The 71,629-nt window shown below is 38.5% G+C and overlaps 11 protein-coding genes across 11 annotated transcripts; 4 read left to right on the plus strand and 7 right to left on the minus strand.

The window, feature by feature from the left end:
* Window positions 1–22,521: 22,521 nt before the first annotated feature.
* On the plus strand, window positions 22,522–23,676 carry MELLADRAFT_104680 (uncharacterized protein; the record flags this gene model as incomplete). The annotated part of the gene is made up of 5 exons (XM_007407731.1): window positions 22,522–22,561; window positions 22,805–23,045; window positions 23,202–23,397; window positions 23,475–23,567; window positions 23,659–23,676. The coding sequence occupies 5 exons, from the start codon at window positions 22,522–22,524 to the stop codon at window positions 23,674–23,676; spliced, it is 588 nt and encodes a 195-aa protein (XP_007407793.1).
* Window positions 23,677–28,307: 4,631 nt separating this feature from the next.
* Window positions 28,308–29,652, minus strand: MELLADRAFT_55493 (uncharacterized protein; the record flags this gene model as incomplete). The annotated part of the gene is made up of 3 exons (XM_007407830.1): window positions 28,308–28,774; window positions 28,841–29,046; window positions 29,129–29,652. The coding sequence occupies 3 exons, from the start codon at window positions 29,589–29,591 to the stop codon at window positions 28,745–28,747; spliced, it is 699 nt and encodes a 232-aa protein (XP_007407892.1).
* A 3,810-nt stretch (window positions 29,653–33,462) lies between these two features.
* MELLADRAFT_104681 (uncharacterized protein) lies at window positions 33,463–34,283 on the plus strand (the record flags this gene model as incomplete). The annotated part of the gene is made up of 3 exons (XM_007407732.1): window positions 33,463–33,642; window positions 34,031–34,118; window positions 34,228–34,283. The coding sequence occupies 3 exons, from the start codon at window positions 33,463–33,465 to the stop codon at window positions 34,281–34,283; spliced, it is 324 nt and encodes a 107-aa protein (XP_007407794.1).
* A 6,360-nt stretch (window positions 34,284–40,643) lies between these two features.
* On the minus strand, window positions 40,644–44,069 carry MELLADRAFT_104682 (uncharacterized protein; the record flags this gene model as incomplete). The annotated part of the gene is made up of 4 exons (XM_007407829.1): window positions 40,644–40,655; window positions 40,684–41,783; window positions 42,189–42,764; window positions 42,863–44,069. The coding sequence occupies 4 exons, from the start codon at window positions 44,067–44,069 to the stop codon at window positions 40,644–40,646; spliced, it is 2,895 nt and encodes a 964-aa protein (XP_007407891.1).
* A 2,639-nt stretch (window positions 44,070–46,708) lies between these two features.
* Window positions 46,709–49,197, minus strand: MELLADRAFT_84380 (uncharacterized protein; the record flags this gene model as incomplete). Its single annotated transcript, XM_007407828.1, has 10 exons — window positions 46,709–46,833; window positions 46,937–47,198; window positions 47,288–47,386; window positions 47,466–47,562; window positions 47,638–47,694; window positions 47,765–48,189; window positions 48,237–48,530; window positions 48,600–48,658; window positions 48,819–48,873; window positions 49,000–49,197. The coding sequence occupies 10 exons, from the start codon at window positions 49,195–49,197 to the stop codon at window positions 46,709–46,711; spliced, it is 1,671 nt and encodes a 556-aa protein (XP_007407890.1).
* A 1,843-nt stretch (window positions 49,198–51,040) lies between these two features.
* MELLADRAFT_61594 (uncharacterized protein) lies at window positions 51,041–51,583 on the plus strand (the record flags this gene model as incomplete). The annotated part of the gene is made up of 2 exons (XM_007407733.1): window positions 51,041–51,131; window positions 51,234–51,583. 2 exons carry the CDS (start codon window positions 51,041–51,043, stop codon window positions 51,581–51,583), a joined length of 441 nt encoding a protein of 146 aa, XP_007407795.1.
* Window positions 51,584–54,387: 2,804 nt separating this feature from the next.
* Window positions 54,388–57,409, minus strand: MELLADRAFT_115898 (uncharacterized protein; the record flags this gene model as incomplete). Its single annotated transcript, XM_007407827.1, has 3 exons — window positions 54,388–54,790; window positions 54,885–55,816; window positions 55,904–57,409. The coding sequence occupies 3 exons, from the start codon at window positions 57,407–57,409 to the stop codon at window positions 54,592–54,594; spliced, it is 2,637 nt and encodes an 878-aa protein (XP_007407889.1).
* A 1,891-nt stretch (window positions 57,410–59,300) lies between these two features.
* On the plus strand, window positions 59,301–61,079 carry MELLADRAFT_84382 (uncharacterized protein; the record flags this gene model as incomplete). The annotated part of the gene is made up of 5 exons (XM_007407734.1): window positions 59,301–59,779; window positions 59,865–60,226; window positions 60,340–60,792; window positions 60,843–60,948; window positions 61,025–61,079. 5 exons carry the CDS (start codon window positions 59,301–59,303, stop codon window positions 61,077–61,079), a joined length of 1,455 nt encoding a protein of 484 aa, XP_007407796.1.
* Window positions 61,080–62,586: 1,507 nt separating this feature from the next.
* On the minus strand, window positions 62,587–64,789 carry MELLADRAFT_22930 (uncharacterized protein; the record flags this gene model as incomplete). The annotated part of the gene is made up of 2 exons (XM_007407826.1): window positions 62,587–62,748; window positions 62,834–64,789. Coding segments are annotated over 2 exons (2,118 nt in total), but the record flags the coding sequence as incomplete, so codon positions are not given.
* Window positions 64,790–65,627: 838 nt separating this feature from the next.
* Window positions 65,628–67,787, minus strand: MELLADRAFT_115899 (uncharacterized protein; the record flags this gene model as incomplete). The annotated part of the gene is made up of 6 exons (XM_007407825.1): window positions 65,628–65,694; window positions 65,783–65,879; window positions 65,955–66,404; window positions 66,483–66,607; window positions 66,682–66,936; window positions 67,030–67,787. The coding sequence occupies 6 exons, from the start codon at window positions 67,578–67,580 to the stop codon at window positions 65,628–65,630; spliced, it is 1,545 nt and encodes a 514-aa protein (XP_007407887.1).
* Window positions 67,788–68,740: 953 nt separating this feature from the next.
* Window positions 68,741–70,996, minus strand: MELLADRAFT_84385 (uncharacterized protein; the record flags this gene model as incomplete). Its single annotated transcript, XM_007407824.1, has 9 exons — window positions 68,741–68,933; window positions 69,007–69,137; window positions 69,215–69,313; window positions 69,380–69,463; window positions 69,521–69,667; window positions 69,730–69,852; window positions 69,952–70,119; window positions 70,178–70,365; window positions 70,417–70,996. The coding sequence occupies 9 exons, from the start codon at window positions 70,994–70,996 to the stop codon at window positions 68,741–68,743; spliced, it is 1,713 nt and encodes a 570-aa protein (XP_007407886.1).
* Between the last annotated feature and the right edge of the window lie 633 nt (window positions 70,997–71,629).

The following is a 71,629-nucleotide window of genomic DNA, read 5'->3' on the forward strand; positions in this document are numbered from 1 at the left end:
CCTAAACAGTCCTCTCAAGTTATGATGTGTTTTCTAAAAGATTGTTCATTTCATTTCATTTCTATATTGCTTGTTTTGTTTGAAGGTGATAGCTTTATCAGCTCACGCTGTGGGAGATGAGCAGGTATTCACCTTCTTTATTTTTCCAAATTGATTATTGAATCCAATCAGATTATGAATCAAAGTCAATTGTTTTGGATAACTTCTTTGTTTCGCCTTGAGATTCTTGTGCTTCCGTTCTCAACTTCAAACAACAAAAATCACAACATGTCAGAGTAGTAACATCTTGTCAAAAGATTTCCATACAAATGGACATATTGGGAAATTCCAGCCCTTGTGTTTCTGTATGTGCACCCCCGCTACTGTTATGGAGTGTGGGGCTGATGTGTAGCTTAGAAAACAACCAAGTATCCAAAGGGGCTAATGTAACTCAAAAACAAAAAGGCCATTGCAGGGATCTACTAATGTAGCTCTTTTGAGACACATTAAGCTATCAGATACCGTAACTCTTAGAGCTAGGTTAGTGTTATGTTAGTGTTACAAGCAGTGCTGCTGTCTTGGTGCTGCCAATACCATCATCGAACAACCTTATGTTATCTTATCACATGCAATATCTGGTTTAGTCAACAGTCACAGGCTTAACAATCTCATGACTCACAGCTGTCACAGCCTCATTTGTGCTCTTTAAACTCAGCTCAACAACTTATCAGCTTGTTGATTCAACAACTTGACCACTCAAATTGACCAGAACCAATTACTCAACTTGCCAGCTAAATCCTTCATCTCAAAAACATATTGAATTTCATCAAATGATTGATCAAGCTCATATCACTCTTGAACCCTTTCAAGAAAGCTTGGATAAATTCCACCATCACTGGGGTAAAGATGAATAACACTTTGATGGAACAATTACAAAGCAATGTGATTGATATTTTACAGTATAAGTTCAACTACTCAAACTAATGAAACAAAGCCTGAATCAAGTCTGCTCTCCACCTCCATTTAAAATTCAGATCATACATGGAAATTGATGGTACTAGTAGTGACTGTTTGAGAATGTAATTTCATTAGATTCCCACATACAATGGACTTGATGGTGGATTCAAAGCATCCCATTCAATTTTTGTTAAGAACCCATGTACTTCCCAATTCATGAACCTTAAAACATCAAAGTCAAACTCTTCTATTTGTTTTCTCAATTGTGATATGTATGAAGGATATCACAGTTGGCTTTCAATTGGTTGGTAGTTATTTTTATTTTAGAAAAAAATGGTTTGAGCTTCTGTTTCCACAGCTTTGATTCTCTTGAATCAGATCAATCAAATTGATTATTGAAAGATGAAAAGAGACACCATCAAAAATCTGAGTCAATTGAGGTCCTTTGAATCTTGAAAGTTTGTCATACATGGTTGATAGGTTTGATTTTGCTATAAAAGAACAAAGTTAAAGCAATAATGAGATACAAATATTGTCAAGAGAGATCTTTCATGAGTCATCTTTCAAGTCTGAAAAAACAAAGATTTAACTCAGCCCAATGTATAATATATTGTCTTTGATTGTTCTAAATTTCCACTGATCTTCTTCATCTTGTCCCTTTATTGGAGCTATCATTTCACTATCTCCTTTATTATGTGCAAGATCCAAATAATCAAAAGGTTAGAGATCAAAATCAAGAACTTAATTTGCCTTCTAACATATTTGGCTTGATGAGAATGAAATGTATCAGGGAGCATACAAGTACAGATGTGGTATTGTGTGGGCTTAATTAATGTGTAGGATTTGGGTATTGAATTGAGAGTAAGGGTAATGGGAGTACAAAGGCTCAATATATTTGAAAGAATAATGTGCTGCTTTCAATAAAGTGCCTCATATGCTCATTGTTACAAATTTTTGAGATGTTTGAGGCTCAAGCCTAAGGGCATCAAGTTAGGTATTTTTCAGGGTTTGAGCACAAATATGTAGGTGATAGATCTAGGTGAGCTACAGGAAAATTTCATAAAGAAAAAATGTGTGCCTCTTACAGAAGAATAATTGGCTGTGATATTGACTTCATAGGCACAAAAAATTGGTGAGTCTGTGTGGGTTTTATGGTTTGAGCGGGAGCACAACACGGTTTTTGGAGGGTTTGAGCATGAATTTGGCGATGATGGAAGGGTTTTCTGGAAAAGTGATATTATGAGACTGTGTCTGGAATCCAATTTTGTCACCCTGGGGAGCCTCCAATCACCAAATTTTCGTCACCTTCAGGGTATTTGGGAGGTTTTACGTGCAAAATCATGTTATGAGAGGGTTTTTTGCCGGTTTGCGTGTAGATAGGAAGGTGATGGAGTGGTGATATGTGTAGTGACACTACAAGAAATATAATATTTTCTGGGCAGAAAATTAAATTATTGATACACAAAAATATTGAGAGGCCAGGCAAAGGGCAAAAAATAAATAAAAATATGCATCTTGTTCCCTGCGTTGAGACTTCACTCTCCATATTTTTCCGTATTTTTACAGTCCATATTGATAAGTGTACTAACAATAAACCTTCATTATCATCCAATTACAACCTGTAACAAGCACTGAAATTTGGCTCATTAGTGTTTAGAGCTTTTGATTTCTGAGAAAACTCATAACTTTTTCAATTCCGGGCCAAAACGCTCGATTTTGAGTGCATTGGCAAGCTGGAATGGTCCTCCAAATAGTTCATAATAAGACCACACAGCATGCTGGTCTGCTAAAAAAGATATCATCTTTTTTATACATTTGCGCATACAGATCCATAGAATGTTTGTCATACTAGCTACATAGTTATTGATATTATGAAAGTTTGAGAACGGGAGTTCAGCTTTCTAATGCACCTAAAATCAAGTGTTTTGAGGCAGATTTGACAAAGTTATGGGTGTTTTCAGAATTCAAAAGTTTCTCTAAACACTAATCAGCCAAATTTCAGTGCTTGTTACAGGTTGTAATTGGATGATTATCAAGGTTTATTGTTAGTACACTTATCAATATGGACTGTAAAAATACGGAGAAATATGGAGAGTGAAGCTCTCAATGCAGGGAACAAGATGCATATTTTTATTTATTTTTTGCCCTTCTCCTGGCCTCTCAATATTTTTGTATATCAATAATTTAATTTTCTGCCCAGAAAATATTATATTTCTTGTAGTGTGAACAGGTAGGATCTCTCCTTATTTTGGACAAAAGTATATTTTGAATTTCTGAACAATACAATCATCACTGTAAGCAACCACAACAAAAGAACTTGACAACAGTGAAAATAAAGAGAAAAGTTGTACCTCAACAATAACTACACTTTTAGAGATTCAACTTTATAACACAAATTTCAAATCAAACAATGTAACTAAAAAGAAGTCTACATTGAGATGAAGAGTTTAAAATCAGATAAGAGAATCTTGAATGGTAATAATTTATAACGATAAGATCAAGTTAGAAATCGATTTATACCTTCTTCCTTTTAGATAAAGTCTTAAGCTTGATTTAGATTCAGCTTTATAGTTGAAGGAAGTTGTTGCGTAGTATTGAAATGTTTTTAAAACTAATCAAAAGTCAACACAAAAGAACTTTTAACAATTTGAGAAGGAAAAAGATGAATAAAAAGATAAAAGAATAATAATATGATGATTGTGTAACTTTTGAGTTGAACATTGTATTATAATCCAAAAGGAAACATATCAATGACATCACAACGTAACAATCGGTCAGCATCTTACAAATTCAGGACAGCACAGCATTGAATCAGGACATAACAGCATATGCACATTTCAGTCATAGCATAGTGATTTGGTTAATCATAACACTGCCCCTAAATCACAACAGGTCAATTTAAGTTGGTTCAAAGCTACTTGATGTTTGACTGTACCAAGTGGTTTAGTTAAAACATCTGCTATCATATCAGAGGACGGTACTTGTTGACTAGTCATAAGATTCTTCATAATCAGATCCCTGAGATATTGATACCTAACTTCAATGTGTTTAGAGTTGGGATCTAATTGTGCCTCTTGACTAATAGTAACTGCACCTGTGTTGTTGTTGATTAATAATGGCGGCTTTGAAATTTTTAAATTAAGACTCGTCATTAGAATTGACATCCATCGCAATTGTTTTGTGCATTTGTTTGAGGAAATATACTCTGCTTTGGTTGTTGACTGGGCAACTACGGATTGTTTTTTGGTTGTCCAGCAGATAGGGTTTTTGTATAGAGTGAGAGTGAAACCTGAAGTTGATTTCTTTGTGACAAAAGAGGTTGCATAGTCGGCATCAGCCCGTCTGCACAGCGCTGGACCTACATTTGTGGATTTGGTGTAATGTAGACCCATAAAGAGTGTTCCTTTCAGATGGCGGACCAGTAGAAGGTGTTTGGATTAGTGGCAAATTGTGTGAGTAGATTTACGGTGAAAGTGAGATGGGGACAAGTGTGAAGATTCAGATGGTTGGACATTCCAAGAGCATGTTGACACAGTAGGACTTTGACTGGATCACCTTGACTTGCAACCAGTGCATGGATGTTCATTGGTGACGGTGTTTTGATTGGATTACAGCCTGACATATCAAAACGCTCAAGAGTCTTTTTAGCAAAGTCAGTTTGATGTAAAAGGATGGAACCGTCACTCCTCCAGTCAAGACTGTAGCCCAGTTGTTGAGTCGGATGTTCTTTGAATTTCATCGTAAAATGTTTCTTCAGGTCCTTGAATAGTTGCATAATCAGACTCTTATGCTTGCTGACTACAAAACCGTTGTCAACGTGAATGTGAAGGAGAACTGATTTATCCTTGTTGACAAATAAAGACTCATTGCCTTGAGACAATACCATACCTGCACTCAACAGAACTTCTACAAGTTTTGCCTTCCAGCGCCGGGGAGCTTGTTTCATGCCATACAGAGACTTGTACAATAACCATACCCAAAGCTCTTTACCTATTTCTTCAAACCTTCTGACTTGAGATACATAAATTGGAGCATCAATCACTCCTTCAAGGAACACCGTTTCAATGTCAAATTGATAAGCATATAATTTTTTCTGAACCACCAGCACAAGAATCAGTTTGAAAGATTCATTTCAAGCTACTGATGTGTAAGTCTTAAAATAGTGAATTCCTTCATCCTGATCATTCCCTAAGCAAAACCATCGAGCTTTAAAATGAGAGACTTTGCCAAATTCATTGAGTTTCTTCTTGAGTCTCCACATGCCACCAATAATTTTATTGTGATTGGGAGGTGGAACCAAGGTACCGGTGTAGTATTTAAAGCTCAACAAGAGCTTTACAACACCTAAGAAGGGATAATCTACTACATGTAATATAGTAGAAGTTGCCTAAAGACTGCCTTCTTCAAAGAAACCAGCACAAGGGCACTTGCTGACCACTTTGTGATAACAGAGAAATAGATAAGGGCACCAGAGAAATATCTCAATACTGTTGTAAGTATTATTCCCAGATTTTAAGCGCAAAAAAAGTCCACAAACTATGTTTATTACTAGCAATACTGTTGTAAGTATTATTCCCAAAGAGACTTATAGTCTTTAACACACGTAAATAAATTTCTCCTTGCTTTGAACGGGCGGATTTAAGTGATCTTAGTACCAATATAGTAAATAAATGATGATTTATAACACTACAACAAGGGTATAAGATGCAGAAAGGGGAAAAACAATCCCAAAATCATCAAGGAGTACTTATATCCACATGTAACAACCTCTACAATAGTCAACAGCCTCAAAAACCAGTCAAATCCGCCCAAAGAACCCTAAAAACCATATGATGACGCAATGTAATGATCTTGTTACTAACACTACACAAAATGTCATCTTTACCAGGCGGTAAAGAAAACTACTGACATAGAAAAGGCCTGAGGCAACAGGAAGAGAGCTAAAAATCTGAAAAAATATGCACCTTGTTCCTAGATGTTGGGGCGTCATGACGAGTATTTTTTTGTATTTTACACACAGATATTGGTTAATGTACTAACAATAAAGGCTGAGAATCATCAAAAACCCACCTGTAACAATACCTGAAATTTGGCCCTTGACTTTGAAGACAGGATTTTGGAATCTTCAAACATCAATAACTTTTGCAGTTCTGAATTAAATCACTCGATTTGAAGTGCATTAAAAAGGTGAGCCTTTCCTCTACATTTTTTGTTGAGACATCACATCTGTAGCTGGTATAAAAAAGATCCTACAGAGCTATTCATGCAGAACTGTTTGAACATATGTAGAGTGTTTAAATGACTAGATAGCACCTTACTAACATTATGAAGTGTGAAGGAGAATAGTTCAGCTTTTGAATGAACCAAAAATCGAGTTATTTGGAGCAGAATTGCAAAAGTTATTGAAGTTTTTAGACCACAAAATATTGTCTTCATACTCATGACCCAAATTTCAGGTATTGTTACATGTGAGTTTTTGATGATTTTCAGCGTTTATTGTTAGTACATAAACCAATATCTGCGTGTAAAATACAAAAAAATACTCATCATGACGCCCCAACATCTAGGAACAAGGTGCATATTTTTTCAGATTTTTAGCTCTCTTCCTGTTGCCTCAGGACTTTTCTATGTCAGTAGTTTTCTTTACCGCTGGGTAAAGATTACATTTGGTGTAGTGTAATGTATGATGTAATTTTCACAGCCAAAAGTGATCAATGACACAATTATTTAATGTACAGCACTTCTTATGATGAATACAGGTGATTTTTTTCTTGTAAACTAGCTGCAAACCAATTTTTGAGATTACAACTGGGCAATCAGGCCGACGAGATCAGGGGGGATCTCTATCTGAACTCTTTGTTGTAGCGCTTTTGAGGGCCTCAGGCCTCTGGATAAAGCGTCGGCCTCGTCATCGGCCTACACGACCCTGACCAGGTTGATGTTACAGTCCAAGCGGACTAGCTCCTTTTGAATCACCTTCCAGGCCTTGTTGACCCAGTAATCTGAGGACTTGTTGTTACGGTGTAGAACTTATAACCCAACAAGGGTTATACAGAGCTGGAAGAGGATAATCTACTAATATAAGGACTAGTAGAAGTTGTCTAAAGACTGCTCTTCTAAAACAACACAATCAGAAAAGACTCTGTTGTATTGAGTACTGATAAGGCACCAGAGAAATGTATTTTCACACATATTTTAACTTCAAAAGCACGCTTTGTATTAATATCAACACTGCTATAGTGTTATTCCCAATTGATAACTAAAGAAAATAAGCAATATCTGTTTGATATTATCCCCAATAAGTCTTTATGACTATAAAACTAAAGTAAATTTCTCTTTATAGCTGTAATAAAGGGCGTATTTAAGTGACCAGGTACTATTAAAATAAGTTTATGATGATAAACAAAATAATAATGGCGTAAATGATAAAGAAAAAAGGGGAACAACAGTCCCAAAACCCTCTCAAAGTATATATAACAATGTACTAGAACTTTTACAATGGTCAACAACCTCAAAACCAATCAAATCCGCCCAAAATTCCCTAAAAAACCTATGATGACGCAATGTAATGATTTTGTTACTAATAAATGGTGCAATTTTCACAGCTAAAATTGATCAATGACGCAATAATATGATGTACAGCACTTCTTATGATGAATACAGGTGAATTTTTCCTTGTAAACTAGCTGAAAACCAATTTTTGAGATTACAAATTTTTTCAGATGTGCTCCAATTTTTGATTACTAAAGTGCATCTTGTAGCCCACGTGTTACTGATCATTTCTGACACCTACATGACCTACTTCTGATGAGTGATGAGTGAGATATTGAGTTGTGAAGTTAAGGTTTTGAGCATTACATGTTGACTTGTGACTGTAAATTCGAGATTCACACCAATTCTTTATTTGCCTTATAACTTTTTTCATACACCTCCGCTACTATTGATTTAAAGTTTGTACATTATGTAATCCACTCTTCTGCGTTGAATGAGCCATCTACCAACCTATTCTGACGTCATTTGACATATGTAATTAGCTGAAAACCTCCATTTTCCACGAATTTCACCCATTTTCTCCACTTTTCACAGCTGCTACTCTCTTTTTCTTGCTCATGTAATATGACATCATCCTCTATAACCTTAAAAATCCCGTAAAATCCTCTTGGCAACCTTAAATTCCATCACTACCACTATTACACAACCAAACTACACGTGTACCTCTTGTTTACCAACTTCGAAAAAGTGCCTTTTTCCTAATAACTTTTGTTTCTCCTTATCAACCTTCAAGATTAAAATTGTCATAGTATAATATAATGTTGTTCTTTCATATTCTAACCTCATAATACCCATAACTTTATTTTTACTAACCTAAAAACCATTTTCCAACCTATGTACCTATATTTTCGAATTTTTCTTATGTTTTTCTTTTCTTTCTTTTTGTAATGAGTTTGTAAGTAAACTTTAATGATCTTAATGTATAATGTGAAATAAAATGATGTAATGTTGACCTAATGACCAATACATAAGCCTACAAGAGCTTCAATTGATCAAAACCTCCATTTTGAATTTTCTTTCCTGCTGAATCCTGCTAATAAACTGGTAAACTGGTAATTGTGAATTTTTTAATTGATCCCATAAATTGATCACCACAACGGGCGACACCATCCGTTGTCGTGTTGTCTGTCAAGCAGGACAGGGACAACCCTGCGACGCTCATGATTGACTTGGCCATCAGCAACCCCAGTCTTACGGCGACTGTTTCCGCCCAGGCGATTGATTGCTTGGGTTGGTCCAGAAGAGTTTGCCAGCTTCAGATGGGGTCCAATTTCGGATTACTATAGTTCATCTTGTAGCCCTCGTGATACTGATCATTTATCACACCCATATGTCCTACTTCTGATGAGTGATGAGTAAGATATTGAGCTGTGAAGTTAAGGTTTCTGGTGTCACATGTTGACTTGTGACTGTAAATTCAAGATTCACACCAATTTCTTATTTCCCTTATGACTTTTTTCATACACCTCCCCTGCTAGTGATTTAAATTTTGTGCATTATGTAATCCACTGCTCTGCGTTGAATGAGCTATCTACTATCACAATCTGACGTCATTTGACATATGTAATTATTAGCTGAAAACCTCCATTTTTGTTACTTTTCACAGCTGCTACTCCTTCTTTCCTTGCTCATGTAATATGACATCATCTTCTATAACCTTAAAAATCCCGGAAAATCCTCTTGGCAACCTTAAATCTTGCTACTACCACCTTTACATTTGTAATTCACATGTCTAACCCTTGTTTACCATCCTTGAAAAAGTACCTTTCCCCTAATAACTTCTGTTTGTCCTTATCAACCTTCAAGATTAAAATTGTTACAGTATAATATAACATTGTTCTTTCATATTCTAACCTCATAAAACCCATAACCCTGATATTACTACCCTAAAAACCATTTTCCAACCTATATACCTATATTTTCAATTTTTTTTTATCTTTTTCTTTTCTTTCTGTTTTTAATAACTTTGTAAGTAAACTATAATGATCTTAAGAATATATGTGAAATATTATGACATAATCTTGACTCAATAACTATACATAAGCCTATAAGAGCTTCAATGGATCCGAAAACCCCCATTTCAAATTTCCTGCTACACTGAAGTTTTCTATTAACTTGGTAAAGTAATAATGATTTATTTTTTTGATTGATCCCATAAATAGATCACCACACCGGTTTCTTTTGAAATTAAAGAATTGATTCACTTTTCATCACATCTTTCCACATTGGTGCCTCATCCTTGTTGTTTAACGCATTTTGAAGACTTACGTCAATTGCAAGGTTCACTTCTAGTTCTTCCCCGTCTTCATTGATAACTTGATTGGATTTTTGACGAGTTGTTTTCAGTATGCTGGGGGAATCAATCTTTGAAGATATATCCTTAGGTGCTTTATCTTCAAACGGAATGTAGACATGATGAGATTTTTTAGTAGAAGAAGATGAAGTGATTTTGGATGGTGGAATCAATGGATGAGCCATTGGAGAGGAGTCCAAAGGTATTTCTGGGATACCTGATGAGGTAGCGGTAATTTTCTTTGGTGGCTTATGATTTACAACAAAGTTTTCAGATTTGTAAGTGGTCTTTCAATTGGGTAGAGTTTCAACAGGTTTCTTTACAACGGACTTGGAAGTGTAGGGAAAGTTTAATAGGGAAGGCAAATAATCCCTGCTTATGATGATGTGGCGATTTTTCATGTTCAAAAATCTTCCTGCATTGGAGAAGGGTTCATATTTGAGAAATAACATAGGCGTGGAGGGCGGCTGGACTTTTGAATCTTGTTGTTGTCAAACAAGTACTTTCAAACTGTCAAACAAATACTTTCAAACCAAACGGAATCAACTTGGTAAGTTTACACAGTGGTTCTATCAACACCCAAACCCCGCCGCAGCCCGGCAGATTTTGGGTCCACGCAGGCAGCGGCGCGATTGACCCCAGTTTTAAGGGGACCTCACCGCAGCGCTGCCGCAGTGAGAAAAAATCTCAAGGGGACCGCGGCGCACTCCAGACGATTGCAGCGCGCCACAGACTGGGGTTTTTTCACTGAATTTGAAAAAAACAAGATTAACGCCAAAAAAAATCTAGCTCGCAAGCAATGTACCACCGTAATCACTTGATCTACAATTACAATTTCTTCAAATGATGCTAAATGTGCTATCACTGGATTAGAACCATACATGGAAAAGTGGTAAGTAAATCTTCTTCTGATTCCTTTCATTTCATCTTCCAATAAACAAACTGAATCTCTTTCTATGTATCTCAAAATCCTTGTTTGTTTCAAAACCTTTATCTGTTCAGTACAAACTTACCAAATCCTAACTCTGAATCCATCAAAGTTTTGAAAGAAATGATTTCTGAAACAAATGAAACTGATTGGACTCAACTTTTTGAAACTCAACAAACCAAAATCAAATTAATGTCAGAAATGTTATCAAATTCATACGAGCTTGGATTATTTGACTTCTTATGTGATGTAATCAAACCTAAAAGGATTTCAGAATAGAATACAAACCTTAAGTTGAATAAGAAGATTGAAATTAGGATTGGATCTGCTTTTGATAGTTTAGAGAAAATGAAACTTAATGGTGAAGAACCTTTTGACATGGTAAGCTAGAATAAACTTCTCTTTATGAAATCAATAGTCATGTTGTGTCTTTCAACTGATTTCAGTTCTTTGTTGGACTTTTATTTACTTTGTTAAAGATCTTACTTGATGCAGATAAACCTTAATATTCAAAATACTTCAATCAAATCATAATTCATAAATTATTATTCAAAGAAGGGTTTTTATTAATCAATAATAAAATCTATAAAGCCCCTACATATTCACCATTTCAATCAAATTTAATAAATGATTCATTGAAATTGAATGTCAGTGAAGATTTGAATTTGATCAAAAGCCAAATTATAAGTGATTTGAATCAAGAGATTTTGGATCGTTCTGAAGTTGATGTGTTTATGTTGCCTTTAAGAGATGGATTAAATTTGATCAAATGGAAAGAGGTTTAAAGGATAAATCAGTTTGGGCTACTTATATGAGGACAAACAGCGCCCCTGGGTTCCCCCTGGGGTACCGTCAATGGGGCCGCGGCGGGTTGGACCTCAGTAAAAACTGGGCCCCGGTGTGAGTTTATCCCAGTGAACCTTCAGTAGACTGCGGGTGCAGCGGGACCCCCGCGCTGCCGCAGTGCTGGCCCAGTTTTCTGTGGCGGTGTTTGGGTGTTAGTTCTATGCTTAGATTTAAATCACTGAGTACACTAACTGGTGATATCCAGTTTAAAGTTTTTGAAGGTAATATGTTGATTAGTTGAGACGCATATTGAGCTGCTTTGTCCCAGAAATTTATGGGTACCGAGGATTGCTCCAAGATGCATCTCATTTTGACAAGCAAGGTTTGATTGAACCTTTCAGACAAAGCGTTAGTTTCCAGTGAGTTGGCTGGACCTTGCTTGATGGAGATTCCCAACTTTGCAAATTTGTTTGTTAGGAAAGTTGAAGTGAATTTGCCTCCTCAGTCGGAATGAAAATAGGATGGATTGGATCCTGTTTTGGATTGGATTTCAGCAACATAATGCAAAATTTGATTTGCCAATTCAGATTTCTTTTTAAGTAAATAAATTCTGTTGAACCGTGAAAAATCATCGATCAGAACTAGAACATATTTGAATCCTTGACCGGTTACTGGAGTGATTTGAAGGAGATCCGAGTGAATTTTTTTGAGGGGACGAGAAGCACTAGGGATCATATTGGAGTGAGGAGAATTCTTGATTTTGCACCAAAGACAAATCAGACAACCAGAGCTGTCTGTTGCTGCAGATGGTTTAATGTCATTTAAAGCAAGAATTTTTTTTAAATAGACATCAGACGGATGACCAAGAATGACATGCCAATCTTTGGGCTCGGCAAGATTGATTTCCTGGGTCATATTAAGTGAGGAAGAGTTTCTTGAGACGTAAAGATCACCATCTTGACAGAATTGAAAGATGATTTTGTCGCCGAGTTGGACTTGTACTTTCCGATGAGAATGAATGATATTCATTCCATGGAGAATGAATGATATTCATTCCATGATCTTCCAGCTGAGTAGTTGAAATGAGGTTTCTGGGCCCATTCTCAGAATAGTAGACTGGGTGGATAATTACTCCGACAAAATTGAGCTTTCCAACATGTGAGATTGCGACAGATCCGCCATAGGTGTTTAGAGATTTAGAGATTGGAATTGGATCAATTAATAGGTCGAGGTTATTGATGGTGGATTTTGTGGCACCTGAATTGTAGACGAGTTGAAGTTTTTCATTACCGAGATAGTTGACACTGTTGGTGAGCATGAATCCAGTGTCTTTGACACTTTCTTCATGTGGATCATTCACATGATCAGCTTGTTCATTGTTGGAATCAGAAGATTGAATGTGATGGGCTTCCAGCGGCTTTTGCTGAGAGAGATGTTGAGCAACGACTCTTGCAACTTTTTTGTTGATGGAACCACAGTTTTTTACAAAAGGTTTCTTCGTAGTAACAATAGGGCAGTTCAAGTTTGAGACCGCAAGCAGGTGAATTTCACCGAGCAATCATGATTTTTAAGGCGCGAGCATGCCTAAAAAGCCTGCTCGATTTGCTCAAAGTGTTGTAAATATAAGTTTCAACGTCTTTCCATGACAGGCACAGAGAGATTCAACTGCCTTCCTCTTTCTCTTTGCTGCCTTTTCTTTTTTTCTAAGATGCTTGATCATGGGTCGTCCAGTTGGTAAAAAGGATCAGACCCATAACTCAACCCGCTGTTGAGTCTTGCTCTGTGTTATTGTTTCCATCTCTCCATCTTCGAATAACCATCATAACCATCATCTGAACCACCTCAATGCCCCGAGTATCACAGCGCGCCAAGACTATACGAGAACTCACCGACATGTGCATCTTTGCGCATGCGGACATGCAGATATCTTTACCTATCATTGATGGCAATGACGCCGACGATCTTCCCACTGATGGGACTTTATTTTTCCCTGATGATCCGGAAGATGCAGAGCTATATGACCTACTATTTGATGAAGAAGAGGACTGGGCCAATCATCTCACCTTGATTTCAACTACCAGATACTTGGAGCCACGTTTCCAAGCACCTCTTGCCAGTCCTTTCAACTTGAAGGACATGTTGCGCGATCGACGTACCGATTTTCGACAAGCAATGCGGACTTCTCCTGAAGGCTTCGCCGCACTACTTGCTATGATCAAAAACCACCCAGTCTTCTTTTCCACGAGTCGAAATCCACCGCCTCCTGTAGAACACCAATTAGCCATCACCTTGGAACGTTTGGGAAGCAACGGAAACGGTGCCTCGGTTGGAAGATTTGCTCGGAATTACAAGGTTGGACGTGGAACGGTGATTAACTGCACTCGTCGGGTCATTGAAGCCATCTTAGACAAAGGAAGGACTTACCTGAAATGGCCCAACTCGGAACAACGTCAAGGAATCTCTCATGTACTTGCTCAAGACGGCTTTCCGGCATGTGTGGGGTTTGTGGATGGGACCACAATTCCCTTGTTTCAAAGGCCAGGGTTAGATGGCGAGACATTCTTTGATCGAAAACATAACTACTCGCTCAATCTTCAAGTCATCTGCGATTGTGATCGGAGAATAACTTATGTTTATGGTGGCTGGCCAGGTTCGTGCTGTGATAGCACTGTTTTCAACAAGTCAGACATTGCTACGAATCCCAATAAGTATTTTGACAAAGGTGTGTACATTTTCGCCAAATTGAACTGTTGAGATAATTTCTAACTAATCCAACTTTTTGATATCATCCAGGGGAATACCTGATTGCAGACTCGGCCTATACTCCAACAGAAACAGTTGTCCCTTCTTACAAAGGACAGGCTGCCGAAGTCGATAGAAATCGGCAATTCAACTGGTGTGTTGCTAAAGCTTGAATTCGTAATGAACATTCAATTGACGTATGTAAACTTCGCTGGGCTTCACTTCAATGCCTACGGCTAGCTTTGAACAAGCGGGAGGATATGGATCATGTATTGAGATGGATTAGATGTTGTGTCATTCTCAACAATATGTTGGCAGACTTTGGCAACGCCTGGAGTGATATTGAAATGGAAGTGATGCTGGCTGAAGTAGGTGCACCAGCAGTTTCAAACATTATGGCCATGGATGACCACTTAGACGTGAGTGCGGTGGAGCGCGGAAAAATGATGAGAGAGATGGTACGGGATCATGCAGTGGCTTACAATTGGGAAAGTGGTGGTCTCCCGATTGTGGATTTATAAGTTATTTATTTAGTCATATTTTTGCACCTTTTATTTGTCTTCATTGTTCTTACAAGAGGATGACCTTGTTTTCTTTGATCATTTGTGTGAAATGTTTATTTTTGGTCTTTTGTTGGTTTATGCTTTGACACATTTTACCTTTCTTTTTGTGGTCTCTTTTTTGTTTTCAACTTGTTGAGCTTGGCTCAAATAGAAGGACTTCATGTTTAGTTCGACAAAGGTAAGATTACATTTGGATCACACGCATATCACGTCGACGTCGACATGAGAGCACTGCTCTCGATTGACGTCGACGTGAACAGATTTTCTTCAATCAAAGTCGACGTGAGAAGCTCTTCTCTGTCGATGTCAACAAGGATTGTATATTTGGTTTGACCAAATACATTTCAATCGCACGCAAAGAAAGATCTCTCTCAAACATAAGAAGGGACAAGATATTTTTATGTATTTTCATATTTAACTCTACAACAGAGTGTACCAAAAGTGAAAATGAAAAAGGAAACATTTTTTTGAAGTTTAATTTAGTTTTTCAGAGTGAAAGGAAAAGAAACAATACTCTATGAAAGCAAAATACATATTCCATTTGATCCTATGCTGGAGAGAATAAGGGTTTTTCTCTGTCACAACAATGATAAAAATCCTGGTTCTGTGTAGATTGCAAGAATTTTTGGAAGTGTTCATGTTTGGATGATGTTTTGCACAATGTTTTGCATGATGTGGAAGTGTTGATGTGGAAATGTTGGACTTGACTGAATCGAACGAGCCGAGTGTTTGATTTCAGAAATGGAAAGTGGAGAGGTGAAGTGGTTTGACTGAATCGAACAAGCCCAATGTGTTTGATTGGAGAATTGGGAAGTGGTTTGATTGGTTTTGTGAATTAATTGAGCCGAGTGTTTGATTGGAGAAATGGGAATTTGATACTTGATGATTTGGTCGGCTAAGTGGTTTGATTGGTTTTGAGCTTGCTACACATGTTGCTTGATTGTATTACTGATTCTGAGTGAGATAGAAGAACAAGATCGAATTGAAACAAAGATTGAAGGCTACTAAGGCTACCAGTTACTGAAGATCGAAAAGTTCGAAAAGATCAAAAAGTTCAAAAAGTTGCTGATTCTGAGTGAGATAGAAGAACAAGATCGAATTGAAACAAAGATTGAAGGCTACTAAGGCTACCAGTTACTGAAGATTGAAAAGTTCGAAAAGTTCGAAAAGTTGCTGATTCTGAGTGAGATAGAAGAACGAGATCGAATTGAAACAAAGACAAAGATTGAAGGCTACTAAGGCTACCATTTACTGAAGAGCGAAAAGTTGCTGGTTCTGAGTGAGATAGAAGAGCAAGATTTGAGAAGGCTGGTCTGAGGGATGAATCAAAAAGCTAGACTGAAGATTACAAATGGATAGATAAAAATTGATGATTTGAAGGATACTGAATTGAAGGGTCAAAGTCAGGAAGGGCTTCAAAACACAGAAAGAATAAGATAGAAGGGAATAAATACTACACACCTGTTATATCATTCATCTTTTGGAAAGATGACATTGAGATAATCTCGCACCTCTTCTGCTGACTTGCCACCAAGCGCCAAATCCTTTGCAACTTTACTTCTCTCGCGTGCTTCTTCCATTTTCTTCGTAGCCACAGCCAAAGTCTTAGCTTCATTACGTTCATTATAATATTGCTCTCTTTCCCAGTCCAACCTAGATGTCTCAATATTGGTCTTCTCAGCGGTCAAACGGGCTTTGGCTTCGACCTTCTTCTCTTCAAATGAATGTTGCCAATCACTGTTGCCCTTCAGGATGGTCATCTTGGCATCGTTCCCACTCTGGACGGCTTGTGCGACTGGATGCTTATGCTCTTTGATGCGGACGTTCGAAGGGTCTATTGAGGGTAAGGGATCCAACGGGCGACCTGCTAAAGTGCCTCGATAAGGCACTACAGCCATAGTTCCCTCGGCTTCACCTTCCGAGTCGTCTAAGGCACGCTCAGCAGATGTAAGTCTGTCCTTGCGGACCGCTGGTGTAGCCCGTTTACGTTTGGGACGGCTAACGCTGGTCGAAGTGGAGGCTCCAGATGCTGTATTCAAGGTTGAGGCTTTAGATGCCTTGGTCGAAGTCAAGGCTTTAGATGCCTTAGTCAAGGCCATAGTTCCCTTGGCTTCACCTTCTGAGTCGTCTAAGGCACGCTCAGCAGATGTAAGTCTGTCCTTGCGGACCGCTGGTGTAGCCCGTTTACGAGTGGGACGGCTAACGCTGGTCAAAGTGGAGGCTGCAGATGCCTTAGTCAAGGCGCTAGATGACTTGGTCGAAGTCGAGGCTCCAGATGTCTTGCTGACCGGTTTGATATTGACGTTCTGAGACTTTGGAGTCGCTCGAATCCGTGAATTGAGAGGGGGAGTTAAAATGGGAGGCAGGTAGTCACTGGTACTATTGATGCGGCGCTTGAAGTTCGATAGCTCTTGATCAGATTCAGAGTCGGAGATGACAATTTCTTTGGCACCAAGTAAAGGAATTTGAGGCTTGACGTCTAAGTTTTCATCCTCTCCTAAATCCACAAATTTTCCACCTTCTCCTAATTCTTCATCTCCTAATTCTTCATCTTCTTCTAATCCTTCTTCTTCTTCTAATCCTTCATCTTCTCCTAATCCCTCATCTTCTCCTAATTCTTCATCTTCTCCATCCTCAATCAAACCACTATCCATCACACCAAAAGGGTTGACGTTCGCCTTGTCCTTGAAAATCGTATCCATCTTTGAATACATAGGGCATAACATCTCAAGTTTATCTTCTGGTTTGATTCCACGCTTACATTCCTCATCAGTCACCCCAAAACCGGTCCCTCAAGCTCTACGCTTTGTCGCCATGTATTTGCCTTTGTATCGGATGATTCGCAGCTGGAGTACACGTCCAGTGAGTCGCATCGCAGTAGTGTTATGGCGCCGATTGTAGTGGTTGTTGATTTGACTGGCTAGGTTGTTGCACAACTCCTTTGCACCCTGTCCAACAATTTTGGTCTTACTCCCACCACCGAAAATCGCGTTCCGGAAGTTGGGACGACTCAAATGATCAACAATCTCTTCCCAGTCCACCATATCGAAATGTGGGTTGATGTAACCTAGTTTACGCGGGGCTTTCGAGCTAGGTGCTCCTGAAGACGGAGGCAGCTGGGATAGGAGTTTACGGCGAGCTTTCTTTGCTACACTGGAATTTTGAGCAGGTTGAGATGCTGATGCTTGGACCGGCTGACCACAAGCACGAGCTTTGCTGGCATTAAGTGATCGGCGAACTTCTGCGGCCGTAGGCTTGCCTTTGCCCGTGCATCCACTAGCAATAAGATCTTCTGCAACCTGGGCATCAGTTCTGCAAGGTATGCGGGTAGTCTAAAACGGTTGTTTGGTGTTAGCCATCATTGTTGGACAGGAGAATAAACTTGGACCAATCTAAACTCACTTGATCTTGCATTGCGTCCAAAAATAGCTTTGAGTTGAATGAAAATAGCTGTCCGATCGGAATGAGTGAGTGAACTGATGAAAGTCAAAATTGATTGATTGATTAGGCTAATCGGATAAGGGCTTGATTTAGATTTGGATCAAAAGAAATGAATGAAATCGGATAAGATCTTGAGGTCAAAAGCTTGATTTCGATTTGAATATGATGAATCAATATGAATGAGATCGGATAAGATCTTGAGGTCAAAAGCTTGATTTTGATTTGAATATGATGAATCGATATGAATGAAATCGGATAAGATCTTGAGGTTGAAAGCTTGATTTTGATTTGAATATGATGAATCGATATGAATGAAATCGGATAAGATCTTGAGGTCGAAAGCTTGATTTTGATTTGAATATGATCAAAAGAAATGAATGAAATCGGATAAGATCTTGAGGTCGAAAGCTTGATTTTGATTTGAATATGATGAATCGATATGAATGAAATCGGATAAGATCTTGAGGTTGAGGTGAATCAAAAGAATTTGAATACGATGAATCAAAAGAAATGGAATCAGATAAGATCTTGAGGTTGAGGTGAATCAAAAGAATTTGAATATGATGAATCAAAAGAAATGAAATCAGATAAGATCTTGAGTTAAAAGGTTGATTTTGATTTGAATCAGGGAGGAGGATAGGAGCTTGAGTTGAGAGCTTGAATGAAATTGAATGAAATTGGTTGAAATTGGTTGAGTGATGGATGAGACGGATGAGAGAAGTTGAGGATGAGAGATGGATGAGAGAAGTTGAGGATGAGAGATGGATGAGAAAGGGTGATCGAGGAAAAAGGGTGATTGAACAGGTGAGAAACGGTGAGAAAGGGTGATCAAACCGGTGATCAAGCGGGTGACAGCAGGGCAGAGCATGTGAAAGGTGGTGAAACCTAAGGTACAGTGATTTTGTTTTTTTTTTGCACCTCTGTCCTCTTACCACCGGCTTTCACCGGTTTTTTTGCGTTTGAGCCAGAAGTTGTAAAAAATTATAGGACAAGTTATAATTTTTAAGTCAGCGAACCACCTCGAGTGATGGCTCGGAGGTCTTAAAATTAAGGTTTTTTTAAGGACAACAATCATGTTGTAAAACGTAAAACTTGTCTTAAAAAACAAACTTGAACTGCCCTAATACTTTTGGGGTTGAAAGAAGGAGGTTTAGATTGATAGGTGGGGGGGTTGAATTTGTCACTTTTCTTGCCTTTCACGTTCAAAAAATTAACAACATCCTGTTCTTGAGAATCACAGTGATTATGTTCCATAATCATTTTGTTGTAACAGGTTTCGAAGTCAAACGGTTTGAGGTCCCAGCAGTTTAGAATCAGAGGAGTGAGACCTTCATTGTTGTTGAAGCTTAGAAGAAAGAAAATGGCGGCCAGTTCAGTTGAGATAGTAGTATTGGAAGGTTTAGTAGAGGCGAGTGATGCTGAGATGGAAGTGTATGCTCCAGAGAAAAGATCACAATGCTCTTGGATAGAGCCTCCAGGGATGTATCAAATGGACATCCAATGTTGGACCTTCATCCCAATCATCAAGATTGAGGACACGCCGCAAGGTTTGCTAAAGCAGTGTAAGTGTCAAAGAAACTTTTGCTGTTCTTGAGAAGAATTGCACAAAGTTTGGTCAAAACAGTTTCAAATAGTTTGCTGATAGCCCAAGCATTTTTTTGCTTGAATGCTGGTTTCTCAGAGCTGGTGTCAACCCATTTTTTATCCAGAAGATCATTGTAACCTTTGCTGACTAGAATGTTGTCAAATCAAATTTGCCATTCATGCCAGTTTTTTTGAGTGAGTTTGATGATTTTCACTTTAGTCAAAGTGTGAGTGTCAGAATCGGAAGATGAGTTGTTATCATCATCTGTTTTTTCAACTTGAACCGGCTTAGTCAAAAAAGTTGCTTGTGACATTTTGATCAAAAAGTTCTATAATCTACAAATGTAAAGAAATAAAATATATTTTTTGCCAAGAGGAGTCTGTCGCTACCATATAGTGAACAGGTAGGATCTCTCTTTATTTTGGACAAAAGTATATTTTGAATTTCTTAACAATACAATCATCACTGTAAGCAACCACAACAAAAGAACTTGATAACAGTGAAAATAAAGAGAAAAGTTGTACCTTAGGAAGTCTACATTGAGATGAAGAGTTCAAAATCAGATAAGAGAATCTCAAATGGTAATAATTTATAACAATAAGATCAAAGTTAGAAATTGATTTATACCTTCTTCCTTTGAGATAAAGTCTTGAGTTTGATTTAGATTCAGCTTTATAGTTGAAGGAAGTTGTTGTGTAGTATTGAAATGTTTTTAGAACTAATCAAAAGTTGACACAAAAGAACTTTTAACAATTTGAGAAGGAAAAAGATGAATAAAAAGATAGAAGAATAATAGGGGGTGTCAAGTTCAATTTTTTTACGGTAAAAACCATAAAAAACTTTTCCGTCGTAGTATAAATTTATGCAAAATTTACGAGAATGGGAAAGTTTTATCTATCCCGTTCTTGCATAACCGTAAACAGATAAGTTTACAACATCGCTTTGAAGACTCAAATTTGACTGTTTCACTCTTGGAAAGAGGTGTGCTTGATAGTGGATGCAAGGATAACCTTGCATCCTCTTACCAGCAGTTTTCTCATTACCGTGTGGAAGATCGAGGCGAAAAAGTAAAAAAGCCTTGATCGTGGTTTACAAGCAATGATAAACACTCGGGAAAGTTTTTCTACCGTTAAAACATAAAAACTTTCCCGTCTCATAGTTTTTTTGTTGTAAAAATTCAAACTTGACACCCCTTAATAAGGGGGCTCAAGTCAAGATATTTAGGGACCTTTCTTAAAAAATTGGGGAAAGTTTTTCACGGTACCGTGCTGTAAAAACTTCTCCCAATTTGTAAAAAAGGACCAAAATTTTTTTTTTCAGATCTCCTTCTGAGCAGTAAATTTACGCAAATTTGCTGCTTAAAAAAATTTGGGATGTTGTATGACATTTCCCAATTGCATAAAATTTGCGTAAATTTTATGAAATTGGGAAAAGTTTTTTACGATAAAAGTGGTAAAAAAAATTGACTTGAGCCCCCCTAATATATGATTGTGTAACTTTTGAGTTGAACATTGTATTATCTAAATACTAAAAAGATGGACCACTCACATGAGTTTCGGTCCTTTTTCTTACCCGTCCATCAGTTCCGATTTTGGATTTTGGATTATTTGTGCAGTTCGAGCCCGTCTTTTACGCTACCTAAATTGCTTTTATTGCTTTTCCATTTGCTTTTCAGCATCTTTTCTTATTGTTTTTTGTTCTGGCTGCATACCCAGGAAATCTTTCACCTTTTTTCTTCCTTTTTGTTTAGACTACACACATGTTCTATTGCTGGCTTTGTGTACCAATCCATGTACTCTTCTTTGTGATTTTTTGTGATGACTTTCATCCTCCACACCACGTGGTATCGTAGCAGATGCCGACATCTTGTCCTATTGTTTTTCGTTCCGGCTGCATACCCAGGAATCCTTTCAACTTTTTTTATTACTTTTCGTTCGGACAAAACGGGTGTTCTGCTGATGGCTTTGTGTACCGATGCATAGACTTTTTTTTGTGATTCTTTGTAATGACTTTTATCCCTCTACACCATGTGGGATCATAGCAAATGGTGACTTTTTGTTTCATTACTTGCTCCTGGTGTCATGTCCGTATTCCATGCTTTTGAAAATTTGGGTCTGGATTTAGGATATAAAAGGCCGGTATTACCACGATTAAGAATCATGACACAATCTCACCCAAAGAAGTCAGAAAAAAACTTTCTCAACCCATAGTCATCTATTTCTTAACCTTCAAATTTATAATACACTACTTTCTTCTCTTGGACTCCTGCTGTTATACTTACTTCCGTGACTTAATATCTTGCACTCAAACTGGCAACTTCCAACGCATCTAAATACTAAAAATATATGGACCACTTGCATGAGTTTTGGTCCCGCTTTGTACCCGTCCATCAATTTCAATTCCTGATGTCCGATTCTAATTGCTTTTGAAACCCGTTTAATATTATGCACTTAGCTTTTTGCTTTTTGTTGCAGTTCCCTTCTGCTTTCTGATCTTATCACTTTTGACCCTTTGTTATTGGAACAAAGCATCTCTAGCTTCTGATCTTCAATTGAATTGATAGTTTACTTTACTGACTCGCTGTTCAAACTCACATCCTTATGTGGGTTTTGCTTTACATCTAGGAAGCCATGAAATCTTATAGAAAACTCATCGAGTCATTTTCAAAACTCAAAGAACCCATTCCAAAAGATTAATGCAAATTGCAGCAATTGCTTTATCAAACAATGTGTCATGTAAACTTATCATGAATGATCATCGTGGTGTGATTGACAATTTATAAAAATCTATTGCAATCAATGTGATCTTAATTAAGACTGCTTTACGTTATCAAAAACTGATAGTCACTCAAATCATACAATTATTTAAATCATACATCAATCTGTTTGAATTGGATTCGGCTCATCAACTTTGGTCAAGAGTTCAAAACGATTTTGTCCTTTTGAATCTAATTCATCAAAACCAAAAATTGATTGTAGATTTTCAACATTTAACCAAAATCTTACATTGGTTGATCTTTATAGAAAAGAAAATTTATGAATGTAAAAGTCAAATGAGATTAGATTTAGTAAATCACTATTTTAAAATTTTAGAAAATAAAATTACAATTTGGAATCTAAATGATTCGATTGAAGAAATCTTACCATTAGAATTAGAGAGAATCAAAGCTGAAAGTTTAGCTTGGTTAGGATACCCAAAAGAAGCTGAATGGGTTGCAACGTTAGCCTTTCTTTACTTTTTGTTTTTAGACCAAATCTTCTTTTGCTAAATGATCTGAGTAGCCTTTATATCTCTACGTCTGACAAAGAAGATTCCAATCAGAACATTTCATTCACTTTAATTCATTGATTCTTTTCATCCTTTTTGACAAAAAAGTGGTACAAAGAATCGAGTGAAATACTTGTTATCTCAACAGGATGAAGTTAAAAAGCTTTCAATAGATCAAAATGTTGAAAGTCTTCCTAAGATGACGCCATTGATACGATATCTTTTACTTCGTTTGGGTCAACACCCTTTTGAACAAACGTTTGAGGATCACATCAGAGTGATCTATATTGAAACTTGTTTCAAAGTTGAGTGATAGACGACCAGGCTTTTGAGACTTGAACTCTTTAAACTGATTTTTTTGTTGTGATTGGTTTGAAATAGAAACTTTATAAGATGACCAACGTTCCAGAACTTGAAAGTTATATTCACGAAGTGGTCAAATATACCACCAAGATCTTAAGTTCAAAAGCATTAGTTGACAACATGAATGCAAGAGCTCCAATGATACCGATCAGATTAAAGAAATTCCTCTTGATTGCATATTATAATCTATTTCAATCGATAGACACTTATTCACGTTTGAATGATCAAATTAACTATGCAACCCCCAAAATCTTTACTTCTCAACTCTACATATTTCTCATACTTTCAAACAATCTTTTCTCTCATTTCCATCACTTCTATGGCCTCAAATCTTGGTGGACTGTTTTTCCCTCATTTGTCCTACCCTTCACAGCGCCCGTTGAATGTGACCTCAACACCGAGGTCACATCTACTGTGTAGTTTCTCTCACAAAAACGAGTGTCATTTGTAACATATGTCTCTGAGCCCAACTCAAAGGTGTTCATCTTCTGATTTCCAAGTGCTCAACTATCCTCAGGAACTCCAACCCCATATCCTTGGTTTCCATTGAAGTTTGTGTCCAAAGTTAGGGAAATGTTGCTGTTTCACAACTCCTCATAAAAAAACTTGCCAAACTGTCAGGGTTGATTCCAAAGCTTTTGACTAATTGAATTATGTGTACCAAACTGATTAAGAACACAAAGTGAAATGATTGTCATTATTTTGAGCACTTCTTCAATCATTTCAATTCATTTAATTGTTTTTCACATTCCCATCAACCAAATTATACCTGTTATAGCCATCAACAAAAGATTTAATCCTCTCCTTTCTTATGAAAATTGAAGACATAGGCACATGTAAAGATATTTGACTGGAAATAATGGAAGAAAATATATGGTCATTGATAACAATTGGGCCCTGGATGAGATCAAAGTCATCAGAATTATCCACATTCCATTTCACTTGCATGCCATTGTCAGACCACCCCTATGTGTTGTTTTGAATTGACACTTACTCACACACTTGTGTATTGTATACTCCTTCCACAGCCAAAAGGGGGCAGTCAACCCTTCAAAGGGGGTTCTGACTTTAGTAAAATCCTAGAAAATTAGAATGACAAAACCACCAATCTTAATGGAGTTCTGAATGGTTTCATCAAATTTGTGTAACAAGAGTTTTTCATAAATGGCCCTGACTAATCAAATTTTTGGGCATTTTTAATTGTGGGTAAGGTGTGATTTGAGTTTATGACTTTGAAGCACAACTGACTATAGAATTTTCTTTGGCCAGAAGGAAAAAATCCCTGGACATTATGTTGGTATTTATGTTCTACAGCCATAATTACGCAGTATTTTTATTGTTTTGTATCAACATCACTTGTTTGCCTCCCTGTGAGAATGATTGCTTTGCCTGTTAATATAACAATACAAACTTTGGGAATACTTTTTAATCTTGTCAAAAGTCCCTAAGGCATGCACATAATTGACCGCTGAGGTATTGCGTAGAGGTGATAAGCAACATTGCCTACGTGTTGTTTGGTCTTTTTCAACTTAGGTTACTATGTCAGGTGCTGGCCTTATGAGACTTAAGTTGGTTCACAATTCAACTGTTGCGGGCGCGCCCGCATAGTCTCTAGTAATCTAAAAGGAAACATATCAATGACGTCACAACGTAACAATCGGTCAGCATCTTACAAATTCAGGACAGCACAGCATCAAATCAGGACATAACAACATATGCACAACTCAGTCATAGCATAGTGATTTGGTTAATCATAACAATATGAAAAAATTGGTCTGATAAAACTGGGTCTGAGATTAAATTTTGTCATCTCAGCGGAGCCCAATCACCATATTTCTTACAGTCATTCGAGATTCGCTTGGCCGAATCTCTTTTTTTTTTTTTTTTTTCAATACAGACGAAATTTATAAGCATAATAGCCCTATAGCCAATTGAGGTGCTCTACCGTTGAACCCGGTCAGCAGCCTTGTTGACTCTTGTTTACCACCACCTCAACACCACTCCTTGTTGACTCTTGTTTACCACCACCTCAACACCACTCCAAGCCCTCGACACCACTCGATTCTCTCAACATCAAGTTTTGATATCCATCCAACCTTTTCGATATCCTTCAATTCCTTTTCGAGTTTCGATTCCTTTTCGAGTTTCGATTCCTTTTCAAGTTTTGATCCTTCTCGGTATTTAAAAGCTTCGTATCTGTTCTTCTCGACGATCTCAACATGCCACAACGACCTACAAAACAACAAATGGCTTTGGCAGAGGAGGAAGCAAGAAGAGCATTAGAAATGTAAGCATGAGGAAGCAAGAAGAGCATTAGAAATGTAAGCATCCTCTCTTTTCCTCTGTAATTGATAACCAACTCACCAATCTGTCTTTCTAGTGCGAACAGACAGGCCAGGCGAGCTGGACCTGAAGGCTTCAGTCCCGAGCTTGGCAGAGGTGGTTCACCTTATTACTACGAAACGTAAGTTTTCTAATCTATCCATTTCTTGACTCAAGAATTGAAGAGTAGCTGATTACCTTTATCTTTTTAGACCAGGACATCACTGGGAAGATGTCAGATTCGGCGGTAAACGTCAATATCTTGACTCAGAAATCATCCATATCGATCCATACGAGCATCCAGGTTTTCGCGAGTTCCGCTGTAAGAATCATCAGAAGATTGAACCAGGTCAGTAGTTCCTTTTCTTTCAAACCTTGATCAGAGGCTTTAAGCTGACTTTCCATCAACTTTAGATTCAGATATCAAGGTCTTTCCCGGTGGTTTACCGTCTTATACTCCGATGGCCTCTCAAGTTCGACCTTCTGGATCGGCAATCATGCTTGATTTTGATTCCAATCATAGGGATCCTATGTTTGGATATCAATTTTTCGACCAACGAATTGAACGTGTCATTGGAGGTTAGTACTTTTCCTTCATCTCACTCTTGAATACCCAACATAAACTGATCATGATTCTATTAGATCCACATGTTGATGTGGATCTAACCCAATCACCCAGTCCGAACCTCGAAACTCCTACTGGACCCATTCAAACTCCTACTGGACCCATTCGAACTCCTACTGGACCCATAGTCCCCTCTGCCGATAGTGTACCCACTCAAACCAGCATAGGGTATCACGTCTTTAGCCCCATCCACCTTACCGATGCTGAGAAACGCTCCGGGGCGACTGTAACTTACATCGACTATGTCACCAAGGTACCATTCGAAAGATTAATCCAAATCCACGGGTTTTCTCTCAACGACGTGAAGGAGTCTCTTTTCAAGGCGTGCAACGCCAATAAGCCACCTTGCGGTGACATTCTCAGGACCGCTGATGACGAATGTAACCTTACCTTCAAAGGATATGTTTGTAACGGTGAAACATTTAGCAAGACCACCCTGCCAGTAATCCCAAACGACGAGATTTTCGATGATTTGGAGAATATGATCCTCCTCAAGAAAGGAAAGGAAGTTGGATTCCGTCTCATCATGGAGGATCCAAAGAAAAAGGCTTGAACTGTTTCCAGAGTAAGCTTTTGTTCTTTTTTTTCACATTCTCAACTTGATATTAACAAATGACTTGATTCCTTCTGAACAGGATTTGCAATTCAATCAATCTGTTGCCCACCGTCGTCCAGATGCGTTGGATACTGGTGAACATCATGAAGTTGAGATGTTGGTAAGTATCATCTCAACTTCTCTTTCTTTTCGACTGCAACTTATTCTTTGACTTATTCTTCTGGGACAGAGCATTGGAGTTAACAATGCCATCCAGGCTGAGCTCAACAAGCTCATGATCCCCTATTGCCACACCAACATTGGTGGCAGGGAGTGCATGGGTGATATCAAGCCAGATGATTCTACCATGGTGATATACTTGACCCATTCGATGTTTGAAGTTTGGGCAAGTGATATAGTAAGTTTTTTTATTTCTTTTACATTATCACTTCAAAAAACTTGATTAACTCATTTTTGATCGCTCTGACAGGTACACAAGCGTCATGGTGCTACCCAATTAAACCCACCTCGTCGCCTATTGTTCAAGTACGGTCCAATTGATCATGCGAAATCGAAATTGAAACCCGGTAATCCATCAGCACCTTGTTCTGGCTCGGCCGTATCTCAAATTCCGATGGTCTCGCTTGGGAATGGCCTATTTCCATTCAACACCAACAATAACCAGCCCATTCCCCAACAATCTGCTCCTCGATCAGATTCTCCAGCCCCAAGACCTCTCCCAGAATTCGAACAATACCTTGAGTATTGCAAAATCAGTCCAGAAGATCATCACACTCGCAATCTACTCAAGACATACGACATCGTGAACTTTGAGATGTTCTTATCTTCGGCGCTTAACATCGAAGAGATGAAGCAGTTTGGCTTTCAGTTTGGTCCACGTGTTTGTCTTCACAAAAACGCGGTGTTATATCGACAACACCTCAAGAACGTAGCTCGTGGATGAGTCTAGTTTTACCTCGTGTCATCAAACAAAGTATTGACCTTGTCCTATTAAAGGGCCTATTGTTGTAGCTATAGTACAGTACACTATAAAATTACAACTGCTATATATTATTATCTGTTTAAGGTTCACGTCTATTCTGTAATGCAAATGTTCTTTAGTGAACAAATTGGTACTTCAAACACAAAGTTCCAAGTGAGATTTTTATCAATCAAAGAGTTCTTTGAACTTGAATTTGACTCGAAGCAAGAAATAGAATTATTTTGACTTTCCCAAGTTTTAATTCAAGTGAGGTTTCTCAAGTTGGAGTTTTAAGAAACATCTTGAAATTTGTGTCTTGAAACTCATTACTCACAACTCACAAGAGTCAAACTTCTCTTCTTCAGTTTAGGGTCAAAGGCACAGGAGAAATTACACAAAAATCATTTCATTGATCACTTTTGCAAAGACAACATAGAGACATCTACAACAACAAATAATTTTTATCATAATATTCTGTAAGACTACTTTAAACCCTTATCAACATCAACTGTTTTCTACTTTGATACCCCTCTTCATTCTTGATTACGTGGTCTGTAACCACAGGTCGTGTATAAGCTAATGATGAAATTGCTAGTGCAAACATCACTCATAACTTGCTTGAGACATTTCAACTTGTCTTGAGCCACTGCAAGCAAGCCATTACGTCGAAGCGAAGCCTTGAAGATATCGAATACTCGCTCGATGGGATTGAATTCCGGTGAGCAAGGCGAAGTATAAATTAATAAGACTCCTGCGTCTTCACACAAGGCTTCGATTGATCCGCGGTGATGGATAGTCGCATTATCCATCACCAGAACCGAATTTCAATTTGGATATGGATGCATAACAGGTAACTTGAACAACCATTCTATTGTCAGCTTTGTTGTTGAATATGAAGAAAGAGACATGAAACAACTTACTAAAACATGTTTCAAGAATGCTTCGAATTCGTTTCGACGGTAAGCATTGAGCTTGGCATTGACCGCTAATAAGCCCATCTCGCAAATCGCAGCCAAGATGCTGTAGTGAGAGCCGTGTCTCGACCGTTTCAACGCTTTCGGTCGTTTGCCTTTCTTGGACCGAAGGTGATTGTGTTGTACATCTGGTAATTTTAAACCAGTCTCATCTGAGCCAAAGTTGAGAAGAAACAATACAAATCCAAATCAGGTTTAAATCTTCCAGAAGAGAGAAAACGAAGAAAAACTCACCTAAGAATACCAAGTACTCAGATGGGATATGAGCAATAGCCGCAGAGAATCTCGCTTGTAATACAGAAGATTGATTTGGATCCACTTTGGCGACCTTGTGAACGGTAAGAAAGAGACGTTCTTTCAAGTCGTTGGCGATGGTTTGTCGACAAGCCAGTAGATCAGTATGATCGTACATGGCTTCTTGAATCTCGTCAAGGAACAGACAGGGATCGTTATTGATGAGTTCAACCATGAACTCTCGATCTTCGTCAGAGTAGAGCGTTGGGCGGCCTCGTCGGTCATAAGTAGCCGGGTTGCGAATCACCGCGTGAGTATGAGTGTACAAGGCGTTCCATTGCACAAAGGACTTGTCCGAAATCGTGGTAAGGAGCTCTTCGTTGATTGATTGAGGTGATTGTCCAGATACGAGTTTGTGAATAGCAATGACTTTCAGCTGAGGACTGTACGCCACAAATCCCATGGCTGGGTAGACTCAATGAAGTGAAACAATGAGGTCGAAGTTGAATGGTAGATGGTGGAAGAGGGATGTGGTGGCAGGTGGATGACTGAAGCAGTCTGACGCGGCAGGCTGTTTAGCCTTCCCCGTTTGAAGGCTATGCTTATAAATTTCGTCTGTATTGAAAAAAAAAAAAAAAAACCTCGAGATTTGGCCAAGCAAATCTTGAATGACTGTACAGTCGGTGACAAAAAGTTTACGTACCTGTACTATAACTGACCGATTTGGCAACTCTCAAGAAGCATATTGTACTCAACATCTCATGTACTTCTATACCTTAAAGCACACGGTCTAGATGGCCACTTGTCAGAGTATCTATGATCAAATTTCAGGATGTGTAATTGTAATGTAGACTCTAGAATACAACAATTTTTACCAGCGAGTGTGTCTACCCTTTGCCTTGATCACAGCCTTGATCCGATCAGGCATGGATTCAACCAAAGCTTGAAGCTTGCTCTGAGGGATTGCTTTCCACTCGGTAAACAGGGCTTCACGCATTTCTTGAGGTGTGCGAGGCTGATGTTTTTCAGAAACATTCCTTTTCATTATGTTCCAGAGGTTCTCAATCGGGTTCAAGTCTGGACTGTTTGCTGGCCAATTTAACTTTGTAATTGAATGTTGATCTCTCCATTCTTTTGCCACTTTACTTGTGTGTACCGGGGCTCCATCCTCCATCAAGATAAGATTGCGTGGACAATTAGGTGAGCTGATAAATGGTTCAATGATGCGTCGATAGATCAAATTGACAAAATCGGGTCCAGATCGACGTCCTGGGGGCATTATGGTCATCGGCAAGCGAATTTCGGCTGTGAATGCGCCCCAGATCATTACCGAAGTTCGTCCACTCTTGAAACTTGGTGCTAAACAATCTTGGTTGTATTTTTCACCGGGCTTACGCCACACCCGAACCTTCTTTGCAGGCTTTCCTATTTCAAAAGACGACTCATCGGTCCATATGACCTTCTTCCAATCATTGTAAGTCCAATCTTTGTACTGTTTAGCAAACTGAAGACGCCTTAGAATGTGTTGGCTCTTGAGATAAGGCTTGACTACTGCCACTCGAGAGTTAAACCCAAGTCTTCGAATTTCTGATTGGATCGTTTGAAGACTTGCTTTAATTGGTAGTTTGCTAGCGATCCAGGCAGCTGAAGCGTGTTGGTTTTTTTTTAAAATTCGCTTCAAAGTTTGCTGATCACGTTCTGAGAATTTCTTCGGTCTTCCGAGTGTTTTTGAGGTCGTTGATACGCGTTTTTTACGGTCATTGTAGATGACCGTGTAGACAGTAGACTTGGGATGGCCTAGTTTTTTAGCAATTTGAGTGCCAGGAATGCCAATTTGGTGCATGTAAACGATGGAAGCCTTTCGGGTGGGAGAAAGGGTGCAGGTCTTCATTTTCTAAGAGGTTTGGGGTTGGTATAGAGAAGATGCTCGAGGACAAAAACACTCATAGACCTCACTGCACTATTACATATGTAGTCGAGGTACGTAAACTTTTTGTCACTGACTGTACATCCCCAGGGTAAATCTGATGATTCTATGCCCAAATTCATCTGAGAAAGTGTTGGGCACAAGTTTTTCACATCTCATGTGATCTTGATCTGATGTACCAAGTTGCACATAGAATCACCACAATCACCCTGAAGATGTAAGATTGTATATATGTATATCTATTGGAGTCCGTAATCGTTAACATCCCATTTTTATTAAACCTCACAACCGGGGTCCGCATTGGTTCTAGCATTACTTGTAGTTGGTACAGAGTATTAACATAATGGAATCGGTGTAAGGCGAGTGACACCTAGGCAAGGAGAAGGCGTGAGCCTCATCTCGAAAGAAGTGCAACAAAATTGGCAAACGACATCCCCCCAACGGAGGGATTCGCGCCAAGTGCTGCGAGAGCTCTATGACGAGCTCAGATCAAATTTCCTTTTTTTTCCTACGTCGTTTGTAAAACTCTTTCCGTTGTCCCAAAAACAAAATTACAAAAAGATTTTTTCCTCATATCTAAGAAATATCGTTATTACTTTCTTCATATCAAATTCACAAAAAATTATCGTTATTGTCTAGTTCAATTCAAATAATTTCTTTCTTCAGTTCGATATTTTATCGTTTGTTTTTTGTTTTCCCGCCCACCACCCTCTGTCAGACAAGGGTTAAGTTTCGGGCTGCCGCTATCATTTTCTCTTTTTCTGCTACGCTCTCAGAAGCGGGGAGCCCTCCAGTGGAGCGGCTCAGCGCCTAGTGTGGCCACCCTCAGTGCTTCCCGATCCGTACATCCGCTTGCTGCAATCCAGGCCCCAGGGCCAGCCTTTTCGAGTAACCCCCTCACACCGTCCGATGCCAACAGAGCCACACCTATTCCACATTTTCGTCTCTCTTTTCTCTTCGTTATCTTATTTGTTTTGACTCGTCCCACGTGTCCACGGTGTACAGAGGTCACCTGATTTTCCGCTCATGGGTAATCAAAAATCCCCGCGAAAAATAAGTTTTTTGTAGTGGTAGGGAAAACTAGCGGTGGACGCGTGTGGACGGGAGTGGCATGGAAAAGCCTTCTCAGTCAGGCTCGTGAGAGCGGCCACGTGTGTGTCTTATAACATAGTATAAGAGCTGCCGCTGGTGGAAGGTAGGGCACGTGAGCTAAGGAATGTAACAAATTCACATGGAGGAATACGGACGCAGGTGAATGGGACTTTTCAGACACTTCTTGAAAGATAGACTTGAATAGACGATGTCCTTGAGATACGGGGAGAGCGATCGCATGTTTGACTGGCCTGACGAGAGAGAGAAACTCGGCAAGCCCAGAGAAAACACCGCATCCATGTGACAGCGAATTCCCTCCTGCCATCCAGTCGCACCCGCGTCTCCGTAGACAAACGAAGAGGATGTCCCTCGCCTTTTCCCACAGCGCGTTTGAGTTTAGCAAACGCAACTGTTCCCCTCTAGTGCCAGCTTTTGCAAGTAACATAAGTACTTACTAGTAGATAGAAATTAACAGTGTAGACATCTCCTATGACATTACTCACATTCACATACTAGAAGCAAGAAAAGGAATATGCAGGTGTAATTGAGATAAAACATTACTCACATTCCCATACTAAGTACTTAAGAAAAGGAATATGTGGGTTTTAAGGCAAGACTATAAACTTATCAAAGTCCCACGCTCGCGCCTTCGCGAGTAGGCGCGAGCGTGGGACTTTGATAAGTTTAGCAAGACTACTGCATATTTGTAATGATTTGAATTATGTCAAAAGATAAGTATTACGTAAAAAGAAAGAGAAATTAGAAGAATTAGTTAGTGTTTCCTTATCGAATTACCAAATTGCTCGAGTTTTGCGGGAAAACTCGGACAAGCTTTTCGAGAACAACAGTATCGAATTCAAATCTGTAGAAGAATTAGTTAGTGTTTCCTTATCGAATTATTAACGTAATTCACACCCTACTCTACATATCGATTCTTCGACAAGGCGTGAGAAAAGTTGAGGAATCGATGTTCTCTATGTAGTTTGAGAGGCAAAACTATAACTTTGGATCCTAACTTTGAGGCAGAAGTTACTTATGATTCATGAAAACGACATCATGTACTTATCAAGTCGGAGAGATTCACACCCTACTCTACATATCAATTTCTCGACAAGGCGTGATGTCATGAATGTCCACAATGAAAGTAAGCATGAGAGAGCATGAGAGTCTGACAGAACTGCTCGTCAAATGATTATAAAATCCACTGCATCTCTTCTACATTTTCCCCTCATCGCAGTCACACTAAACCTCACCAGCCGACTTCTTTAGTTATCTTCATCATCCAATCTACGTCCAAAATATTTTACGACCCATCATGCAATTCCTCAATAAAATCATCTTCATGTGTGTTACTGTCATCTCTTTGGCTGCTGTTCAGGCAGCTCCAATTCCCGACCTCCTTGGACTTTCGCTCGGGGTCGAGGCTGGGGTGCAAGTCGGGGTCGAAGGCGGAGCTTGTGCACTAGGCCTCCTCTGTGTAGCAGCTGAGGTGGGGGTTAGTGTCTGAGGTGTATCATGTATGTTTTATTTTTGTTGACAACCTGATGGCAGACTATTGTACAAGACACTGATGGTCTTGTCCTTTGACTATTTCGAATGCTTTCGATCGATCTTCAGCTTTTCGAAGAAAGGAAGTGGTTATCATTCCCCTCAAATCGATCTCACCAGCTCATAATACATTTGGCACGATGATCGCTCCACTTTACTCTCATATATTTACAAATGGTCTTCAAGTCAAATCAATTTAATAATTTTCACTTTTAGATCTTGGATAGCTTTAATCTTGTGAACTTGATGATGTTCTTGACTTCATACTTACACTGTTTGAAAAGCTTTCCTTTGTATACTTTCACTTCTATATCTTTCACATTTACGATTCTTAGAGTCTCAATCGGCTTGTCATGAAGATTCCCAGCTTTTGTTTTCCGGGTATCAATTATCTATCAATTTTTTATCAAGCTAGAATGTCAAGTGTGTTATTTTCATCATCTTTCTCATTTGGCTACTCCTCTTCCTCTAACGAACTTTTAAGATATTTTGTTTAATGAATGAATACGAAACTATCGGATTTGGTTCAAAGCTCAAACAAAAGGAGTTGGATTTACAATTCGAGCCGTATATGACCCACCTCCTTAGTCTCCTTATCACCAGGTATAAACTCGTCGACCAATCTACATGGTGGGATATACATATCATAAACCCAGACTACAATGAAGTACCCAAGTTGATAAAGGTAAGTTGCAAAAACCCAAAGGGTTGATCCTTGAAAAGTTGCATCAATCATTGCCGACAAGAATAAAAAGATACCGATATTCAACTCCCTTGCTCAACTGATGAACTGTATTGTTAGAAATTTTGGAAGGAACGAATTTTTCTTCAGACAAGTAATACCTCAGATAGTCAGTTGATCATATTATGAAATTCAAGATGAATCTCTTTCAGCCTATCGTGTTCCTTCACTTGATAAGGATACAACTTGTTTCTTGAACATGGAATGTTATGATGACAAAGGATGGTTGTGGAGGCTTTACGTCACATCAAAAATTGATCAATCAAACTCAATATCACCATTGGTACGTCTCCTACTCATATCTCCAACAAAACTCACTGACTATGCTGTCCTACATAGGCAGTCCGGACATACCAATTCAGTTTGACTGAACATGATGTATTGTGTAAATGTGCCAGAAGAGTGGTTTTGTGAAGACTGTGCCTTATCTAAAGGTCATTGACTATGTTATTCAAGTTCATTACCAAAAGCTACTTATCCTTTGCAAGTTGTTTATAGTGATCTTAGTGGAAAGATAGCTGTTCCTTCTGAGGGGGGAGGTCATTATTACTTCTAAAAATATTTACATAATGAAATCAAATGATGAGACTTTTGCATACTTCCAAAAATTTAATGCTAGAGTGGAAATTTTTCACAATCAAAAGATTGTAAGTTGGGTTAATGGGTGGCGGAGAATATATGTCTAAGGCATTTCTTAAGTTACTCTCTGACAATGGCACAACCTCTTATATAAGTGTGTCATATACTCCTTAACAGGATCCTGTTGCTGAGTGTGCCAACAGAATTACAACTGAGAAATCCCAAACACTGTTACAACAAGCTCCCTTGCCTCACTCTCTCTGGGGAGAGGCAGTATTGACGTCCATTTTTCTAGAGGACGCAAGTCCTATGGCAAAAATCAAAAATCAGACGCCATACGAGTTATGGTTCGGACGTCAGTTGTGTGTGCAGCTATTATACAAAGCTGACAACCTGATACTCACAGGTATAAGTCTTGTTTGTTTAGTTAGTGATGATAATAATTAAACTTGAACATTTTTTTCTCGAAAATCTTCCTTACCTTCAGATTGTCTCTTTACCTTTGTCAGGGTGGCTACCTAAAGGGCACTAGTAAGGTCTAGAACTTACGTAGTTAATTCCTGACTAAGGCTCTATTCCCCTGGGTACGTGGAATAGGTACTGCTAATGTGAACTATATATTACAAACAATAAGTTGTACGTTAATACTTCTGAAGATATCAAATAATAAGAGCTCTTCACGACTAAAACCACGGGCCTACTGAGAGAGACAGTAGAGGATGGTCAATCCTAGACCCGAGTTTTTACTCTGAAGCAATAAGCTTAGAGTTGCCTGCTAACTAAATAGACAGGGATCTCGTATAACTTCACGTTATGAGAACTGAGGATATTGACCAGATAGGAGGAACTTACTTTAGATCTAGTAAGCAATAAGTAGTCTTGGGAGAACTGATGATTAACCGTTGGAAAGTATGTGATCAAATAGGTAACTGGAAACTGTGACTAAGTATTTAAGACAGAGGTAATAATGATTCAAGAATAATCTAGGATCAGTATACTGGCGATTTCGAGAGAAAACAGATTTGAAGGTAGATACGTTTATTTTACGAAGTCAACTTGTTAGGATAGCTAGTATGGTTATTTTAAGAAGTGGAACGGATAAAGGATTTTAAAATATCATTTCTAAGCAATAAGGTATTTTAAAATGGTTTATTACGCTGGACTTCGAGAAAAGGAATACTAACGTTCTTAAGAAATTGGATGTGTAAAATTCGATGCCCTTTCTTCTAGTCAGCTAAGAAGAGGGCTTCTTATAGCTTTCAGGTTACATTCATTATGTAAATTTGTATGCGTACTACTTCAATACTTCTTATAGTACTTCGTACCTTTGACATCTTCTTCTATCGATGATATATTCCTTGAGCAGTAAACATCTACTCCTTAGGTAAGTTTTTATATACGTAATGACGGATTTTCTCTTTGCTAGTTTATTTACGTACTTGGCTAGTCTTTGTTGTGATCACTTCTTATAGAACTTGTCATTTGTTTTCCGGCCGGTTCTCTTGGCTACTCTTTCTTTGTTAGCGTTGACCAGTGGTTCCTACGTATTTCAATTAAGTTGCTTTTAGTTATTGTCATAACTTCATACTTCTTCTCCTTCCGGGTCAATATTCTTACTTAGCATAGTGAAGGTGTAGATGAGTGATTTCAAATTATGCTGGTTATTTGTTTTATATTACTTCTGCTTCATACTAGACCTTTGAAACTAGGTCCTATAAGTTGTTTTCGTTGAATCTTTGAGACTAGATTCCTAAGGTGTGGTTGTAGATAAATCTACTTTTTAAATTATGTATATATATTTTTATTGTTTTATCATTTTAATATAGACTGAGAGTTTAGTGATTATACTTATGTTATCTTGTGAAGTTCTTCTGGTGTTCTTTATCTTACAAGACACTCGAGGACTGACATTCCCCAACCACAAGGTGGAGTTTTCCACTCTGATTTTTTACATTATTGTCGTTTAGATACTCTGTATCTCCTCAGCAATAGCGTTGCTTGTGATATATCTTTCATTTCTAACCATTGGTCTCTGTCTGCTGTACTGTTCTTGAATCTAACAAGGTAAAACCGTACATCTTTGCCGTTCAGTCAAACAAGCTTCTCGTCAATGATCTTCTGAATTTCTCCTTGGACTTCGTCTTTGATGGGTATGTCCGCCGTATCTGACACTTTCCTATGTGGGAACTTCTTCTCATCTGATTTTTCGTATCTCTTTAGTAATGATACTGGAAATGTCGGGTGTTTCCTTTCAATCTTTCCTGTAAGTATAACTTCTACTGCATTTTTTCCATGAAGCTCTTTGATAACAAACGGTCCTATGAACGCTTCTTTCAGCTTTTTGGGTCCTTGGAGGTTGTTGAAATTGATGGTCGATATTAAGACTAATTCTCCAACTTTGAAATCAGGTTCTTTGTGGGTCTTATCCCATCGTTCTTTATTATATTTAGTTGAATCTTTTATACATTCCTCTGCGTGCATTCTAGCTCTAGTCAACATCGTATGAAAATTTGATGCTGTTGGATGGAAGGTGGAGTCTTTTGGTCTCAAGAAGTCTTTAGGAGTTCTTATATTAAATCCTTGCTCTATTTCGAATGGTGTTTTTCCGGTAGTACTATGTGTAGACGTATTGTATGCAATCTCTAATGCTGGTAGCAGTGTCTTCCAGTCGTGGGTGTATCCTTCGCCATCTTTGAATGCAAGGCCGTAGCCGCAATACCTTCTAATCAAGTCTTCGAGACTGCTTATCATCCTTTCCGCTAGGCCATCTGTTTGCGGATGGTATGCTGTTGACATAGACAATTTTGTTCCTGTCAGCGAGTACAGACCTTTCCAGAATTCCGAGGTGAATTTGGGATCTCTGTCGCTGATTATAACTCGCGGTAGCCCTGCGTCCGAAATTATCCTTTCCCAAAATAATAAGGCTATGTCCATTGCTGTAGCGTTTTTATGGCAGGGTAAGAACCGGCATCTTTTCAAAAATCTATCGACTACTACTAGAACACAGTCCACATTATCGTGTCCTGCTGCTGGTAGGCCAGTGACAAAATCCATATTAATAATCTCCCATGGGACTTTAGGTTCTGTTATCTGTTGAAGAAGACCTAGTTTCTTACCCGTGGTTTGGTTTGTCTTTTGACATGTATTGCACGTAATGACATATTCTTCTGTGAGCTTTCTCCAGTTCGGCCACCAAGCCGTTTGCTTAACTCTGTCCAGCGTTCTGTCTAGAGATAGATGTCCTGACATCACGTCATCGTGACAAATTTTTAATATATCTGTGATTGTTGTTTCTGACGTAATTACCATGACACACGAATGCTTTTCTCTGTGGTATAATACCCCACTCAATAGTGTAAACCTTCCTTCTTCAAAGGACTTCTTCCAAATTCCGTCCAAAGACGATGTTAACTCATGTACTTTGTGATCTGCTCTAAGTATTTCGACCAATTTCACTGTGTTTGGTTCTGACTTATAATCTTCTTTAATCTGTTCAAAGAATTCTTCTGATAGGTCTGATATGCTGATTCCCATAATGGGTATATCTCTAATATCGTCTTCTGGTTCCCAGGCTGGGTTGCTCTCATTATTATCTAGAGCCATTCTGCTGAGAGCGTCAGCGTTATCATGTTTCTTTCCTTCTCTATGGGTAATTGTCATACATGATCTGTATTCTTGGATCGCTATCTGCCATCGTAACATGTGACGGTTTGGAGTTTTCATGTTTAAAAGGGCTTTCAACGCTGTACAGTCTGTTATGACTTCGAAAAATGCTCCATCAAGATAATAATGGAATTTATCTAGTGCCCATACTAAGCACAAGTTTTCTAACTGCGTGGCTCCGTAGTTTAACTCAGATTGTTTAAGCTTCCTTGATATACAACCAATCAATCCTTCATAGGGTTTCCCGTCGATTATCTGAATCTGTTGCAATGTCGCACCTAAACCGTCGAAGCTTGCATCGACATATAATTTGAATGGTAGTTTAAAGTCTGCGTGTAACAGAAAAGGGGCTTCTGTCAGTCTCTTCTTTAAAGTGTTCCATGACTCCACTCTATTGTGTGTCATTTCAAACGATACTCCTTTCTGGAGAAGTTTATATAATGGGCCGCTTACTCTAGCGAATCCCTCCAAGTGTGACCTGTAGTAGTTCGCGAAACCTAAGAAAGATTGTACTTCTTTCACTGATTGAGGTATCTGCTTCTGTAATACCACTGCTACTTTGTTCTGATCTATCGCGATCCATAGTCCCGATACCACATGTCCCAGTGCTTTCAATTCTTGAAATGCAAAGTTTGTCTTTTGTAGAGATATGGTCATTCCCATTTTAATTATTTTCTCGAACACTTGGATCAGTCTACGCAGATGCTCTTCCCATGTTTTCGAAAATACAATAATATCGTCAATATAGATGATAAGCCATCCCTCACTCAGTTCAGCAGCGAATTCGTTGTCCATCATCCGTTGAAAGTGAGCTGGTGCTCCTTTAACTCCAAACGGCATACAAAGGTATTTGTGAATTCCTTTATGTGAGATAATACGTAGCATTTTCCTGGTCTCTTCATCCAGAGTATTCTGATGAAAAACCTTCATCACGTCCATTGTCGAGATGTACAATGCTGCTCCTAAATTCGTCAGGCAATGTGATATTCGCGGCATGGGATATCTGTCTGGTACGGTAAACGTATTCAATGCTCTAAAATCCCCACACATGCGGGATTTCCCGTTGTGCCAAGCAATAATAACAGGTGTAGTAATGTCAACATCTTCGTCAGCTCCTACTTTCCTAATGATACCATAACTGATCAACTCGTCTAAGTGTTTCTCAATCTCATCTCGGCTCCATGGGCTTGCTGGATACGCCTGTTTCTTAAGAATTGGTGGATAAGGTTTTTGTACTGTCAATCTTAGTTTAAGCTCATGGCCTACTATAGTACCTATAGGGTTTTTACTGTATGCGAAAGCTTTTCGATATTTCCTCATAACTGCTTTCAAAGAATGTAGTTCTGATGACTTCAGTCTGGGAGATATGTTGCAGTCACCTATGGTTTTCTCAAATTCTTCGTCTACCTCTTGGATTGCTGATATTTTTCCCTCTTTCAGAAGGCTGAGAAGAAATTTCTTCTTTTTATTCTCATTCCCAATGGTAAAGAATTTTTCTTTGCTATGCACTATGTCTATTCCATACAATCTCAGGTATTCTCCTCCTAATATAAAGTAATTTGATGACGCATTTTCCATAACAACGAATTCTGGCATGATCCTCACAGATCCCAGATGATGTGGAAACACTATCGGTATCTCTATGATCCCTAGAGCCTTAAGCTTCCCATCACATCCTCTAAATGTCATCGTGCTGGGTGGTAATATGTTCTCTTTCCACTCTGGGAATATCATATCTAGATAGTTTGTTCCCACAATCGAGCACGCTGCTCCACTGTCAAGCAATATGTTGGCCTCTATTCTATTATCTAATAGCACTGTCGTGATACAGTGATGGCCTATTTTATGGGCTCTTCCTCTTGCTGGTTTACTCATCAATAGTCTAGCGTCTGATATTTGCTTTGACTTAATTTCTCCGTCCCATTGCTGCGGGGTAGCTGCTTGAGACTGCAGTTCAGCTATATCTAGCCCATCACCTGGTTCAGTGGTAATCGTCGCTATTACTTGAGTGGATTTTTCTCGTGCGCGGTTGCTGTTGTATTTGTCTAACGTCCACAGCTTAAATGAAAATGATTCGTTCGTTTCCCATATTCGACACGATGATTCTCTTCCCATATGAATGGTCATTTCGAGTTCTTTCAAACTTTGACATCCGAGTCTTAAAAATATCGAAGGCTCGTCTTCTGTGATAACGAAGTTCATATGTATAAAACATGGTCTCGTATCATGCTCTAGTTTGATAGGTAAATTTATTGATCCTATCTTTCCGTATTCTGATTTTTCGTCAGATGTATGTAAATCTGGAAGCGTGCTCATATCTGTTTCCCACGTTGGCCAGCATTGTTCTAAAATGAATTTTGGAATCGTCGAAATTTGCTTGGAAGTGTCTATCAACATCACTTCCTCGAATCCTCTGATAGATATCCTGAGGAAGGTATCAATATCTGATGTTGGGAGTTTTCTTCGAGCGATAAATGGAGTTATTGGAATTGAATTAGCCATCGATTCTGCTTTGCTGATGTTGTTTGCTAACGTTTCAAGGGATATTTCTTGTGTCATGTGTGTAACATCTTCTTCACTTTCAGTGTCTGTATCGTTTTCTTGTAATACACCATCCCCTCGCTGGAACATGTCGACATTGCTAATGCAGAAATCTTCTCCGTCATCCGAAGTTTCACTATTTATCGATTTTTGTATGGATTCTCCTTGCTCCGACATCTCGTCGTGATATGAGAGCTGATCTTCTTCGCAGTTCACTGCGTTGATTGGTTTTTTGCCATACCGCTGTCTATCTCCTCGACTCCTGAAGGGTGATCTGAAGGCATTCTTTTGCTCGGTCTCCATAGCTTTGGTCGAGTCTGGATCTTTTGATCTAAAGTCTTTCGTAAAGGATCCTCTCAGATCTTTGTTTACTTCTCTCGGAAAAGAACCTCCGCCTTCTCTACTGTTACTAAAGGTGACTCTCAAGTTACTTGCTTTGTCTGTTATCCTTCCTATAGAGGTAGTAGTTACAATCTCTTCAAAGATATTCATGAACGCTTCGAAATTCGATCGATCTTTGATTCTCGATTGGATCGCATGTTCTAGTTCTCCGCTACATAGACCTAGTATTTTGTCTATATGTTCTGATGTTGTTAGAAAAGGCCACGCTGCTTCTAATCTTTTGCGTTGTGATAGTAGCCAAGGGTTCGGTCGAGATCTGTACTCGTTCTTGAATTTATCACGTTCGAATGCTGATGCCATCCTCCTTTTCCACAAAGGTGTTCCGAAGTCTTGCATGATTGCTTTCTTCCATTCTGCCCAGCTTGTTTTGAGCATGGTTTTCTTCTTGCTTTGGTACCAAGCACGTGCTGTACCTGTCATCACTACCGCCAGCTTACATGTGATTAAAGCGTCCGGCATATTGAACTCCTCCTGAACTCCGTCTATCCAATCAATCCAATCCAGGTGATTATATTCCCCTTCACCGGTGAATCTCGGCCAATCCCTTGATTGTGAATATTCTTTACGTAGTAGCTTCAGGATTTCCAGGTCCATTTGTGATCTCTCGCTCGTCTTAGTCATGCTTGTCTTTTCTTCGAGTCTTATACTCTCTTCTTGCTCTGCATATCGCCTTTCTGATGGATGTGTTACTTTAGGTATCACATCGAATTCGTGTGCGAACGGGTTGTTACTATTTGCTACTGTTGCATCTGGAACAATGTTCTGTAAGATGCTTTGTTCTCCAGTTTGAGTTTCTATTTTCGTTGTTAGCTTGTCTATTGATGATAATATTCTTACCACATTTCGATGTATCAACGAGCAGGTCAAACTTTGCTCTATCATCTTATCGTCTATTATTTTGACTAGTCCTGCTAAGTGTCGGCTATTAGCTTCAACTATCTCTTTATTTACCATGATTGTATTGGACATTATATCGTCCATACTATCAAGATGGTCACTTAAAATCTTATTCGTTTCTTCAAATGTGCGTTTCCTGTCGCTCTCATTTATGCTTTGTCGCATTTCTTCGAAATGTATGTTCATTTCGTCGTTCAGAATGTTCAGACCTAGGTCCCATTTCTTATTCAGTACCGTTATGGATTCTTCGATTTTGTTCTCAATATGATTTTGCAACGGATAATTCTTGTTTCTAGGTCATATCGATGATCGTTCAAAGAACTCATGGATTTGGGCGACAAACTTTCGGTTTGTAGTCTTAGATCTCTAAATTTAGTGTTGAGACTTTTCTCTGCTTCTACTGAGACAGAACTCTTATCATCTACGATTTCTCTAGGAACTTCTTTGTTGAAGAGTGGTGGTGTTTTTACTTCTGTTTCTCGCAGAATTTGCTCAATGCTCTTAGAGTTTTTAGCCGATTTCTGTAAATCAGCTAAGAATCTATCTTTGTCGAACTTGTTATCAGTTCTTAAACTCATCTGGTCTTTTTTCTCATGTTGAGAAACGATTTCGACACTATGCTGTGTTTGAGTTATTTGTCTCTGATGCGGCAAGTTTTTGGCACTTTGAACAATGTTTTCATTGATTACAGCAGAGTTTGAAGTGACGATATCTACAGTAGTACTGGGAACTTGAACAACATTCTTCGTGACAGGCATAGGTTGAGGATGAACAATTGGCATAGGTTTAACATTCACAGAAGAGGATCTTACAACGTTGGTATCATCGTACTTAGGAACTAGATCGCTTATAAATCTATGAGATGTCAAGAATGGGCTAGGGGTGGTATAGAAAGCTTTACTCATTGTTGGTGGTTCTGCTTCCCTTTCCCTTTGTTGGGACCTCTCATCCCCTTCACAGCTCGATAATAAGCTCGGCTGAACGACAACATCTGTTGCATATTGTGGGCTTTGTCCTCTGCTTGGGCTGGTCTGTTGTAAGGGACGTTCGTCGGTTTGTGCGCTTGGTGTCTCGTTGGACCTGTGGATGGTCCTGCTTGGGTTTGTTGGTGATTCTGATCTTGCTGCGGTTTGAGGTACTGCTCTTTGCCGATGAACCCTCCCAAGGTCCTCGCTAGAAGGTTCTTCTCTTCCTCGTAGGGGTCCCAAGGGTGGCATAGCGTCTTCACCGCTTCCTCGCCGATCAGAATCTTCAGAGTTTCGTGAGTCGATTTCCACAACTTCAGATAAATCATGATGTTCCGAGTGTTGTTGGGATTCGACGTTTGCGCATTTCTCCACTTGGTGAAGTGGTACTCGTGCAACTTCACTATATGATCTTGTTGTTCCAAGTCCTGAGCCTCCTGGATCTCCTGGATTGACGGTTCTGGTGGTAGGTTTGACTGCATTGGAACATCCTCGTTTACTCCCGATCGAGCTAGATCTTCTGATGGAGTCTGAGTAGTTGGGCCTTTCGAGGCTGCTGACTCTGGATGATTTACGAGGAGGCATGTCAGATCACGTCTTTATAGGCCGGACTTCTTATTTGGTAAAAAATATTTACCAGATGGATCTGCGGACAAAGTCTTCGTCGTCGTCGTACCCGTGGTATGAGGAGCTGGGGCTGTCTGGTTGCTGTGGTTCTGGACTGACAAGACTGATGGGGTTGTCCCTGCTGCCTGAGTCTGTTCGGATAGGTCTTGATTGGAATTGCTGTTCTTGTTCACTGTTGTAGTCTTATGTTAGTACTCGTTAATGCACAAATGATGCACTTGGTAATTACGACTAACTTTCGGAGTTTTTCCGCTTCTGATTCAAGTCTCTTGATAACTTCAAGTATATCACCTATGATATCTGTCTTATGATACTTTGATGCTTGGATCTCGACTAAGGGATTAATTACCTTCCTTAGCTCTCTGCTAATATCAAGAAGCTCCAATGCTGTTGAATTCGTTGATCGCGAAATTTTGTAAGATGAATTGGACTCTTGGGTTTAGAATATGAATTCCGAAACAGGGGTTGTATATTTCGTCGCTGAAAGGGTTTTCGTGTACGAAATCAAAATACGGTAACTGTTGAAATAGTTCTAGTGAACGTTGATTTATTAATTCGAAAGAGATTTTCGGAAAAAATAGAAAGAAGCTTTTTTTTTAAACGGAAGAAAAGGTAAAAAGGAAAATGATAAAAAAAATTTATGGGTTTTAATATTATATCTAAAAAAAACTAAAAAAAAAAGAATAGTTTTTATTAGACTCGGGTTATTAAACACGCGATGAGGCCCCCAATTGTCAGGGTGGCTACCTAAAGGGCACTAGTAAGGTCTAGAACTTACGTAGTTAATTCCTGACTAAGGCTCTATTCCCCTGGGTACGTGGAATAGGTACTGCTAATGTGAACTATATATTACAAACAATAAGTTGTACGTTAATACTTCTGAAGATATCAAATAATAAGAGCTCTTCACGACTAAAACCACGGGCCTACTGAGAGAGACAGTAGAGGATGGTCAATCCTAGACCCGAGTTTTTACTCTGAAGCAATAAGCTTAGAGTTGCCTGCTAACTAAATAGACAGGGATCTCGTATAACTTCACGTTATGAGAACTGAGGATATTGACCAGATAGGAGGAACTTACTTTAGATCTAGTAAGCAATAAGTAGTCTTGGGAGAACTGATGATTAACCGTTGGAAAGTATGTGATCGAATAGGTAACTGGAAACTGTGACTAAGTATTTAAGACAGAGGTAATAATGATTCAAGAATAATCTAGGATCAGTATACTGGCGATTTCGAGAGAAAACAGATTTGAAGGTAGATACGTTTATTTTACGAAGTCAACTTGTTAGGATAGCTAGTATGGTTATTTTAAGAAGTGGAACGGATAAAGGATTTTAAAATATCATTTCTAAGCAATAAGGTATTTTAAAATGGTTTATTACGCTGGACTTCGAGAAAAGGAATACTAACGTTCTTAAGAAATTGGATGTGTAAAATTCGATGCCCTTTCTTCTAGTCAGCTAAGAAGAGGGCTTCTTATAGCTTTCAGGTTACATTCATTATGTAAATTTGTATGCGTACTACTTCAATACTTCTTATAGTACTTCGTACCTTTGACATCTTCTTCTATCGATGATATATTCCTTGAGCAGTAAACATCTACTCCTTAGGTAAGTTTTTATATACGTAATGACGGATTTTCTCTTTGCTAGTTTATTTACGTACTTGGCTAGTCTTTGTTGTGATCACTTCTTATAGAACTTGTCATTTGTTTTCCGGCCGGTTCTCTTGGCTACTCTTTCTTTGTTAGCGTTGACCAGTGGTTCCTACGTATTTCAATTAAGTTGCTTTTAGTTATTGTCATAACTTCATACTTCTTCTCCTTCCGGGTCAATATTCTTACTTAGCATAGTGAAGGTGTAGATGAGTGATTTCAAATTATGCTGGTTATTCGTTTTATATTACTTCTGCTTCATACTAGACCTTTGAAACTAGGTCCTATAAGTTGTTTTCGTTGAATCTTTGAGACTAGATTCCTAAGGTGTGGTTGTAGATAAATCTACTTTTTAAATTATGTATATATATTTTTATTGTTTTATCATTTTAATATAGACTGAGAGTTTAGTGATTATACTTATGTTATCTTGTGAAGTTCTTCTGGTGTTCTTTATCTTACAAGACACTCGAGGACTGACAACCTTCTTGTTCAGTGTGTGCAGCTTTTACAAAGCTGACCACCTGATACTCATAGGTGAAATCACATTCAAGTAGAACAGCAAGCAGAGAGCTCTCAAAGCAAATATTAAATCTTCAAATCTTCCAAAAATACCCACGTGCAAGGTCTCCTCTTGGTCAATGATTTTTTCGCACATATTTGTAAGTAGAAATGATATGAACTCGTAAAAGATCAAATTGAAAACGTTACAAGCAGATTTCCAGATAATTTATAATAAGCAACATAAGAAAACACATACAAAAACATTGATCAAATAAATTAAACTCAATACCATGCAAAAAAAATCAAGTATTCCTATTAGTGGTCTCTGACCTAATGTACATGACTCATTCCACCTGCCTTCAATTTTAAAAAATCAAAAAAGCTTGAGGTGAAAACAATTCATTTTCCTTTTGTTTCCTTTTGTAAAGGATTTTTTTCATGCAAGCTCTGATCCATCTTCCTTGTTTCTTGACGTCTCTTGTTGAGGCTTCAATGTAGACGTTCCTTGTTCTTTGCCGACATATCCCATTTTATTTAAACAGGTTGCGGCTAGAAGGGTAGCTGCAAAACCATCCAAAACAAGTTTAATCCATGTATATCAAACCACGCATGAACAGCCTAAAAACCTCGGGAAAGGGGAGATAAATTCAAACGAGTTGCTTACCTAAAGCCACACTAGCAAAACAAGTCCATAATCCTGCCCTGATTCCGTACAAGAAAATATGCCTTGGTGCATCATGAAGCTCGGATCCCACTTCCACACCGTAGATCCGACCTTCAGATTTGGTCACTTCTACTTGAACAATAGTGGAGATACTTAAACCAATAGCTCTTCCGATCTGTGAAAAGGTTTGAAAGATTCCACCGGCTACACCTTGTTCATCTTTCGAAGCGATTTTGGCTCCATACATTGTACCTACTGCAAACTGGTCGTATTAAAGAAATGAAACAATCAGACCAATCCCTGTGGCATGCAAGTTCAAGCAACCAATCCTAAAAATTCGCGTTGACTCACCACAAAATCTGCACCGACAACGGAAAGCGCTATTGCTGGAAAGCTGTAACCCCAATAACTCGATTCAGGGTCTGCGATAGCCATAAGCAGGCAAGATATCTTTGAAAACGAGAGACCAGGGGTTCATGAGTTCATCTGAGCCTACTGATTTATGTAAGCCAATATGACTATGTCTTACCATTGTGCCCGCGCAACCGATCATGACAAGAATCTGAGCCGGCCATTTTTTAATCAAGAAACCCACAATCACATTCAACAAAACTCCGACAACAAGCCTGATTCACAAATCGATCAATGACATATCAGCTTGATATAATCGGTAAGTCTCACAGAGAGGAAATATGTCTAACATAGGTATGAATCGGACCACAGTCTCGGTCAAGTCCAATTCCAAATATTCTTCAAAACTGTCGGTAAGAAGAAGAATCCGCCGGATCAGTCAAAGAATAATTTTCAGTAGATAACAAGGTACTCAACAAGATATTCAAAAAATAATTGGCATCCACAAATCCAAACCAAAGTAATGCAGCTATACATTGCAAAACCCCAAAACATTCCCGTCTAAACATTGATAGTTTCATCAATGGATCTCCCCATCTAGTTTCATGTCGCTCCAGGTATGATTCCCAAGCCACAAAGCCAATCAAGAAAATCAAAGAGCCAAAGAATGGTCCCAATACTTCTCCTGATGCCCAACCGCTATCACTAGCTGTTGCGAGTGATACTATGAGCATTGCTAAACCCGGGATAATTAATCCTGCTCCAATCCAATCCACGGTGCTGCTCTTCTGTTGGACATCATCTGCTGGAATGATAAATGTGACCAAAATCATCACAAGTGTTGAGAAAGCCAGACAGAAATAGAAGAACTGCCACATAGAAATGTTAGTTTTTGGTGAAATCTCAGCAACTTTTTCGCGCGAAAGGTGCCAGAAAAACCCAAACGAACAGATCTCCAATGAAGCGCCGTCCTCTCAACAATAAATCCACCGACAAGTAGCCCCATGGCTGATCCAAGCGGTGCACCAGCCGAAAAGGCAGCATACGCGATTATGCGAATCTGCGAACCCACTTCAAAACTCCTGCCTAGAACTCCAAGAAGTGCAGGTGCGCTAACGGCGGAGCCGAGGCCCATTGCGGCTCTGAAGATTGATAATTGGATTGATGTACGGGCAAGTGCACTGGCAAGTGAAGATATTGCAAAGATAAAGAGACCGATTTGAAGGAAAAGCTTGTGGCCATACTAACAAAATCAAGAAGAGTGAGATGACTAGGATTTGAAGATAAAAAAAATCAATGGAATCTTCCTCACAATATCAGCTAACCGACCTGACAGGAGTAAAAAGCTTCCGTAGCCTAATGCGAAACCACCTGAGAGCCATTGAAGGTCGCAAGAGTTGATATCTTTGGGAAACATGAACAGATCATGTACAAATGAAACGGCTAGTAAGTTTGACATTCTAGGGTGTTTTTGAAGCGTAAAATGGGTATGACGATAAGTTAGAAAGAAATGAAGGGATCCTTAGCTTACCGAGTTCGCGTTGAATGACTGGCAAGATCACGTTGATGGCTAATTGAGACGAGTTCTGGAATGTTTTGGCAAGCGTCCATAGAAAAAGAACGCGATAAGAAATACTGTATGTGACGGGAAGATGGTGGCACCCAGTGTATGCTGTAATCCAAGCAAAATGAAAAGAAGGAAATTGACAGACGTTGACAATGAAAGCTGAGATGCAAACTGCGAGGATGGCAATGGATCGACATATGCTCAGTTGCGGGACAGCTTTTGGTGAAGCTAACGATTCATGATCCTTGTGTGCCACATGACTGCTGGAGCATGTTATATCTACGCAAGTGGCGTTAGGGGATATCGCTACTGATGATCTCGAAGTAGAATTCACGACTGTCATCTGCAACTTATGTAGGAAGGTCGACCAAGAGCGTAATTCACTAGCTATAAATTTAACCTAGATTAATGAGTCACCGATGCTATTTCTCGTCAATGGATTGTTGAAGGACTTCGAATGAATGAACCAATATCGACCTTCCTTTTATAATAGAGACTTCCGATAGTTGAGCATAAGTGATCATAACGAAATAGGGTTCTTCCAACAAGCGGTGTCCACTGAAGCTGGGTTTGCCAAGTGAGCACTGATACGCATACTCGTCATGATGCCTTTCCATATTCTTGATTTAGGGTCTTTAATCATTTCACTTGATCGATAGGACTATTTTAATTGGAATCATTTCGAGAAACCTTATAAAGCACAAGTTCATTTCAAAGTGTGATGTTTTCCAACGAATAAAAGAATATCCTACAAGAAATCAGAAACGTGATAAGTATCGGGATCAAAGTTAGATTGACTCTAATCACCAGAACAGAAAATGAAGGTCATGAATCGAGAGAAATCAATCTAACTAATTGCAAATTGTCTTAAATCCTATCAACTACAAAAATCGATTTACAACTTTTGAAGTGGTTAGTACTCATGGTGTTTACTTGCTTCAGATATTAAAATCGGGAACATCATCAACTTACATTAGTGCTTAAATCAAATTTTCAAAGATGATGTCATACATACCCTGGTGATGTCATGATGATGATATATCTGGGGTATCCTAGTATATCCTCTCGAAGTGGGCTTCCCTGAAAACCGGTGAGTCAATCCATTTCTCTCATCATTGATACCCATTGGCCGAATACTTTCACTGCAAGGTTTAGTACCCTGGAATATCAATCTCGCTATGATCGAAATCTAAAAGCGTAAATAAGGGTAGAGGCTCGGTGTGCTTGATGAGTCCGGCTACGATGAAGATGAAGATACTTGATAATCGATGGCAGACGTATAAATCGGGAGATCCCTCTGGAGGTGGAGGAAGGCTCTGAGTATATGCAAGCGCTACGAATGAAATAGCACATCAAGTCGATGTAAGGAATATCGTGGTGTACAATTATCAAATTTCAGAAACCTTGAGGCTTGCACACTTTTGCCCGCGACACTCAAGCATCCGTGTTGCTAACAGGGTAACTGATAATCCATTCTAATCGCCACAAAGCCTGTGATGGTGGAAGAAAAGATGGCTGAGAGATATCGAACCTTAAGTTGAAAGCGCACCTTTATCACATCTCCATCATTCACTTGTTTTCATCCATCAATTGGGTCAAAGTGATGCAGACATAGAATTAATCAAACCTACAATGATATCACTGGTGTATCTTGATATCACGATCATCTCTTACAACCATCCCGATCAACTTTGCACCTTTTCCAAATCCTCAATGATCAAAGTGTTTTTTTTTCGATCCCATCCCAAATGTTTGCAAACCTGGTCAATTTGAATGTAGACCAATAAATTTCAAATTTTCCCTGGATGGCAAACCAAATTTGATCCCAGTTATAATGCGCGGGTTGAAAAATCAGTCAGTGCAGGACTGAAAGTATTTGAACCAATGAATGCTCGCCTTCTTTTTTCAAAATCCATGGTTTTCAAGGATCACCACTTACATCATGCATGAATCTAGACACGAACGGGGTAGCTATAAATCCCTACTCAGTCTTCTTCCATTTCCTCCTCACACTATATCCAATTTACATCCTTATTCAGGTCTATTTAAAAAAACTTCTTGACGATTTTCTTCTGAACATCTCAATACCTCTCTTACACCGTTTCGAATCTTTTTACTTTCCAAAAATCCCAATCTCTCAATCAAATCAATCTAAAATTTCTCTCAAACTCTTATCTTTCACCACAATGTCATTCATGGAACTCACCAAAGAGTCTTTAGATAGATTAGCCAAGAGTTTAGTAGACAAACCCAAACCAGTAGATCCAGCGATCACTTGTAAGTCCAAGTTTCTAAACATCCGAATTTCTAATCTCCATATCCAAATTCAATCACATTCAAGAAAAGTTAAACTGAAATATGTTTGATTTTATTATGAAGATGGGATACCTAAAACAATCAAACCAAAAGGATCCGAAATCGACAACGAAAGTGATTTTAGTCAAAGTACAAAATCCGATCAAACAAACCACCAAAAACCAAACCAAATCATTAAACCGAAAAAGAAAAAACAAAGGCATCAAACTGGTTCATCAACTTGTAAATCTAAGCCTAAACAAAATCCAAGAGATCATTCATTGGTCTCCACCGGTCCGAGTTCCTTTGATTCTAAAACTTCATCTTCGATCGCTACTACTTCAAATTCTTTGGTTTTCAATTCTACTTCAAAGATTTCACTGGGATTTCTTGTTCCTAGTTCAAGTGGAACCCAGCGATTAAATGAAGTATGAAGTCTTCCGAACGTACGTTATCTTCCCATTTCCATTTTTCACCACAAAGAACTGAACTCCTGCTTACGTCGGTTTTTTTTTCTTTACAAATCTTCACTTCTTAGGTAATTCTTTCAAATCCAACAAAAAATAAACCTGGACTCACAAGGCGGACATGCAAAGAACTTTTTTTACCTTTTATTCGTTTAGTCCCTCTGAACATGTAGCATTTAAGCGTTTTTAGTTTCCAAAAGGTCTTGATTTCTTATCAAGTTCATATATCTTGTATAACCATTTTATTCATCACATGAATCCAACTTATCCTCTAAGCTTTAGAATGAGGGTCAATAAAGAGTCAATCTTAGTTCATTTCACACTTGAAGTCATCTGAGCACCGGGTTTTGTTACTATTTGAGCTGATGTGAGAAAAGTGTCTAGTGAGATTTAACTTGACATGAATTCCAATCAGGTTGACATTTTGAAGAATAGGTTTGAAATTGGTGCTTCGTGGAATTCGGGCTGGAATTCACAAAGGAAGTTTTAGCCTGAATAGGGGCAAGAGGTCCTAATTGCAAAATGTAAACAAAAGACTATGCTGAATAGTTAAATACATGCGCAGACTCAAAGGCATCTAAAAGGTCCGCTATGGGGCGGCCAAAAAAGTAATACAAAACTAAAAGGGAGTGGTGGGCCGCGGCGGTTCTAAAATTTTTTATATACACCACCAGGTCACTTTTAGTTGACCAACCGGGTTCCAGAGGTGAAAAAATAAACCGAGTACAATCCGGTGAATACTCCATTCTGCAACCGTCCAAAACCAGTTTTGCAATGGTTTGATCAGGAACGGTTGATCAACCATTGGATCAACCGTTCATCAACCACATTTGGTGCAGCGTTTTCAAAACCGTGATGGATACCAACGGTTCCGCAATGGGTCAAGCTTCAACGGATTCAAAACGGGGTTTCAACCATTTTTGTCGCTGAGCACGCAAGCCACGGGGCTTACCCCGATTCAATGAAAGGTCTTTGACTTTCTCACCTTGAGAAAAAAGCTAAAAACCAAATCAAGACATCTGTTACTAATTACCATCATCATCAAAAATGAATCAAGTGAAGAAAATTACACAACCAACTTGGCTTTCTCAACCTTTTCAATTCTCAAAAAGCAGTTTCAATCAGTCAACTCATAAACAACTTGAAGTTCACCAATTTCTCAGTACCATTCATCATCATCATCACCATGTCTAATTCCACTAACCCTTTTCAACTTCATATCTCACTAATCTCATCATTTTGATTCTCACTTCTGCATAACAGATTATCGATCCACTTGGTCAAACTTATCCATCTCCTTATAATCATTTTGCTAATGCTTTGATTTCTTCATCATTTGATCCTTCACTTCAATCTAATCGACCACCTTCAAGTTATCATTCAACAAATCCTTTGCCTACTCCTTCTCAATGCAACTCTCATCAACACTTACCTTTTGATTCAGATCAGCTGAATTATGTAATGACCACATACTAGTCAAAGTAAACGTAGCCCTGGTCATCTTCAGTTCGCTTTCTTATCAGACCGATCACGCAACTGGTGTATCAGATTCAACTCGTGCTATGTATATACATCTCTATTCATCCTATATCTAAATCTTATCAAGACTCCAAACGGGACTTTATCACATATAGACATATAGCTTGCATTAGCAACCAATCAAATTGTCTACATAGCTTCTCAATTGACCATCCAATTTGAAACCACCTGCTTCTTCTCTTCACTGATTTACTTAAACAATTATCCAGTTCTGTATTGTCTATCCATGTATCTTCAACTAAGTTTACTAATTGCAATTTAACCAATATATGTGCTCTAGTCTAAACCTTTGCTCCTCGCAGGATCCATACAATAAAAAACTGAGCCACCTGACCGCACAGAATCAACCTAACTCAAGGACTGGGTATTTTCCGCTCAACATCGGGTTTTTCTCTGAGTGAACCCGGCTGAAAAACCGGGGAAAAACCCCCGTTGCAGCACGGTTGGGAGGGACTCGTTCCAAACAGGTTCTTCACCAGTCAAGGGAAAACCGTTAATCGACCGGGGCAAAATCCGGTTCAAGAACCGGAATAGTGACCTGGTGGTGTATGAGATCAAAGACGATCAAAGACGATAGAAGATCTCGAAAAGTAAAGACATTACTTTTTAGGAGACAACTTTATTTTGATGTCTTTGAGAAAATATATGAAGTGGGAAGAACGGAGTTCAAACTTCAAAGAGTGCCCGCTTCATATAGTAATCTCACAAAGGTCAAGAGCATCCTCAGTCAAGGTAATGAGGGAAATCTTTATTCGGAGTTGGTAAAGAGCACAGCAGTGCTGATCATTCGCGACGCGAATGCTTACAGATCTTTCGTCGGAGCTGTGCCACATTATCAGCACGTGACACCTATTCTCTTCTCTAGAAGCGCGCTCCTTGGACTAAATGAAGATAATCACATTTCTAATTAAAAGCTGAGTGTAAGAGTTGCACACCATATAATAACCAGATCAATCATCTCCAAATCTTTCAGTAAACCCTTCTCATCACAAAATCAACCCATACGGTATACCACACCAACTTTCTAACACACTTCATCAATCAGCACAAGCTTTCCCTTTCTACATAACCTTCAATCTTCAACATGTTTTTTGGCCTTTACAATTCTTCTTTTGCAAAAAACCAAACTTAAACGTTAAACCATACAAAAAAGCATCATTTCTTTAGACATCTAGAAAAAAAACATACATAACAAAACTTTGCTTCAAAAAGAGAAAACTACACACCGATCCTTTTTTTTCGATTTGATTAAATGATTTTATGCTTAAATAAAACTCTAAAAGAAATACAATAAACAAACTAGTCTAAAAAACAAAAACCTTTATAAAGAAAACTTTACATGCTAAAAAGGGGAAAAAAACAAGTTACAAAACCCCCCAAAAAAACCTCAATACATTTTGTTTACAAAGTAAAAAAGCAGAACTCTTGGATTTTTTTCAAGTCACTCCAATCACTACAGTACATCTCAAAACCGAATGTTTTCCAATCGATTTGATGTCCTCTATTGTTGGTGTTGTAGAAGAAGAAGTTAATAAAGACCCCGTTTTTCCAATTCCAGATCCAGTAGAAACCCCTTCGATTTCTTTCGAACTGATCCCAAGATACTCTTCTCCCATCATAGATCTAGATCGATATCTTTTTATTCAAAAAATCAAATCAAAATCAAATCACACCAATCAGTTTAGTGTGTATGTAGAATGAAAAAAAAATCAACATCTTTCACTCTTACCCCCATGATTGTGATTTAGCAAACCCATCCGGTGCACTTTCAAAAATCGTACCAGAAGTACCATCCATAGTACCCACTCTCAAAACAAAATAAGCATCAATGACTCCATTCGAATTCGGGTTCGGATTCGAATCCCCATTACTTTTACCTCCAATCGGTTGATTTGAATGATGATTTGAATGATGATGTTGATGTTGATGTTGAAGAGTTCCAGTCAAAGCTCTAGGTCCTAAAGCCGATCTTAATCTAGACCCTTCACCAAACAACGAATGAGTTCCAACACTAGGTTGTAACTGAAGTTGTCTAAGACTATTAGCCAAAGCCATTGAAGCATTCGAATTCGAATTTGAGTTCGAATCCGCACCCATCATCCGATCTTGTTCCGATTCGATCCCCTCTGATAACCTATGAACATAAACTCCTAATTGAGGTTCGATCAATGAACCTTGTCTAACTCTTTGTAAATAACAACTAAATTTCGATCCAGCATATAAAATCGTATTCGATCCAATCACATTAGATGGAGGTAAACTATACAATCTATCACGTTCTCTTAATCGACTCAAGTTTACAAACTCAGCTGAGAATCGTTTAGGTTCAAACCTTGTGTATAACCTATTAGGATTCACATCAGTTGGGATCGGTAAAGAGGTGATCATATCTCGACCTAATCCAAAGAAAAACGAATCAGTAAGTTGAGAAGGAGTGTTTAATTCATCTAATCTACTCGTTCGATCTTCTGGAATCACATAAACTGGTAAATCATCTTGATGTAGATCTTGAATCGGATGTGTCAAATGATGATCTTGAGATAGTTTTCCTCGAAACTCGGTGGCTAACCAATGTGCTCTTTGTAAACTTTTAGATCTTACGAACTTTTGATTGGTGATGGAAGATCGATCATTAGAAATAAAAGATAATTGTTCGAATGTCTGTCAAATCAAATCAACAAGAATGCATTAGAGATTCAAGTCTTTGACTTTTAAGGAGAGACAGAGAGAAAGAAGAAATCCACAAACCAAATGAGAAAAATAAATCCCATCCTCAAAGATCCTACAAAGTTCAGGATCAGGTAAGATCTTAGTAGGATGATCCTCTTGAAACCCAGTTTCGATTGACAATCTCATCCTTTCTCTTTCTCTTAATTCGACCACTCTTCTAGCCAAACCATATCTTTCCCATTCACCACCAATTCCAGCACTACTACTACTCGATTGATCAATCGGTCCAGAAATATCACGACTAATAAAAAGAGCATCACTACTGATCAAGACTCGAATCCATTTAGAACTCAGACCACCAATCTCTCTCCAGATTCTCATCTCAGGTCTTTTTAACCATGGCCATCTTTCTAATACTCTTGATTCATGTGATCCGATCGGTAATAATTCAAATTCGTCTTGATCGATTAAAGCTTCTTCTAATGATAATAATTCAGTTGACCATTTTGATAACCAGCTTGCACAAGCTTGACCGATTTGTTGTGCAGGAGCTCCATGAGAAAGAATGATATCTTCTTCTTCTTGATTGTCTTCAATTGAATGATGTTGATGTTCTGAATTTAAATTTGATTCTTTTATAAATTCAAATGATTCGTTTCTAGAAACTTGAAGTTCATGAATAGAAGTAGTAGTAGAAGAAGTGGTGATCGGATCAAGTTGACTAATCTGTTCAAGTGTAGAACAACTTTGATTTCTTTCCAATTCAGTCATCTCATCATCAATCGATCTTCCATCTGAAAAAGTAAGATATCTAACAATCGTAAAAGGTGTAATTGTCTTTCTAATCAATTGAATCGTATCTTGAGCCAAATCGCTCATCCCAAGATAATCAGAACAAACCAAAAGTGATACTAAGAAAGTAGGAGAAGCAGGTTGTAAATTAGGTATCGTTAAAAGTTGTTCCCATGCTAATTCTTCATCTGATATGTTGACCCATCTATTAGGTGGTGATTTAGATGCAGCACGTGTAAGTAATGAATGAGTTCTACCTAACAAGAGTGGTTCACCTGATACGTATGCCCATGGTGGAGGTACAAGTAAAGGAGAATGACCATAGAGATGAGATAAACAATATTCGAATGAAGATCGATTAACTTGAGGAGGAAATCTGATTGAAATCAAAGGTTGATCTGATTTAGATGATTCGATGGTTGATTCATTCCATGGACCTGAGAATAAAGCATGAAAGAAATCCACTTGTGATAAGACTAATCGATGAAGTTGATAAACTCTTCCGAAACATTTGATTCTGATATCATTGAATTGAGAGTTTAAGAGTCCGAATCTAAAGAGATGATTTGTTAAGTTTAAATGATTTGAAGATTGAAAGTTTGAAGTAGAAGTAGATTGAGTCAGTTGAGATTGAGATTGAGATTGAGAAATTGATGGTTGTTGTGGTTGTTGTGGTTGTTGTTGATGATGTTGTTGTTGATTGCTGCTAGCATTGGCAGTAGTATTTGAGAATGGTACTAAATTATAAATTCCAATTGAAGTACTATTTTCTTGATGGTTAGTAGTAGTCATCGATCAAGTTGATTTATCATTTAATGTCAATTTTTAATCAAAACTGTTTTAATAAGAAAAGAAAGAAAGAAAGAAAGAAAGAAAGAAAGAAAGAAAGAGACAGTCTATGTAGCAGATATATATATAGCATACAAGTTGAGGTAAACAAGAAATTTAAAGAATTCACTAGAAATCTAAATCAACTCTCTCTCATTCTTGTATCTTCATCTCATCTCATCTCATCACCTCACTCATCGAGATATACATAAATGAAACTTTGAGGCAAATTCGGAAGGACATATCGAATTCTATTCTCTCGCAATCATAATTCTATCACCCTTGAACTTCTGAGCTCACAAAGAGGTGTCTTCAAATCACTTCCGGATCACCATTCCATCATCTTCATATCAATCAATTCGTCCCTGACTGATTGATTAGGCGACTCAACACCAGACGGAGTAATCAATTACTCAGCGAGACTCTAGATTCTGATATGTAGGGTTCACATCTTGAAGATCTCATGAGAAGATCACACAATCTATCCAAACTTAATCAACTCCCTCGATGAGCTTTACTGGTCAGCTCAAAGTTCAAACGAGGTACAGCTCATCAACGGACTTTGTCAAGTCATCTATCGAACATTTGGGATGTACCCTGTCCATTACCTGAAACACATCGACTGTCTTTGGATATATGAGCACCTGGAAGTCGATTTCTTATGTTTTCATCATGTTTAATGATGAAGTTGAAAACCTTGCAGTGAGCCAATTCGGCAAAAAGGTTGAGGCTTTACACAGAATAGACACAGAATGAAAAATCAATGATCAATGAAGCCACTCTATATGAGTGTCTACCTTTTACTCTGCTCTTCGGTAATCATCAAAGAATTCACATTCACATGTAGTCTTCAGGAAATCTCTGAGTCAAGATTTCTTGTGTGTTGGTTTCAATATGGTCTAGGTTTTGCAACAGATTCCTTAATATTATATAAAAGGCATTCAAGTCTAAGACATCTGGGCGAGTCTGAAATCCTAATAAAACATCAGACTCCAGTGCTGCAATGCTCTATGGATTTACGCTTCAAGGCATGTGTTGAAACTCAAGGATTCAAATCATCTACAAGACGATTGATAAATCTTGACTTGAAAGATTAATGGTTACTCGAAGAGATGCTCGGTTACAGGCTCAGAACTACGTGGCAGTCTATCTACATCACAAGATTTCCATACGCCGCCGTCAAATCACACACTGATCATACCATACAGGATCTTGAACCATGGTAGCATTAGAGAACATGGGGTAAAGTTTCACATTCGGAAGTTCAGAATCACTTCAAGGGTGACCGCAGATTTCACCATGATGCGTCTCTATGCTCTTCAGAAGGTCAGCTGGGCTTGCATCTATAAATGGGCGGACCTAAAGACTTTTCAGCCTTTTTGGGATCACTCTCAAGAATGATAAAGATTTCTATTTAGTACGAGCTTTATTGGATTAACTTCTTTAAAATTTCAAAGTCTCCAACAGCCTCAGAACGAAATTGTAATAGCTCTGATACGACGCAGCCCGTGAATTCGTGTTGAAACATGTCGCTTTGCAAATTACTAGCCTCAAACAAACCGTAAACCTCACTGAGGATTTTTGATCGACCTGAGATCATAACTCCTCCTGCTTGTCCCACCATCCTTTACATACCTGGTGGCGAGCGAGGCAAAAAAAAGATATACGTCAATAAAGCTTCCTTCGTTTCTCACTTGAAGACTGAAGACTGAGGTTATTCGACGATTTCTTGGAATCCACTTCAAGTCCTTCAAGTCTTCATTCGATATCGCAACCTCTGCCGGATTTTCGGACCAGCAAACACTTGACTCTCGAGTGCCTCTGACCTTGTTTGCACCGACTTGGATCAGTCAAGATGGGAATCCGAAGGCAACCTGAAAGTGATGCAGCCTATGTGAACATTCCAAGCGATTCAAGAGAGACATCATCAGTAGAATCAATAGTCGAGAACTCAGGACTAAAAGCACTGAGTAATTTTTGTCAAAGAGCCATTTGGATTCTGGCCGGTAGTACTCTCATAGGATTTGCACTTTGTACTTTGTGGTGGGATCCGATTGTGTCAGATGAAGTTCAACAAGAAAACCCTCAATCGAACAATCAACCCTCAATTGTACAAGAAGAATGTAATCCATTTCAACAACTTGGGTATCTACATTACAATCAAACTGATTATGGTGATAATACATGGAGACCTTATCAAAAGGAATGTCGACCTTCTAATTTGTTTTCTAAACTTAAACAAGATTTATTGGTAAACTCGAGGGCAGAAAATGATGAACGATTTAAATGGCTTCAGAATCGGACTTTAGTTTTGATTGGTGATTCGATTGAAAGGTAAGTCATTTCCAAAAAGAAAAACATCTTCAAAGGTTTTAATTCCTTCAAGTTAAGTTTGATCATCTTGTTTCATACCACATAGATGGCACCTCTTTGACTTTTGTACCATGTTGAACGAAGCGCCTGGATCGACTGAAGAATCACCAATTTTCCTTAATGATCCACCAGCCGAAACATATTACATTAATGCCGATTCACCTTTATCACCTAAACCATTCCATTTCGATCCAATCGATCCAACAAAACCTCCTTCAAATTGGCCAGTTGGTGAAGAAGATTTATTTAAATTTCAATCTCCTATTTGGGAATCTGGTAAGAACAATCCTAATACTACTAGACCTAGAGTTTGTAGGATAGAAAAGTATGGATTCACAGCTGTGAATCTGTTTACATGGGGTCTTGAACCTAAAAATGGTGGAAGGATTTATGCCAATATTTCTGGATGTTAGTCTGCATGAATCACTTTTCCCAGTAGAATTGATGCTTGCTCACTGGAATATAAACTGAGACTGAAACTTTCATCTTTTGATTGTCCTTCTACTTTTTCGTCTCTACAGATTACCCTCCAGCAGAATACACAAGTCGGGTGACCAACATCATGAAACCTTTACTCACCAACCTAGCTGAACATTACAAGAATCCGAATATAGAAAAACCAGACTTGATAGAGATGGCATCAGGTTTTTGGGATTTAAGACAATGGGGTGAAGAAGACTTTGAAGAGAGCGAAGAAGAACCTAATTCATATTCTCCAATAGCTTTTACAGATTTAGATCAAGGAAGATTAAATTGGTGGAGTACTAGAATGAAAAGAGCCGTCAGATTCGTGTCTCAAAACTTTCCAGAGAATCAAACTCCAATCCTTTGGCGTTCACTTCATCATACACAAAGACATTATTGGGTAGCTTTTAATCGTGTGTTTCAACTTGATCAACTTGCTAGATATAATATTCAGCAACTCAAATCACAGGACTCTGTTCTAAAGGATCGTTTAAGGGTAGATGAATCAGGTCAGCTTCTCTTCTTATTTTCAAGCTTTTAATCGAGTATTGACGTCTAGGATATGTAGGTGCACTTATGTTAGGACAAGAGCATCACTTTCGAGATGTACTTCATCTTGCAGCATTGCCAGGAGCAGTTCTGTGGGCTGATATAATTCTATGGGAGTGAGTCGTTCATCACTTACAATGCATACATCATTGAGGATTGATGGCTAACAATCATTCCATCTACCTTCTTTAGATTAAAACGTGCAGTCCTAAGGCGTAATTATACTCATTATCAAAATGTTCTGTAGCATTTCCTTATGTTTATTTTCAATTTAATTTAATTCAAAATCTATTGGGTCTTTTTTGTCGCATCTCTTCAGGTTTCGTTGTTTTTCTATATTATTTATTGGGAATCATGTCAATTTTCTTTATCTATTTATAAAGTTTATATCAAAACCTGTCAATCTTTTGTAAAGGCCCTAGAGTCTTCGACTATGATATGCAAAATTGAAACAAATAACTCAAGACTCTACTTCAGTGTTTCTGAGTCCCATCTCATCAAACGAGGCCCCGTCTAAACCATCACTGTTTGACCTCAACAAGTATCCTTGATATGCAGAAATCAGTTTGTAATAGTAATACTCATTGTGATTCATGAGCTGGTCTCAGAGATTCTTTTCCCAATTTTTTAAAAAAAAATGGCTAGAGGTTGACCATGAATGGTCCAAATTACTGTAAAGGTTTTCCAGTGAAGAAGAAACAGATATTTTCATCTGGAAACTATTGTTTTTCTTATCCTCTCAAAGATAAAAGTACCAATTCATATCCCAAAAACTTTTTTTAAATCATCAAAATCAAATCATTCTTAAAATAAATTAGACCCAAAAAAGAAAAGAATAAAAACATAGAATAAAAATAAATACTTCATGAACTTCTCTAGAATTCCAAGTGAAATCTTTTTTTGTCGATCTCCAATTTTCACTTCATCTTAACTCAACTCAAAAACCAAAAAAACCTGAAAGTGTTTAAAAAGCTTTTCATAACATACAATCATATAATTTTAATCTGAGCAAAGAAACACACACCCACAAAAAGAAAAAGAAAAAGAGAGAAAGAAGAAGAAGCAGAAGAAGAAATGAATTCCCCAGACCCAAATATAAGAAAAGTTCACAAAACAACTAATTAATCCAAAAAAGAAAAATCTAAAGTGAAAAGAAATCCTCCCCTTGCTGAGTTTACCAAAAAAGGTTAAAGAATCATAAACCTTGAATTTATTTACTTTACATGATCTTTCCTTTTTGCTTCTCTTTTTGGAGTATCAATAGACCAGTTCACCAAGTTTGATTTCTTCTTCCGAGTGACTATTCTCCTTCACCTTTAATAACTGACCAAAGGTTCACCATCAAGATCAATGTGTTGGTACTAACCCAAAGTAAAGAAAACCAAACACATCAGTTGATATCTTAGATAAGAACCACCCCAACAAGAAAGAAAGAAATCAAAAAAATACTAACAGATATGTCCAATAGAATCAGCATGACTTGGATACAACAAGTTCAAGATCCATAAACCACACAAAAGAATCAAGAACCTAAACCATAACTTCTTATCAAATGCATCGATGATCCAAATCCAGAACCGATTCAATACACCATTCTTTTCATATCCCATTGATAAAACCCTTTGAGCTGCTTCTTTTTGATGATCGGTTTGTACATTGATCTCATCTGATTCATTTGGATTATTAACTACTGGTAATGGAACGTACTCAGCTGGTTGAGTGCTATTTGGTGTACTCTTTGATTTAGATGATGGTTTATTACAAACCCAATCTGTTAGATTGCCTGTTTTGATTGCCACTTGATGACTGATAAACACAAAGACAATAGATGAAAGTATAAAGTTTAAGGTTCTCCATCGATTCCATGGGATCATGACCAGGATACCTTTAGTGTCAGCGCCAAGCCAGAAATGAAACTTTTTTTTGACAACAAACAATCAAAGTATCAGTATCTTGTCATATTCAAAGTGATCTCATTTTTCGAGGAATTCAGCAACTGACCTGTATGATGAAAGTTTCAAGAGAACATTGTCCAATAAACACAAAAGCCCTACTATTAACGCTTCTCAAAAAACCCGTCGAGTTTCTCAATATAATAAAGCTCGCGATCGGAATGATTGAAGTATAAGGATGAGTTTGATTATATTCCAATTTGTTAGACCGAGTGAGCTCAAACCAAAAGAACCAAACTATACCAAGTCCACTGAGAATAATACTTGCAGTCCAAACTTTCTGCCACGTTTCCGGATTCCGTTCAATTAACTTTGACTCTTTAACTTTAATGTAAACTAAAGCAGCTATCATTCCCCAATAAACAATATACATATCTAATGTGACTCTGAAGGCCCATTCAGTTGCAAACCATTGTGTTTGAAAGACTTTGTTCAGAACTGCAAAAGTGAATTTAAGTGGTGTAGTAGATTGAAAGAGAAATGTAACGAGCGTGGCTGATCCGATCAATTTGACAATCAGAAAATCTAGCCGATCATTCCATTGATGACCAACATACATCGTCACCCAGATAATCATAAACCACATACTCACCAGTGGAGAAAAGTAATATGATAAATAATCTGTATCCATGATATAAGCCAAGACGAGTGTAAGTAAATTAAGTCGAACCATCACACCTACGATCCGTGATAAACCGAAATCTTTCTTTTTATAAAAGAATGTAAAATGACCATAACCGGTCATAAAAAGATAAGAAGCCACACAAACTCGAATCGGATTATAAATTCCTGAGATCTTAGATGCAGATAAGTAATGATAAATCAAGATGGCGATTTGCATCCAACCTTTCCATTCGTCTGTTTGTTCACGATTCAATAGACCAAGATCACCCTTATCAGAGACTTGAGATGTAAGAATTCCAACAGCTAAACCTAGTAAATTTAATAGGCCGAACCACCACCCATTGAATTGTTTTTGTTCTTTGTTGAAAAATGTTGTCCGATCAGCGAGGAAGATGAGTACAATCGAGTAACCAAACGCCGCCAGAGGACCCAGGTATTCATGAGCTGGGAAGAACCTCGTCCAATGCGATGAAGCCGTGTTCGAGTTCCGGTAGAGATACAGCCCAGTAGGAGCCCAGACTAAGAGGATAAAGATGATCAACCATTGTATCCAATTGGGTCTAGGGTAGTCTGAGCAACAGGTCTTGTCCAGTGGAAATTTCTTCACGAGTATATCGTTACATCGCATATTCAATAACACACGCGCTTGCATACTCGTCAATTTTTCAGAGTAGTGTAATCCGTCTGCTGTCTCTAGATCAGCTTCTGCTGTCATGAGGTTATGAACCGATGGAATAGCGATTTGGTAATCCGATTTTGAAGCAAGTTTCTGTAATGCATAATCATTCATCTGATTCACTTCTTTAAGTCCAATCGTCTTTCGTTCGGCTGATAATTTTTCAGTCACAGGAATCTCGACTGGTAAAAGTACAATCTCATCTGCAATCGATTTTTTTTGTGATAAAGAGTATTCAAATAGTTCGTCTACTCTCTTACGCCAAAGTTCGAAAGGTAGTTGATGTCGAAGAAACCATACACCTGATCCAACTACTAAGAGTGCAGGTTGATTTGTCTTTCCGTTTCTTTGGGTTGATTGATCGGTCAAGATCCGTTTCCAATTCGTAGTATTCAAGAAAGGATCCCAATGAAATGTCCATTCGATCCCACCAGTCGTTCGTATGACGCGATCTGAATGTTTAGGTTGACCTTCTTGAGTGATAGTTTGATTGACCGATCTCAAAGCTCCATAAAACAATCCGCGCGTCACTGAATCACCTATGAAAATCACCCTACGATCTTCCAAGCATTCGATCACCTCTTTCGGTTTATAAGGATGTAGCATGCATCCATCCGGTTGCCAATTTTGGTAATTCTTTCCATCTAGCCATCTTCCAGTCTGAAGTAAAGCTTTACAATGGTATGGATCCGATGCATCTATATATCAGGTTGTTAATTATCATTCCACAAACAAATCACACTCAGTCAGATCTGTCTTGAGTTTTTGATGAATCAAAACAAAAGTCATTACCTACTATGAGAAGCCTATAAGCCGAAAGACCAAGTAGGACGAGAAGAAGTGAAGCGTGACAGTGAATTGGAGTGATTCCAGTGAATCCAGTGAATCTATCGAAAAGGTTAATCATGATGAAGATCAACTGAAGAAAAAAGAAAATTAAAAATTAAAATCAAATTCACTCAAACTCAATCCAATACAGTCAAACTACAACTTGTCACACCACTCTCACTCTCACTCTCTGATTCACTAACACACTCAAGCTTCATCCAGAGTCTCAGACCACATATACGCCAGCTCAATGGGATATCAAAAAGGCAATCAAATTGGTTGTAATCTGTAGCACCACTCATTGTAAATATCTCCAATTCAAAGTATCATCACGCCAATGTAAATCTCATGAATATGCAGAGTAAAACAAAATCCGATCAATTTTATCAATTTCACAATTTAGGAACCACCCTTACACTCCAAAGAAAAACAAAAAGACTCTTTACTAATCAAGTGAAAATTTTCAAAAATCTCTTTACTTCCAAAAAAAAAGGAATCAAACATTTTAATCGTGATGATAAATGATGATGTTTATAAAAGAAATCAAATTAAATATCAAAGAAGCCAAAAGAAAAACAGGAAGTCCAAAAATTCTAATCTATATCAAATCAAAGTTCAAAAAGTGAAATTAAAATAAAAACAAAAGCTTAAGATCATATGAATACAGTGATGGGATTGTGTTTTTTCTTCATATCCTTATGTCTATACAAAGACTTCAATGTATGATTTGTGGTCTTGGTTTGGCTTTGACATTTTCCTTTGACATTACTGTTCTTCGTAATCTACAGAGAGTTGGTCAAGAGAATCCAAATGAGAATGTATCACATCTATGCATGAGTGAGACAAGGTGAAGCAAGATAAGAGACTTACTCCCATAGTATCATTTCACCCCATAATACATTACCAGGTGCTGCACGAGGATGTAAGATATCCCTGAAATGGTTTTCTTGACCCAACATCATCCGACCTGATCAAATCCAATGTGTGTTGATCAGTAGAGAACTTTGAATGTATGCTCAAGAGGAAGAGAGAAAGATCTAACCCCAATTATCAATTTGTAATCGAGTAGACAAAGCTCCAGGTTTTCGTTGTAATTCACCCACCACATATCTCGCAAGTTGATCAAGTTGTTCAACCCGACTATAAGGTGCCAATGTATGTCGAAGTGGGTGATGTAAAGTACGCCAAAGGATTGGAGAAGAATGAGGGAAGCGAGTAGCGATGCCTTCTAAAACTTTAAAAGCTCTTTCTTTCCACCAACCTAATCGATCTTCAGTAAGTGTTTCATAAGGAACTTCACTTGAATCATCAATCCCATGTCCCAATGCTCTTGAATCATCTTCTGTCCATTGTCTCAAATCCCAAAGTCCTGATCCTACTTCAAGTAAATCAGGTGTAAGGATTTGAGGTGCATTTCTTTCTTTTGCTAAGTTTTGAAGAAGTGGTAAGAGAATGTGGTCTACACGATGAAGGAATCCAGAAGGTGGCAAATCTAAAGAGAGAGAGAAAAAAATCAAACATTTACTACTTTGAATCTACCTTTTTTCTTTCTTTCATGAGTATTACTTACACCAATCTTCATTTGAAAAAAAGTATCCAGATTTATATGGTTCAAGTCCGTACGTAAAGAGGCTCACGATTCGAAAACCATAGATAGGTACTTCGCAAACCCATGGTTTTGTTCGAATGTTGTCCCTATATAAATTGATTTCTTCCATCAGCAATGTTTTCCTTCAACTCTTTCATAAAGAATGGATAGTACTACTGACCGCTTGGCCCATTCCTCTTGCTGCTGAGCAAATTGAGATCGTTTGTCCATAGGCCAGTCATCTGGTGTTTTAGAATGATCTTCTGAGTCAAAAAAGTAAGGTGGTGTGGTGAGATTAGAATTAGGATCGACGTGAAAAGATTGAGATGGTGCATCGGGTGTTGATGGTGATGGACTACGCCCTACGTCAGAGACAGGATGAAATGGTGGTTCAATTGACGCTGAGAGCAAATCACAAAAGTCTCTCAGATGAAATCTAGCCAAATCAAAAAGAAACCAAATCGCATCAGTCTCAATTTCAGTCCAGGGTTTTCATCTGGAATTTGTGAATTTTTGTTTTGAAACTGACCTATCGATTGAATCACCAATCAGAACGATAGTACGGTTTTGTAGCCAGGGAAGTGCGCGAGGAGATTTATGATCATGACCACGACTATAACGCTGTAGATCTTCGACTAGTTGTTTGAAAAGATTTTCCGGTTGGCAATCTGGTCTGAATGTTTTCCATGTATTATTGAGATAATGTTTTGAGTCATAATTGATATACCCAGGTTCTTCGAAAGGATTACAGCCTCCATCATAATTAAGTCTAGGTGATGCAGCACACCAGGTGCCTGAAAAACTAGTTTTGACCTCTTCTCGTTTCGACTCTGGATGAAGATCGATTTGCCAAGTTACAAAGATTACAAAGATGATGGTCAAACAACAGATAATAGGTGTGATTCGATTTGTACAGATTCGATTTTTTTCCAAAGGTGGTGGACTGTTGTAATTGATTGAGTTGAAAATTCTTGATAATCGAGTTGGAGATGGAGATGGAGGATAATACTCTCGTTGTTCATGATCTGGTGGTGATGAATCTGAATCGCTGATAGAGATATAAGGAATATTATTGGACATTTTGTTTAGAGGATCTTGAAGGAAGTTGAGGAGAAAGTATAGGTTTCAATTCGAGTTGATTTTGTGGTGAGTAAAGTCGTAGAACACAAAGCCAAGATCTCGCCTCAGTTGTCCAGAAGTTTTGTTAAGATTTCGTTCAGCCCTGCGTACAATCTTGATTTCTTTTGAGCCCCCTTCACTCAGCCTTTCAACGTGCGCCACGAAGGCACCACAAACTCACGAGAATGTTTTAGTGGGATTCCAATGGAGACAAATCTTCTTGAGTGTATTGCAAAAAGTACCGTGGCTGTCAGAAGCAAGATCCGGTGGCGTACCATATCAGGCCCAGGGTCATGGCCTGTCATGGCATGTAATCTGCTTCCGGCCCAATGGAAAAGCCCTGGCAGAGCCCCTGGACAATGTGTAAACAGGCTCAAGACTCGGGAGATGTGGGTGCATGAGACTACATATTTGATCCCCTATCTGCAGAAGCAAGGGTGTCACTATACTATACCAGTATCGGTATAGTATCGGTATAGTATCGCAACCCGTTACTATACTGACCACGATACTGGTAAAAAAGGACCGATACTATACTACACATGTAGCAAAGTATAGTATTGGTCTTCTCAACGATACACCACGAACCCCCCTCTAACTGGTCCTCAGCCGGGGTCGAGTCACGGTTGAGGACCGGGTTTTTCGTTGGTGGTGACCATCGTTGGCCACACGTGGCCGTTTTACGGTGTTGGAACCCGTGTTTTGCAAGACTGGTGATTGAACCAGTTGTCACTTGCTCGAAACTGGTTGAGGCCTTCAACCATCATTCGTCGCAAGGATATGAATGCCTCGTTTTATTTACTAATAAATTTTGTCAATTGGTAATTGTTTAATGAAACACAAACAGAATATAATATTTCAGATGACTTCAAGTTAATTGCTATAATTGAAACAACTCAAAAACATAAATTCACATTGAGATTGATGATAAATGAAAATAAGATTTGACAACGATACAAAAAATTTGAAAATAAGGATAAAAAAAACGAGGTAAAAGAAAAAAAATGAGGGAAAAGACATATGTATCAAAGAGCCATTGATAAAAGATAAAATAAAAGATAAAATGATAAATGAAAACATTGACCAAACTGGTCTATATGTCATAGAACCATACATCAAACCTAGCCTTCGACGAGTACATGCGACGCCTCTTCGGGTGACTGTTCCGTTCCAAAAGTCTGATTCAAATACTCGATTTCCTCCTCAATTTGTGCCTCACTTGGCAGCGAGAAGTCGGTAGAATCCTTTAATTGGGCAAAATTCTTGGTCCCATCGATTCGATCGATGTCATTTTGGTCACACAAGGTAAAAAACCTGTAAAATTACCCTTGATAAGCATAAGCATTTTAAAGGGTGTAGTTATTCATTAAGATATAGCATGACCTACGCGTGACGATATCGCGTGGATTTACTTCGTAAGTACTCCAGTTGTTCATCAATGACGTCCCACAAGGATCGGCTGCCATACTTAAAATTCTTGTTATTACAGTTTAACCCCCAGTGGATTGCCTGCATCCTCTGAGAGGAGGACCCGGACAAAGGCAGTGGTAAGTTGTACATAAGTTGCAGATAGATGAACAACATGATGAACTTACCACCCATGCATATCGTGATGATCGAAGGTAGCCCACTTTGTCAAGTACCTCTTTGGTAACGAGGACTTGACCACTGACACCATGTTCCTTTTGGTACAGCTGTGTATACGGGGGAGTCTTTCGATTCAGTGATATTTCCATAAGCCAAGATAACAAGTAACTTACTTTGACAATAACCGTGTCAAGAATAGGCACTGGTGCATCCACACGTGGCGTTTTTCGATCCGGAAGATAAATGTTTTGAAGGAGCTGAGAAGTTTCGGTCAGGAAGGTGGACACTTCATGCCAGTTATAAGTAAGACATACCACAGTTTCAAAGTCCTTTCTGACCTCCTTCAAAGCAGTATTCACCAAAGAATGAAAAGCACGACTCGATTTGTTGTCCGGATCGACACCATATCGTGGTGGAAGATATTCCTTCTTCCATTCGGATGGTTTACCTAAGATCTCAGTCTGACGTGAACAATGTATCAGTTCTTGAAGAATGACGTGAAAACAATGGGAAGCACAATTACCATGACTTTCCCATACAAACAGAAGGGTAGCGGGTCCTCATTGATGACTTTGTTCTCCTTAGCGGTGTATGCCTGGATATCGCCGTCCATGATCTTCTTGACCGCTGTAGAACGAACAACTGCCTGTAGAGATGATGACAATGCATTGATCCAGTGTCAGATTAGTTCGATTACACATGTATAACATTTATTTAAATGGTACTTAGCTAGCAGACGGCTTACTTTGAGCTCGGTATGCTCTTCGTCTTTCCAAGAACTGCCTCTTCCACGAGATATTTTGCTTATTTGTTGCTTGATTTCGTCAAGCTGATTTGATAACACTACCATCTCTTGGCGCATGGATAGTGTGGCAACCACGCAGGCATGGAATTGATCGTCACTGCCAGTAACCTGTGAGATAAGATGATGAGTTCCATGTTCTGTGCGTTATTCAGTTCATCTTACTCACATTACATAACTTTCGTCCAACCGTGCGAGCATCTTGATCAAGATCAGCCCAATTAGCAATGCGTTCGAAAGATTGGGAATGAGCGGCTGTCATATGGGAAGGTAAAGCAGTCTGTCCGCTATGGTTCTTCGACATAGTTCGAGCAGCGGGGCGGACTGTGGCAGCTTTGGTGGCTAAGTTCACATAAGCTGATATTATCAATATCCTTCAACTTTAATAAAAAGCAGTGGAGAACTTACGATAATCGTCTTCACCTTCACTACTATTACGTTCACTGCTATCCTCCGGTTTATAAGGACTTTCGTCGGTTACATTGTTGTCATCAGAGCCAGTGTTGAATAAATTTAAATCTTTTTGATTGAAAGGTTCTTCGGAGTCTTCTCTCTGTGACTCTTTGGCAGGCTTTTGAGGTATTTCATCATCTTCTTCTTCGTTTTTCTGATTTCCTTCGGTAGGATTAGATAATTGAGAATTGTGACTTTCGAGTTCTTCAGTTTGTTCACGCTGATGATGTCTGTTTTGATATCGTGTAGATCGTGAAACAGAGGCCCTCGGAGTGTTGCCATGTGTCGATTGCTGAGTTGGAAGACTTGGCTGCGAACGTTTTGAACGTTGGTATGGCCTATAACGTTGAGTACGAGTGGAAACTGGAGATGGCGATGATGGGTGGTTTTGAGTGAGTTTCCTCTTTTGAGATCGAGTGGATGCCCGAGAGCCTGAAATGCTGGGAGTGTTCCGATTGGATTGCTCTTGTTGAGGACTGATTTGCGAAGCGATGGCCCGTTGGGACGTCTGGGTTCGTTGACTACCAGACTTCATTGGTGAAGGTGAACTTGGAGGGTCTTGAGCGAGAGGGAAGATGCGAGGAAGTGAAAAGAGAAATGACATGAAGTCAACAGAAGTCTCAGAAGATAATTTCAAATTGCTACGGTCCGGCCCCGTTGAACTTTTGAAATGTCTTCAATCCCTTGATTTCACGGAAAAGATGGGATTGTTGAAGACAGCACAGCGATGAACCACTTATAAGAGAAAAGGTATAATCAGGTGGGTTTCAATGGAATGAAAGAATACCGAGTAAATATTTAGCACCTTTTGAACGCTCAGAGGATCTTTCAAAAATTGAAGGAATAATGAAGAAGATATCTTTGAAACGTTCAAAGATATCGTCGATGGATCTTCTCCGTTTAACACGAAAAGGATATCTTAGATTGACATGTTGGTAAGGGTCTAAGATATATCAACTTGGAAGTTTATACAATTGCAGTTGTACAATATCTTTTCCTTTGGATTTCGACTCCTTTCATTTTTCTCCAATGGAAGCCAAACGATCAATGATATCTTCAAAAGGTAAAGTATGTATCCTCCTTTGAACGGCGCATATATATATCTTTGTAATTAAAAAATAAAACAAAGATATATATATTTTAGAATTCTAAATATTTGTTTGATTTA

This window comes from Melampsora larici-populina, assembly GCF_000204055.1.
Source record: "Melampsora larici-populina 98AG31 unplaced genomic scaffold MELLAscaffold_10, whole genome shotgun sequence".
Lineage (NCBI taxonomy): Eukaryota > Fungi > Basidiomycota > Pucciniomycetes > Pucciniales > Melampsoraceae > Melampsora > Melampsora laricis-populina.